This window comes from Rhinolophus sinicus, chromosome X (assembly GCF_036562045.2).
Source record: "Rhinolophus sinicus isolate RSC01 chromosome X, ASM3656204v1, whole genome shotgun sequence".
Taxonomy (NCBI): Eukaryota; Metazoa; Chordata; class Mammalia; order Chiroptera; family Rhinolophidae; genus Rhinolophus; species Rhinolophus sinicus.
The window spans coordinates 111,187,497-111,254,610 of NC_133768.1; the positions used below are offsets into that span (position 1 = coordinate 111,187,497).

Here is a 67,114-nt window from a genome sequence, read left to right on the forward strand (position 1 = left end):
CTCCTCCTCTCTTCAGGGTCCACCTCAAATGCTCTTCAGCCCTGCACATCACCCGGTCACCCATTCTCCGTGTCTTCTGGCCCCCCTGAAACCTCACAGCACTGTGCGAGGCAAGGGCGGTGGGGGGAAAGGCCCCAGGCTTGAGCGCCGAAGCTATGCTCACCCCCGCTGGGCTGGGGGGGACAGCTAGGAGCACGGGAGACGCTCACTGTCCTCCTGACCTCTCTGTCTACCGTCCCAACTTGGGGAGCCCTCCAGAGCCATCAGGGCTGACCAGGCCCAGGCCCTCCCTTAGAGCCTTGCTGGACGTCTGTGCTGTCCCCTCCTCAGCCCTCCCTTCTCCCTCTGTGCACCACCTTCCAGCAGGCCACAGTGAAGGCCAGGGGCTCGCAGGGACAAAGGCCAGGAGACAGAGCCTTCAGAGACACACAGGTGCCCTCCAGGCCCACCTTCTGCACCAGCCGCGATCCTTTCTTGAGGGAGGTCTTGCGGAGGGGCCCTGCCTCTGTGCTGCTGGTGGCGGTGGCGGTGGCGGCAGCGGTGGCGGTGGTGGCAGCAGCAGCACTCCGGCCTGTCCGCTTCTCTTCCTGCCGCTCGGCTTCCCGGAGCTTGGCCTCAGCACTCATGCTCTCCGTGTGGTACACCTGGTATGTCTTCTTGACCTACAGGGAGGCCCAAGGCCAGGCAGCCCTGCTTAAGGTAATGGCCACAACCAGCCCTCCCCCTCCTCCTCCTAGCCCATCTGGGACTCAGATCAGAGAGCTAGGTGATCCCATGTGAGAACTCAGCCCACCCTCCCTGTGCCCAGAGCAGGGACAAAGGGCGGTGCTTGTAGTCCTTAAATCCCAGGTCTCTCCCAGGTACCCCATCTTCCCGCTTGAGCCTGGCTTGGGGAGGTGTGATGTGATGGCCTCCCCTCTGATCGCGGCGTGCCCTGTCCCGTTCTCACCGTCTGAAGCTCTGACACCACCTCCAGCAGCTCCTCCTGCAGCTGTTGCTCCAGATCCTTACTCTGGGGAAGAGGGGGAATGTGACCGCATCGCTGCTGTCCTGGGGTGACCACCACACCTCAGCTCAGCTCTCAAGGCTCAGGCTCTATCCAGCTCCCCCTGAGCCCTCCCAGCCCTGATGCCTCTGGATCGGATCAAGCACCCACAGGCTGCCCTCGCTAAGTCCAGAGGGCATCGTCACACTTCCCGTGCCCAGGGCAAGGGCCATACCTTCTTGACAATGCGCCCTACATCCTCCGCAATGTGGCTCAGGCGCTGAGCCAGTGGCCCGGCCAGGACCTCACTGAGGGCTGCGCTCTCCCGGCTCTGCTGCCGTGTCTGCTGCAGCAACACGGCCCAGCAGTGCAAGGACGACAGGAGGGACGGCTCCTTCCTGAGGGGAGAAGGGCTCTCAGACCAGGATCAGGGCCTTGGGCCCTGCTGTGGCCATCTGTCAATGCGGACCTACCGGAAGCTTTGGTGCTCCCGGCTGCTGCCCCCCAGGCGGCCTCCTCGGTTGGAGAAGCGCTCGGCCAGCTTCTCCAGGCCACGGGAGTACTCCAGCTCCACATCAGCGCGGCGCCGCATGAACTCAGCCAGCTCCTGCAGCAGCTCCCGCCGCAGCTCACCCTGCAACTCCAGGCAGCGGAGTTGCTCACTCAGCTGCGAGCGCATCTCTGTGGGGAAATACGTGGCTCAGGCCCGGGCAGCAGGCCGTCCTGTCTGCCCTGAGGGTTAGGGCTGGGGCTGAGGAGGACGAAGGAGGCCGCCCCCTAGGGAGGAGTTCCAGGTTCAGCTGTCCAGGTGGGCTCAGGACAGGCCTGAGGAAAGGGACCTCTGGGTTGAGGCTAACGGGAATCAGCCACACCCAACTGGTTGATGATGAACGGAAAGGCCGTTCCAGGGAGAGAGGAGAGCTGTGCAAAGGCACAGGGGTAAGAGGGAGCATGGCAGATCCAGGAGGGTTGCAGCCAGTTCTGACGGGGAGAACAGAGGGCTGCCCCAGCCCCATCCTGCTCTGTCCCTAGCCAGGCGCCTCTCACTTGGGCTTCCCATCACGCCTTGGTTCCTGGAAAGCCCCTGCATTACTTCCCCTGCCACTTCCTGCCCTTCGTGTGCCCAGGACTCCAGGCACAGCAACCTCCCTGCAAATAGACACATAGGACTGCTTAAGGGCAAGGCTGTTGTGGCACTCTGCCAAACCTACAGTGAACTTGAGACAAAAGGGCAGCCCCATGGTGATGGCCGGCGGCCAGGGAGAGCTGGTCAGGGCTGAGAAGTGAAAGGAGCAAGGAAGCTGGCCTGTTTTTCTGTACCCTGTTCTCACTGTGGATCACCCACCTACAGGGCACCCCAAGCCCCACCTCCCAGCAGATAGAGCCACACCCAGGGCCCCCACACTGCTGGCTTTTGACACCTTATCACTGACTTGATTGGGCAACACTGCTTTCCCCACACAGACCTAAAGCAAAGAACCGCCTGAATGGCAAGCTTAAGCAACACACTGCCAACACTTCTGCCACCCACTGGGTGCCCAGGTGGGCACTGGGGATCCTGAGTAAACAAGGCACTGTCTTGGCTTCTGTCAAGCTGGTCACCCACTTACTAATCTCTGCCCACGTGCCTAGGGAGGGACATTAATTGAAGTCTTCATTCAGCAGAATGTTGATTATGTACCCAGTCTGTGCCAAGCATGTTCTAGACACAGAGACACAGTGGCAGAGAGGCTTGACCAAATGCCTGCCCGCATGGAGCTGAGATGGGAATGGGGGGACAGCCAGTGACTCCCCAGGGACTGCGGGGCCTCAGCAGGTTCTGCCTGCCTGGCATCTCCATCTCCTCCTCTGATGGCCCTTTGGAGAACACCCCCTTCCTATTCGCAGCCCATGTCCCTCTGCCTGACTTCAGGTGCCCACACCTCAAACTTTCACTAGAATTACTGAACAGGGTCTCTGTTTCCACCAAGGGATCAAGCTTGGAGAATGGAAGCCTGGGGAAGGCGGTGAGGGTGGGGGGGCTTCCTGACAGTGAAATCAATGCAGACCAGGACAGAGCCAAGCAAGGCAGTGTCCTTATATCAACTGAGGCCAGGCTCCGGGTGGAGCAAGTTCTACAGCACTTGCAATCAGGAAAGCCTTCACTGAATCAGGGTAACATTTTTTTGGATAAAAGTAAATTTCATTTCATTTCAAGAAATGTCTGAGACCTTCCAGCTCACCTCACCTTCCTCTGGTGTTTGCCCCAACCTCCCCGGGCAACAGCTCCCTGGGGAAAACTGCACAGTGCTGAATGGACCAGCCCGCCAAATTTTCCTTTATTCTTCAGGGCAGCCATGCCCCAGTCAGGATCTGGACATGTGCAGCAACTGATGTCACATAGGAGACTTGTGCATTAGCACCATCTGAACACAGTAAGTTGGTGCCTAGCCCCAGCCCCTAGGCTGTGTCACTGCCCACCTCTCAGATCTCAGCTCAAATGCGGTTATCAGGGAACCCTTCCCCGAACCTCTCCCCAAACTAGGACTTGCCTTCTTCCCACCCTCTTTCCTGACATTGTGTTTTCCCTTTATAGGGGTTAGCATCAAAATTGAAAATAATTGTGTGATGGCTTATTTACTAGATGTCTCCCCAACTAGACCTGTGAGCCATAGGGGGGCATGGACTGGCTCTCTTTTGCTCGGTGCTGTATTCCCAGGGCCCGGGACAGACTAGAAACATACTAAACATCTGTCATAAGGAAGGATGGACTGCACTATGCTGGGGCCCCACCAGCACTTCCTGTGAGCAAGGCCTAGGTCTCACTTCTGCTGACAAGCAAAGCAGAAGAGAAGATGGCCTCCCAAGCACGACTATGCTGACTTTTCAGAATTTAGGCTGTCGAGGCAGTGATCCTTTTTTCTAGCATGATAGGAAGTTTCTTTTGGCGGTGGTGGGGATGGGGGTGGGGAGCAGGGTACATAAGCTAAAATCACTGGAAACCCAGAGCAGGTAAGGACCGTCTTAAAGACAGTCTCACTCAAACCCGCAATTTTTCAATGCGAATTAATTGACCCATATTTGCTGACTGAAGAGTTTCCAAAGTTCTTCAGCCTCAGGACATTTTGGGGAAGAAGGATGGGGATCATTATCTCCATCTGAGAAATGATGAAGGCGAGGCTTGGAGAGCTGGCTCACCCTGCACTGTTGCCTCTAGCTGGCTCTGGGCGGCAGGCCGCTTCTCTTGGGTGGGGAGGATTCAGACATACTTTGGTGTAAATTGCTTGCATTTATAATCACATTGGAACCTGCAACTCTGGGCTGGAAGGAACTTCAAGGGTTATTTCATTCTACTTGCTAGGAGTTGTAGTGTTGTATGACCAAGTCACTGCTCCTCTCTGAACTTGAGTTTCCTCCATCGGTAAAACGGAGCGCTTGAGAATGATATATGGCAGGGGTGTCCAAACTTTTTTCAACGTTTTTCACCAAGGGCCATATGCGGTAAAATACACAAACAGCCGGGCCACTCACTCGAGGTGAAGTACGTATTGCCGCACCTGGGTTATTTAAGTAAACTAAATATATTTTTGGAATTTGCTGCGGGCCAATTAAAAATGGATTGCGGGCCTCAGTTGGCCCACGAGCCACAGTTTGGACACCCCTGATATATGGGGTCACACATCTAAAGACACCGGGAAACTTTATGGCCCCAAACTGCTGGTTCTTGGATGCTGCCTTCTTTCCTTTACGAGAGTTACCATGCCCTGAATAAGACCGAAGAAGCTGTGGATTAAGAATTTGCAAAGCTGATTTGCATGCGATTTGCACACTGTTTTTATCAGTACCCCCAAAATTCTACTCTTCAGAAAGCTTTGAAGCTGGCCCCGTTGAAACTCTCAGGCCAAGATTCACTGTGCCACCTTGACCCAGAGGCAGTGGCCTCAGCTCTGAGCTACCTTAGTGCCCAAGGGAGGGCAAAGGGGCTGGGCTCCAGGGACTGAAGTGGAAGTGGTTCAAGGACAAAGCCATCACTAATCCATCCACCTAGTCACCTAGATGCCCTCCTCCGGACCCCCTCAGCAAAGTCAAGGTGATCGCTTTCATTCTGGCTACGATGCCACTTTCTGGGGGGGCCCTTAGTGCACCCGGAGGCCCCTTTCCCTCCTCCGGCTCCTTGGGTAAGGTGTAGGGAAAACCAAGGAGGGCAGTGAGACCAAAGGAAGGGAGAGAGGGAGGGAGGGAGACAGGAAGGGGGGACAGCTGGCGGTTGAGGCCAAAAGGGCTCTGAGAAGCGGGCAGGGGGCTCAGGCTCACTCACCCAACGCCCCCATACGAGGGTAGCGGGCCCTGGGCCAGAGGTGGGACTTTTGGGGCTCCCCCACGGCCTTCGGAGTCTCCACAGGGAACCTGGCCGGGAACTCCCATCGCCCTCTCACCTTTTACTTGAGTCTCATACTCGGCCTGCAGCCCCCGTTCCCGGCGTAACTTCCCGTGTGCGGCCATGGCGGCCGTGCGGCCGGCCGTCGAGCCCGGCTGCTTCCACGCGGCCACGAGCGGGCCGGGCGCTGGGACCTGGGGCTCTGCAGCCTGCAGCCTGCGCCGGCCCCGCCCCCGCCCCGCCCCCAGTGCTCTCCGGGGCGGAGCGGCTCAGGCCTGGCGCTGCCCTCGAGGGGGCTTCTGTGGGGGTCCCATTGCCCCACTCTTTGCCTCCCTTCCCTCTGGGCGCTGGGCTGCTCCTGGAGTACCCTGTGCCCAAAGCTCTGCTGCCAAGAGGCCAGGGCCGGTGTGAGAGCCCCAAGGTGCCCAGCAAGCCGGCACACTCTGGCTGCTGTATCCCCACCTCCGACAGGCTGTCTGGCCACCACTGCCAGACAGCACCCTTCACGTAATGGCCATTGGCCCTCCATGGGCGGTGACACATTAGCTGCTACAGGCATTGAACTCCCCTGGGTCACCTGCTTTTCCCCAGACCCCCAGGACATCAGATGGGGCCCATCCTTCCCAAGTCACAGCCCTGAGAGACAAATGCAAGGAGCCTGGAGAAGGGGATGGAAAGTTCCCCAGGGGGGGTGGGGGTGGACAGGAAGGTCAGCACCAAAGAACAGAACCTCAGCGGTTGTTGCCTCCAGACCCCTTGTGAGGGGGAGACCAGTGTTCAGCTAAGGTTCCCCTTCTTCACCCCATAGGGAGGAACAAGCGTCGTTTCCCCATAGGTGGTTACCACTTCCTGCTACCGGAAGACACCCTTCTGCCTCCTTTCCCCTGCAGCTTGCACCTGCCCTGTCCTAGGCCTGGGGGTGGGGGGACAGCCTTCCTTCTGCCCCCTCAGAGCAAGGCCTCAGCAAGTCTGGGGGCAAGCTTGGGGGTCTCCTTTATCCACGGGTACTGTCATTTCCCTCCACCACTCTCTATCAACTCAAAGCCACAGGGCAACTGCTTTTCTCCAGTAAATTGGGAAGGCAGGATGCAGGTGGCAGGTGATGAGCCAGCTTATAGGACTGTCTTCAGTTAGGTGGGAGGGAAATCCCTAGGGTCTAGATGGTGGGAGAGGGGGGAGGTAGTTAGGTTCTGGGCTTGTGCCCGGGGAAGGCAGGCCTGTAGGCACTAGTGCAAGAGGTCCAGGTCTGTGCGTGCATGGATGTCATTGTCAGGCTCTATGCACATGTGAGCGCACGTGACCTCGACCTGCAGCTCTTCAGGAGGGAGAGGAGGTTATGCAGGTACTTCCTGCCTTTCAACTATAAGCAACTCTTGTCCAGAAGGGGAAAACATACTTTCTCAGCTCACTGCCCCCCACCCAGTACCAAAGCCACTCTCAAAGATGCCATGTGTCCCTGGGGCCTGGGGCTGGAAGGTCTAGGAGCTGGCTATCCCCCAGCAGGCCCAGGACCTGGGTTACCGGTAGCTGGTGTCAGTTGTACCACTGTTTGATTCCTCTAGCAAGGTGGGTGAGCCTCCTGCCCCTTCCGGCAGCACCCAAGGGTGCACCCATCCCCAAACCTGCTCCTGTTGTCAGGAACCCATGCCCCTCATCAGCTAACCCCAACACACCTTGCCTCCTGTCCTCCATCTGAGCCCTGACTGGTCCCTCCAGAGCCGGGCACAGGACTCGAGCCCACACCAAACTGCTGCTGAACTGGCCTCAGCCCCTACTTTTACTTTATTTAAAAAAATTTTTTTAAGGAGGGCACAGCTCACAGTGGCCCACGCAGGCAATGAACCGGCAATCTTAGTGTTATCAGCACCACGTTCTAACCAAATGAGCTAACTGGCCACCCAAGCCCCTACTTTTAAATACTCTCCTTTGTCCTTTACTGACTTCAGAAATTCTGACTCCAGAAATATTGAAGTGATGCCCCATTCAGCCACTGTTTTAAAACCTCAAATAATTAGCCCTGGTTTTTAGGACACTTGTTTGGCATTTAAGGCCTTACCGCTTGCTCTGTCCTCAGCTCCACTGTCCCCAAAGAATCCAAAATCTCATTATCCTGCAGGAGAGGACCAGATCTGTGGGACCTTGCTAAATCTGTTGCCGAGTGGAGTGTACATTTGGTTCTGAGGGGTGACGGCAGGGCTGACGTGCTCAGGTCTGCCGTGTGGATGATGGACCAAAAGGGAGATGAGATCAACGGGGAGGCTGTTGCCGTCCACATCAGGGCAAGAACAGATGAGAGCATAAACTGGGCAGTGGGGCCCCTCTTACTTTCCTTCAAGTCAGCTTCCCAGAAGTGACCTCTGGGGACTTCAGAGGTCAATGTTATGCACCTCTGTGTATAGGTTCAAGCCCTGGGGAGACCTCCCTGGAGGGTCCCCTGAACCCACCCCCATTTACAAGGCGAGAGGGTAAGGGAGCCTGCTTTCCCTCGCTCAGCCTTCCAGCCTAGGCTAGGCTCCTGGGCACAGAAGCAGCACTTCCCAGAGGCGGGTGCTGCAGCGGCGGGGGAAGTGCTGGGCCCCGAGGACCAGTCGTGCCTGCGGCTTCCCCTCCTTCCCCCCAGTTCCCACCTCCGCCCAGGAAACCCAACCGCCTGGGGGCGGCCAAGCATCAACAGCCCGCCAGGGACATAGGGCAAGGAGGGCAAAAGGCGGGCCCGGTGCCTGTGGGCCCCGCGGGGGAGGAAGGCGGGCGCCCCAAGTCGACGCGTCAGGATCCACGGGCTCCCTCCCACCAGCGCTGGGGCGCGGCCCAGGTAGCGCGCATGCCCGCTCGCTGCTGCCGCCGGACCAATCAGAGCCTGGGAACGAAGCCCGCCCCGGCTTGCTAACCGGAAGGGACTGGCGGCAGGCGCGGAGGGCGGGGCGAGGCTCTTCCTCCTCAGCCCCGCAACTTCCGCCAATCAGAACGCAGCCCCGCCCAAGCGGGCGACCAAATAGGAGTGCGCAGGCGCATCTTACCGGCCCCGCCCCCAGCCGCTAGTTTCGCTACCCCTCCCTCCTGCCTGTTGGTCACGTGCCAGGCGCCAGCCAAAGAGAACCGAGTTCCAGGCCCCAGTGGCGAATATTCAGCCTGGCGGGGGAGCAATGTGCCATCTGCAGTAGCAGGGGATAAGGTACAATGACAGTTCAGGAGTGTTGAGCTTCCATGGGAGGTGGGCAGCCCAAAGCCCGCTCAGGGACTAGGAGCAGCAAGTGATGGCGCTGCAGCCAGAGGGAAAGGCACAGGAGCCAATTTTGGGGCTATAGTGAAGCCATGAAAAACGGAGGGCTTATATTCTCCATGAAATGACATTTTGCATTTGTCAAAACCCATGGGGGTGGCGGGTTAGCTCAGTTGGTTAGAGCATGGTGCCAATAACACCAAGGTTGCCGGTTTGATCCCTGTGTGGGCCACTGTGAGCTGCGCTCTCCTTAAACAAACAAACAAACAAACAAACAAACAAAAAGAACCTATAGACTGTACAACACAAAGAGGGGAATGTAAACCCTGGACTACAGTTAACAATAATGTATCAGTATTGGCTCATCAATGATAAAAAATGCAACACTTAATGCAAAATGTTAATAGGGGAAACTGAAGGGGTAGAGGGGTAAGTGGGAACTCTACTATCTGCTCAGTTCTGTAAACCTAAAACTGTACTAAAAAGAAAGTCTATTAACTATTTTCAACTTAAGGCTTAGGGAGTGGAGTCAAAGGGTATTATGGTGCTCGAACACACAGGACTCACTCACCTTTTGGAAGGCAGGGAAGGGAGGAATCAAGGATGGTTGGCCAGACTTGAGTAACTGGGCAGTTGGTTGGGCCATTACCCAGCTAGGACATCAGCAGATAAGCCCAGTGAGCAGTTGGACTTAGGCATCTCGAACCCAGCAAAGCAGTGGCAGAGCAGGGTTCAGAAGGCAGTGTCTGCCCCCAAGGTGGAGGTGGCTCCCAGAACTCCAGGGTCTCCCTCCCCAGGGCCCAAAGATGCTGAAAACCATCAGACTTGGGAGCCCCACCTCCAAAGCCCTGATAAAGCTCTTCCCTTCTACTTGGGTTTTACAGGACGCACTGTGCCAAAATGCTGTGAGGTCCATATCCATAGGCACACAGAGGGGCCTAAGAGAGGCACACCCCCCAAATGTGCACACTCGCACACACAAACCCCCCAAGGCCACTGGGTGAAGTTTATTGTGAAACCTTGAGGGGTGAGGATGGGGTGGGCAGGCCAGGGCGGAGCAGAGCACTTGCAGACTCTAGGAGGCCGAGTCAGAGGCTTCCGAGCTGTCCTTGACGTCGGTGCTCTCTGTGGTCTCGCTGACCTCGCTGAGGTCCTTGCTGTCACCACCGCTGTCCTCAGCTGCCAGGCCCTTCTCCTCACGACAGGCCTCTCCTGAGCTTGGAAGTGAGTTGCTCTTGCTCTCCACCTTGTTCTCAATGGAGCCCAGCACTGTGTGCCTGCCCTTCTCCTTCAGCTCCAGGTGCCGCCTCAGCTGCCCCCAGGGAGAAGTGGGAAGGAGGAGACAGGACCTAAGTCTCCAGACCACGTAGGTCCTCTCTGGCCACCCAAGGGAGCCTGTCAACTTGCTGGGGGTAGGGGACAAAATGAGAGGCAGCAGGGCCAGGGTGGGAAACAGGATTATGTAGGGCTGAATCCTGGCTCTGCCCTCTCTGGGCCTCTTGTCTCTCCTGTAAAGGGAGGGTGCCATGCCTCCCTCACACGGGCTGCTGCAGGACCTTGACTTTCCTCAGCCCTGTTCTGTCTCATCCCTGAGCCTTAGGGCAGGCCATGGCTATCCCCAAGCCGCCCCCCCACCCCCCATACTATCCTGGGGCCCTTGCTCTTAGCGAATCCAGGGGTATCCACCCTTGCCTGTCACATCATGCTGTGGGGTGGCACAGGCTTTTTCCCGAGAGAATGGAATCTTGAGCCAACATGGCCTCTTTCAAAGCCCTGCCAAGGCCCAGCGCCCCACCTGACAGCTGAGGAAAGTCAGGTGACGAGGGCCATGACTCCCAGCAACATAGCCACAAGGGCTGGCACCCGATCTATCTCCCCTCCAGCCACTGCAGGCCTCCTTCTGTCTCGGGGCCCCTGGAGTGTTTCCTTCCCTCCAGCAGGATCTCCCCTGCTTGCCTTGCTGGTTTTTATCTGTGGGGACTGTGACCCTGGCCACACTAAACGTTTACCTCATCAGCCATCTGGGTGAGATCCCGCTTCATCGCATACGCATCTTCCCCATCTGCATAGTATTTGGGCTCTACTTCGCTGATCCTGTGGGGAGGGGGTGGAGAGAAGGAAGATGACCCAAATCAGGGGGCAAATTCTTTTCAGCCTTCTGGCATCATATGCTAGTGGGGCAGGCTGTCATTCCCCCTTGAAGGACTCTTCTGGAAACAAGAAGCCCTGTTTCCAACATGGCCTTCCCTTTGCTCTCTCCAGCAGTAAGTAGTGCCCAGAGCCTTTATCCCCACCCACCGCCCCAGGTCCTGCTACTGTCCTGCATCCCTAACTTGGCCACCAAGATCTGTTTCTGTGGTTTCTTGTGAACTGAAGCCCTGAATTTAGCCATCTCCTTCCCTCCCTGTCCTGTTCCCTGTCACTTACTGAACACACATGGCCGGTTCCTGTGCCTAGCGATTGGAACCAGGGAGGCGTGGTACTGTGGCTCTGTCCCTGGCAGTCGTGCCAGGCAGCACAGCCCCGGGCCCAGTGGCTCAGGGGCGGAGCCTTCACCAGAGGGCTACATGCAGACTTGGGTGCCCAGCCACTGAAAAGGGAGCTGGACTCGATGGCCTAGAAAGGCCCTGCCAGCCCTAAGCCCCTGGAATTGCTGGCTACCAGAGGCATTGGCACCCGGGTCAAAGATCCTTCCTCAGATGCCCTTCACAGCAGTCCCTTATCTTCCCCTACCAAACTGAGGCTGAGTGCCGTCTCGGTGGGCCCTCCATGGACAGCCTGCCCCAGCCTCACTTTCAAGTGGCTTTCGTCACTGAGTACCGGGCACGTGAATTCCCTGCCAGGCTCTCTCTGTCCTGTGCCGGGCACACAGTGACTTCCACGACCCTGAGCGGACCTGTCCTCACCCATCAGGATGCCCAGGGCTTTAGATCCCTCCACTCCTCATGCTGATGGCACATCCTAACTGGATGTGCTTAGGTTTCTGTAGCACCATATTCTCCTTTCTTCTGGTCCCACTTAGATGCTTTTAGGTGCCTGGCCACTTTGAGTCCTGCTCCTTGGCTTCTGCTCACGTCCTGGGCCCTCATTTCTACTCCTGAACGTTCGGTGAAAAGCCTGTGTACTCTTCACTACGCCCCAGCCCACCCCCAGCCAGCATCAAGCCATCACTCCTCCACCCAGCAAGACATACCACGCATCTACTGCATCACAACCTGCTTTGAGCAGATGGCAGCAGGTCGGTGCCATCGCCACCGAGAGTGGAGGAGGAACCCTGGCAACGTGCGTGGAGTCCACGACCTGCTCCCCATCTCAGCCGCTCCTGACCACCCCCTGCCTGGAAGGCAGCTCACCCCATCTCCACCGCCAGGATGAGCCAGACCTGGGACCACCCCACTCCATTAGAAAAATGTAGATCTACTTACTGAAAGTTGAGGGTGTTGGAATAGAGGTGCAGGGCGGCCCGGTTACTGCAGGGGAATAAGGCACTGCTGAGCTGCACAGACTTGGCCAGGCAGGGACAGCACGTCCAGGTCCTGCCCCTCTTCGCACTCCCCCTCCCCACTAAGCCCACTGCCCAGATCTTTTCCAAAAGCCAGGGTACTCTAGGACCCACATGAAGACGGTATCTCCTCCCCACTCCCCCCTTCCCTCGGTCCCAGCTTCCACCTCTTCCTGACATGCAGGGAGACATATTTGGCATTGAAGTTCTCGATCATGGCTCGGGAGGCTTGGTCCATCAGCTTCTGAGCCAGGCCGAGGCGCCGGTGGGAACGCTTCACAGCCTGGTGGGAGAAAGGTGGGAACTCAAGGGCTGCCCAACCACCACCTACTTCCACCCCCACCAGCGCATGGGCGGGCCCTACACACCAGTGAGGTGATATGTCCGTGGGGCACGTCATCTGGGTCCTCTTCCCTAGAGCAAGAAGAAAGAAGAGAGGCTAGCAAGAAGCCTGATGGAGGCGTGCTACTCCCCACACATGCACATGGCAGGGGTACGGATTCCTCTGGTTGGTCCCAAAGTCCCCGCAGTCCTGGGGTGGGGGAGAACTGGGACTCTCAAACCCCACACAACAGCCAAAAAGCATGTGCAGTGTCAACAGAATACAATGGAATATTGTTCAGTGATAAAAAGGAATGAGCTAGCAAGCCATGAAAAGACATGGAGGAACCTTAAATGCACATACTAAATGATGGAAGTCAATATGAAAAGGCTATATAGTGTATGACTTCCATCTTGACATTCTGGAAAAGGCAAAACTATGGCGACAGTAAGAAGAGTAGTGGTTGTGATGGGGGAGATGAATAGACAAGGACACAGGATTTTTAGGGCAGTGAAACTAGTCTGTATGATACTCTAATAGTGGATACGTACCATTAAACATTTGTATAAACCTACAGAAAGTACACCACCAAGAGGGAAACGTAATGGGAACTATGGACTTTAATAATAGTAGCAATATTGGTTCATCCATTGTAACAAATATACCACAAGATGTCACTGAGGAAATTAGGGGGGAGAGGGGAAGGGGTATATGGGAACTCTGTGTCCTTGCCACTCAATTTTGCTGTAACCCTAAAACTGAACTAAAAAAAAAAAATCGATTAATTTTAAAAAACAACCCAGGCAGCATTCACCAGACCTGCGGTGTTGGTGCCCCCCAAGATCCCCCTCCCCTTTCCCCTCCCCCACCAGGCTTCTCGCTCCTTCCTTGGAAACTCACATTTTGGCCAGGACGTACCCCACAATCTTCCCGTTCTCATCTTCAGCGATGTAAGAGAGCTGGGTGACAGGGAGGAGAAAGAAGTCAGAAAAGAACTTCCTGTCCGGTGAGGAGCCCCTACAGGACACCGGCTCCCACCTTCCCCCCACCTTCCGCCTCTGGCCTCTCGCTGTGTGCATGACAGACAGAAGTCAATCAAGTGGCGAGTTCAGTGACAGCTCCTAACCTCTGGGCCAAGTGGCTTGGTTTCCCCACACCACACTGTTCCCGTCATTCGCGGGGGAGAGGACAGACACAGGTGGGAATCCTGCCCATCCCTTGGCCCAGTTCTACGCCCCCCACCCCAGCTGAAAGCACTCCCTCCTGCCAAACCGACGCCTGGTGTCCCCTGTCCCCAAGTGCCCCGGCTGCCCACCTGGGGCCAAGAGAGGCCGTGGTAGAAGTAGTATTTCATCTGGTAGTTCTCCGGCAGGCACAGGAGGTTGCAATGCTGCATGTTCATCAGGTCCTCCGGCTGCGGGAGGAGGACAGTGGAATGTGATCAGGCCAGGGGCTGCGGTGACTAAGTAGGCCTCGGTCCTGTCAGAAGCCTGCTCGCTGCCTGTCTACTCACCGACCCCACCCCTCTCCCCCCGCCCGCCACGCAGGGCTAGGCGGGCCTGTGACTGCCTGCCTTTACACAGGCCTGGCCCACGGCCGCTGTGCAAATGCCGTCTGTTCCTGGCATGAGCGTGGGTGCCAGGGGGGCTCCCGGACACCATCCAGCTGAGTCCAGACATCCCGCAAAGACGGGATTCGCAGCCCCGGCCTCCTCTTCAGGTAGGTCCGGTCCCACGGGCACGGTGGCCTTCACCTCCCCACGCCAGGCAGCTGGCCCGGGGCTCACCGGACCCCTCGAGAGCATGCGCACGCGGCCACTGGGCCCGCACCCACGCGGCGCGGACAGCCTCCCGCCCTGTCCCCTCACCCTCGCATTGCGGATGTTCATAACGGCGGCGGGACTCCCGGCTCCCAGCGGGTCGTGAACGCGCAGTCAGCTGCCGCCACGCTCCGAAGTGACGCCGGGGCGGCCGGGCCGGGGCTGGGGCTGGGGCCAGGCTGGCGGGGGAGGCGGCGGAAGGGGCGGCGCGCCCCGGGACCGGCCACCGGCCGGAAGTGCGAGCCGCCGGACCCGCCCTCGCGGTCGCTTTGGCCAATGCGCGGGACGGGCGGGGTTGGGGCGGGACTGTCGGCGGGCGGGGTGTCAGGCTGTCGGGGACCCGGGCGGGACTGTCGGCGCGCCGAGACGGTCCCGCGCGCGGGGCGGGCCACTGTCCCGGCGAGCAGGTGCCCTCCCGAGACCCCACAGACGCGTGCACACGGACTGTGTTGCAAGCTCAGTTTTATTCCGTGCCACGGTGGGCGGGGGCGGCTGGCAGGGACCCAGCGCTGGGGGCCCGGACCGGGGGTAGGCGGCTCAGTAGGGCGCCAAGCATCTCCTCGCACATGGCGAGACACCGCGGCACGTGGAAGCAGCCTGCGGGGAGAGGCGAGACAGCGAGTTGGGAGAGTCGGGGGCTGGCTGAATGCCCCAGCCCCTGCGGCCCCGCCCTGTACCGCACTCACCTTTGAAGGGACCCCCCTTGATGTTGAGGACGACCCTCCCCTCACGGTTTAGGTAGCCAAACCATTCCCCGTACTCGGGATCGCGAAACTGGAATAACAATGAGACAGTGACAGCCGGCGCCTGCAGGACCCGCCCAGATGCCACAGGCTTAGGGAAGGGGCGTTCACCGTCCGGCCACCCGGGGTCAGGTTGACTCCGGATAACATGGCTCCAGAATCAGTGCTCTTAAACGCGGTGCGGCGTCGTGGACAAAATGAAACCAAAGGGCTTTCCTGTTTCCACGTTCTGCAGTGGGGTGCGAGTCTGCAGCTAAGTAACCCACTGGGGGAGGTGGCCGCAGGCTGTGAGATGAAATACTGCAAGATGCACTGAAAAGAACCCTGCTTGGGAACGACAGAAACATTCTATATCTCGATTGGGCTTGTGGTTACACAGATGTATACATTTCAAGTCTGAGTGAAGTGAACACTCACGATGGATACATTTTAGTGTATATAAATTGTACTTCAATAAAATTGATTTAAAGAAACAAAGGGAACCCTGATGGAGGTGCTGACCTGTCACATAACTTTGTAATAAGTTACTCCCTTGGAGCCCCTGTTCCCTGTTTCCCAGGCCTGCCTTCCAGTAGGTGAGATTGTGGACATCCAGCACCGAGTTCTGACTCCTGCCTTGCTCCCCAAAGGTCCCAAATGCAAGTCCCCATGCCTCAGAGCCTCCTGAAGCATGCCCCTGCCCAGCCACTCTGTTGACCCTTCTGCATCCCTTCCTTCACTCCAGCTCACTTCCCATTGGGCACCTGTCCCCTGGAAGCTTGTCAATTCCTTCCAGATACCCCCAAGACAGACCTCAGAGCCCTGACCTAGGCCCTCTCTTTCCTCCCCCGATAGAGACTTCAGTGGAGTGCAGCCCCTTCTCAAAAAGGTCACAGAGGAAATCAATGACATTGAAGTCCACTACCAAAATATCTTTTTAAATTGGGGCCCATGAGTTGGTGTATTCTTCGTAGGAAGTAAAACTAGTTCTGTATCTATTCATTCTTTCTAGCGACACTGTGTCCTGATTTTTCGACTGCTTAACCTGGCATGGGAAGATAACAAAGAATGTAACAGTTTTCCTGTTCAGTTTTTCCATGGATGTCTGGATTTTTGCTTTTTGTGTTGTTATGTTGGTTAGTGCATGATTTACCTGTTGATAACTAGTGTGATTGTTCAACACCATCTCTATCTCTTTAAAATGTATTCCTTAAATTTCACATTATGCACCCAGAACTGGTGGCCTCTAACACATGTTCTTTATGAATACATTCCATATTAAGATGTAGCCTCGGGTCTCATGACTCCTATGTTTGGAAGTAGTGACAAGCATGAGAGATACTTGGAGATGCCTCTCTAAGTACAATGTAATATGAACATATTTGGGGTTTCTATTGGTGACAAAGTTGGGCACTGCTAATACCACTGTGATCACTGCCTCCATTCATAATGGAAGTAAATGCTGGATTCCAGTTAGAGCTAAGTGCAAATAAAAATGTAATTTTCTCTCAGGTTTCGAAGCCCACAGACGCCAGAATAAGACTCCCTGCTATAGTTCTTCCCATTCTGGAGTTTACCAATGGAGTGAGTTGTGGTTCTAGAAACACATCAGGAATCTTCATTTACTTACCACTAGGTTTAGCACCTGAGGTGCCCCCTTGGCAGGAGCTGGTACAGCTCAGCCCTCTGCTCATGGCACTTTGGCCCCGGCTTCCTTCCTACCTTACAGCTGAATCTTGTCTCCTCTGCTGGGCCCTCCTACTCCCTCTTCTCTTTCTGTACTCAAAAGCTCACTTTGCCTCCTGGTTCCCAGGATCATGTGTATTCTTATGACACTCAGACAATCATGGCCCAGACCTGTCCCATGTGACCAGACGCTGGTCCATCTGTCCACTGCAGCTCCCACCCCAGGCTAGGCCCTCATCCTCACTGGCCGCAATGACAGCTACGGCTCCCTATCTCCCCACCTTTGCTCTGTGCCCTGCAGCCTCCCATTCTGAAGGACCCAGTAATACCCGAATCAGACAAGGTGACGACTCTACAGAGCACCCCCTACCACCTTTATTCCCTCCCACAACCCTGACCCTGCTTTATTTTCCATAGTTCTCATCAGCAGCTCTATGTTTGCTGATTTACTTGTTTATGCTCTGCCTTCCCCCCCACACACACACTGAAACATGGGCTCCAGGGTAGCAGGGACCATTTTGTTGACTGAACAGAGGGCACTGGGGCCGGACTTCCAGGAACTCTCATACCAGCTGAGGGACCACACCCAGTGTGGGTGAGACCCTCCCCAGCCCTACCCAGCCTCCTCCCACGGCCCAGGAAAGTCTGGCCCTGGCCTGCCTGGCAAGGAATGGCTGCCTACTCTCTCGTCCACATCCTTGCTGAGCCCATAGAGAGACGTGGACCAGGAAGCACACTTACCTGACGGAAGGTGTACTCCGCCACCTGGTAGAAGAGATGCAGCAAGGCAGGGTCCCCGCTGTCACTGTAGCCCATGAGGAAGGCAATCATGGCTTCGCTGTGTGGCCACCACAGCTTCATGGCCCACTCCAGCTGAAAGCAGAGCAGAGACATCTCTGGGGGTCTGAATGACCACTCAGAATAGGACCAGCTTCCTGACCCAGTGCACCCCAAGTGCCCCTTCCAAAGGGAAAGGGTGGGACAGGCTTCCCTTTAGCCCGTCTGTCTTGTCAGTCTGTCTAAAGTCCCTTGGACACTCAGCTCCTGCCAGTGGCAGGGTCAGCTACCCTCTGTGGATCTCAGCAGGATCAAGGTACAATCAGAGGCAACAGATATAAGGGAGCAAATCTGCTCCCACTGCTTAAAATTACCCAGAATGCCTTTCAAAGATGAAGGGGACATGAGTCTCTGCATTGGCATTGTTCATGCTCCCTAATGGCCTTCCTATGCACATGAGGTTGAGTACCACTGGCACGGAAGTCAGGAGCTTACCGCTGGGGTCACGTTGGGCAAGTTCACTGCTCTGAGCCCCAGGTCCCCCTCTATGAAAGCAAGCTTTGAATCTCCCAGGACAGAAAGCTTTGAACAGGTTAGTATCACATGGCCCTGGGCACATTCCCACCTGGGTGGGGCAGAGGCCATCAGCATCCTGGAAGTAGAAGAGACCTCCATGATCCGGATCCCATCCAGAGCGGAAAGGCAACAACAGGAACTTGTCAATCACGTGGGCACGAAGTTCAGGGTCACCTTTCCGGATGGCGTGTCGCAGCAGGAACCATCCGGCTTCCAGCGCATGGCCTGGGGAAGACTTGAAGTAAGGCATCCTCCCCCAGGCAGGAGGCCCAAGTCCCTGCGCTGACCACCTGCCCACGGTGCCCCTTTCTTCTCTCCCTAACTGTGGGAGCAACTCTGAGCTCCCCCACCCACCCGACAACTGCTCACATGCAGAAAGCTTGCCCTCCCAGTGCTTCCCAGACTTGCCCTGTTGCTGCTGACACCCCAGCCTGGGAGGCCTGTCCTGCCTTCTTTGCCTGATCCTTGGCTGGCGGAGGCTGAAGGGAGGAAATCAGTCCCCAGGTGCTCCCCACATCTGAAGCCCAGAACCCAAGACTGAGCACTTCTCCTGTGCAGCCCCCAGCCAACCATGTCCCTCACCTGGGTTTTGGTGTCTCCCCAGGCAACCAGGAAGTTCCTCACCATCCTCTGACACGTTCTCCAGCACAGCCTGCCCATCCCTCTGCCAGGGGAGGAGCAGGAGAAGGTCATTCTGATTTCAGCCTCAGACATCGCTCCCTCCATAATCTGCAAGCTTGGGCAAGCCCGGCTCAGAGGGGCGTTTGAGCAGGAGCCGATTCACTCCCAAGAGCCTGAACGGGTTCTAACCCTGGCTTTGGACCTGGGTCCCCCAGGTGGCAAGGGTGAAACATTGAGGGGGGACTGAGATTTGGGTGCTGGGCTGCCCACAGAGGCCTGGAAGGACTTGAGTCTGGCCAGGTTTCCTGCTCTCTGACGTGCCTGGGGCTCTGGCACCCTCCCTCCTGCCCCTGGTCCCAGCGGCTCCCTGGGGCCTCCACCTTCCCGAGGGTCCCAAGCCATGCCTCGCCCTGGCCGAGCCTCCCCGTGTCTCCCTGTCTGTGAAGGGGACCACCAGGGCCCTGAGGCGTGGGGGTTGCCCTGCCCCCAGTGCCAAGGTCCCTTCTGGCAGCAGGTGTCGGCCTCCTGCCCCCACCTGGACGTGCTGCAGGATCCTCTGGGCGCACCAGTCCCCCAGCTCCGCGTAGTTGCCCGCCAGCTCCTCATCCGACTCCCCGAGCTGCTCCACCAGGTTGAGCAGCATCATGGGCACTGCCATGGGCTCTGAGGCCGGGGCCCCCGGGAGCTGGGGTCGGCCCAGCCCCGACGGGTCCTCCCGCACCCAGTGTACGATCTGATCCATCATTTCCACCGCTTCGATCTGGGTGGGGGGCAGGGGTGAGGGGAGGCGGAGGCTGAGGCTGCATCCCATCCAGTGCCGTCCCCAGGGCTCAGCCCTGAGGTGGGAAAGCCCTGTCCTCGCACGACACCTTCCTTCACCAAGGGCCTACTCTGGGCCTGGCCCCGGGTTGGGTGCTGGGGGCCGGGGTGGATCTGCTCCACCCTGCCTCCGGTCTCAAGGGGCCCCAGGGAGGAGGGAGAGCCCCCCTCCCAGAGGCGAGCAGAGCATGGATTGGTCCCTCTGAATCCAGGGCCTCTGTGAAGGTGCGGGGAGGGGGAGGGATTTCAGAAGTGAAGGAGACATCTGGGGAGAGACACCCTTAGACACATAGTGACACTATGGCGCAACAAGGAGGGTGTTGCCTGGAGCCTTGGGGTCCTAGAAGGATTGACATTGACAACAGACCCAGCCTACAGACAGGGCCCAGGCAGGGGCTTGCACACAGAGTAGGCCATGCCCAGTACAAGGAAGGGCACGGAGACTCACAGGGCTCCCACACACACCTGGTAATGCGCTTCCCCTGTCACTCTCCACAGCTCATTCATGGCCATGGTGTAGAAACATTCACTAAAGATGGTTCGCTGCACCTTGACAGGGCGGCCATCCCGTGTCAGCACAAAGGCACACTTTTTCCCAGGAGGCGCCACTCGGGCAGAACGGAGCAAAAATTCGCCACCTGGTGGTTGGGAAGTGGCATGTTAGAACTCAGGTAAAGACACTCCCCCTCTCCCCTCCTTCCCACCTGTGAATGTCCCCAGGCCCTTCGCTGTTTCTAGACCCCTCTAGGAACTAGGCACGCGTGAGCTATTGAGTAAACTTGCCCTCTGGGGACATAGGAGGCAGGGCACCTGCTTTAGCTGAATCTAGAAGTTCAGGGCGGCGGAAACGCTCAAACTTGCGGTACAGGTGACAATACATCCACACCTGTGGAGGAGCAGAGGGAATAAGGCTTAAGCTGGGAGCAGCAGGGTCCGGATGCGGGGCAGTTCTAGGTGCCCTTGTCCCAGGAGGAAGAGTGTTGAGATGATGGGCCTTGTCGCGTGTGCACGCTGGCGGACAAGACCGAGGCAGGACAGGCCACGCTGACTCTGACTTCCGCCCCTGGAAGAGCTGCAAGCCTGAGCACATTCCTACCTGCCTCCCCTGCAGCCAGACATACTTGAGGTCGTCATACACCCGCCCATCTCGGCCAAGGCACGTGAAGAAGCCCCTGTGGGACGCAGCAGCGTTAGCAAAGGGAGAAGGGGCCTTGCACTCCCCACAGCCTGCTGGGCCCAGCAGCAGCTCTGAGTCTGCTGAGAGTGAAGTGGGGGCTCTGGCAGGGCAAAGACCCTGCTGAGGGCACTGGAAAGGCGAGGCGCACCCATGCTCCTGGTCGTGGGAGTGATCCATCCAGAAAGCCATCACACGGTCCAGCTCCTGCCCCACACGCTCCTTCCAGGCCTGCAGAGTCTCCCGCTCCTTCTCCATGTCCTGGGGAACTCGGAACTTGGAGGCGCAGCTCGCCCACAGACCTCCCCGTCTTCCTGGGTCCCAGCCTCCTCAACGGCCTCCTCTGTATCTCAGGTCACCCCAGGCTCGAGTGCGCACCAGGGCGGCCTGGCCCGTCTCCCGCAGGCCCCCAGCCCTGGGGACCCAGCCCTTGGGGTTCCCCCACCCGTGTGCGGGGCTGCCCTCCAGCCCGGGTCCCGCCCAAGGACTGACCCCACCGAATCGGGGACCCTCCAGGACAACAACCTCTCTCCCACCGGCCCCACCACTGGCCTGCCACACTCGGAGACCCCCGCTCATCCCTCCCTCTCCTCCAGGAAGCCAGGCGGAGCTGGTCGAGGTCCCGTGACTGTCACTCAGCTGATCCAGCCTCGCCCCACCCACCCCCTCCTCCGGGGGTTCCGCAGGGCCCGGGGCGGGGCCCGGGGCGGGGGGCGGGGCTTGGATATGGCTCGGCCCCGCCCCTGCGCTCCAGCTCCGCCCCCACACTCGGGCCCGCCGCGACCCTCGGGTGGCAGAGTCGGGCGATGGCCGCTGTTGGGGGCCCTCGGCTTTAAATCTTCCTGGTGAGACATGCTGGGTGAGCTGGCAGGACGACCTGGGGCGGGGGTGGGGGGTGGGGGAATGCGGGGCTGGCTTTCCCCTCCCAGCCACCTCTCCCCACCCTTGAACTGAATCCTGAGAGGGGCCCCAGTTGGGGGGGCTGGGCAGGGCAGGGAGACCAAGGGCGGTGGCCCCAGCAAGGGCGTGGGGCACAGGTGCAGCAGGAGAGGGGACAGCTGGAAATGCGTAAACCGAGGTTCCTCTAACCTGTGACCTCACAGGGTGGGCAACTCCCCTCTGACGAACCAGTTCCTCATCAAATGCTTAAGTGGTGAGCAACGGGGGCAATTGTCGCTGACTTCTTCGCCCAAGTGATGCAGCTCGAAGGCCAGACAGCAACTGTGCAGGTAAAAGTGGGCGTCTGGGGACCTCTCTGCCCTCGGGCCTCCCAAGTTCTCCAGGCCTGTCTTCCAGTGCCCAGATGTGGTTTGTATTGCTCTGTGACTGTCTGACCTGACCAGGTGCTCCGAGCAGGGCCAGCTGAACAACTGTCCCCCACTTTCCCTGCCAAAGGCAGAATTATGTGGAGGGGGCGTTCCAGAGGCCAGATCGCTAGAGGGTCCTGGGCTCCCAGTATGGCTTGGGCTTGCTTGGACTGCTGCGTTGGTTGTCCTTTCTTCTATTATGATGGAACTGCAGCCCAGGAGTGTAACTGGGCCTCTCTACCTCGTTCGTGCAGCTGTGACACGGCCCGCACACAGAGGTTCCGGTGCCTGGGCTTGGCGCTACACGGTGGCTCCCACTGCTGTGTGCTGGTCTTTCATGTCACAATGGCTTCCTCCTTCCAGGTTCTGGCTTCTTGGCAGGCAGAGTTCCTGCTGCAGGCTGACCTTCCCAACTCCCCATAATTCACCTTTGTGATGCCTGGGAATAAGACTGACCTCCCTGGCCAAGGGTACAGACAGACCTCAGCGATACTGTGCGTTCGGTTCCAGACCACTGCAATAAAACGAGTTGTAATCTTTTTGCTGGTGGAGGGTCTGGCCTTCAATTTGTAAAAGACCCAACATCTGTGAAGTACAATAAAACAAGGTATGCCTATACACAGTAGCTTGTGTCATCTCCACCCTCTCTACCTTAGCTCATGTGTGTATGTGTGTGTGTGGGGGAGTCCTTGCCGTGGGCTCAGCTGGGCTTGTGTTGACTTGCCCTGCTCGCAGACAGCTGTCATTTATGGCATATCCCTTCACTTCCAGCCTCTCCCCTGCCTTCCTTGCATTCTGTCCCCCTCATGCCTAGCCAAGGACGAGCCTTGGTACGTAGAGGTTTCTAAGGTTCCTATTGGTGGGACCCTGGCCCTGGGTCAGTGGATGTGGCCTTGGCCAATCCCGAGGTGGAAAACTGGCGCCACTCCTCTCCCCAGCACGGCACTCCCCAGGAGGCTGATGAGTGGTGAGCCCATTATTTTGAGACCAGCGCCAAAAATGCTAATGGCATGGCCCTTGCCTTACGTAGGCTGCCGTGAGGCAGGTGAGTGTGGGGACAGCAGAGGGTGGGTGGGAAGAACCCTTGCAGCCCTCCACAGGCTAAGCATCCAGGGCCATCTGTCATACAACTGATAGATCTGCACAGGCCCCTCCCCTTCAGAGGCCAGCCCCACCCCTTCTGGGGCTAGCCCCACTCAGACCCTTCTCCCCAGCTGGCCCGCATCTTCCCACCGCTGGGCATTGCTCCTGTTGCTCCGATCTGAAGGACATGTGCCTGCCCCTTCCCACCTTGTGAGGCTGCTGGGCAGAGTTGGTGCGGCGGGGAAGATAGCGCTATGGCTCCTGGTGCCAAGATCAACAGGACCCTACACCATACAAGATGCCGTGAGGCCAGTGGAGTGAGCACCAGGTAGAGCTGCCCCCAAAGAGGCTCCCCTCCAGCCGTGAGCTCACAATGCACACGTACTCACCAGGCAAAGATGGAGGAGGCAGCTTTTGGCAGAACAGTGAAAGGGCAAGGTGGGTAAAGGAGGCAGGCATGCTGAGGAAGGGTTCTCCCCATGCCTCCTGTCCCTGGCACTAGTGTGAGCACCGGGGGACTGCCTGGCCATTCCCAGGCTCTCTGGGCTTCCTGGCTGGTTGGCACTAAGTCCTAATTCCATCCACCTAGCAAAGCCACCCCACCCCAACAGCGGGGCTCTCACAGTTGGCTCAAGAAAAGTTCTGCTGCTTTCCTTCTGGGGGCCTGGCTCTCAAGGGAGCCAGCCGATTCATTCCTGCACCTGCTGAGCGCCAGACAGGGGAGCCAACCCATGGGGCAACGCCATGTATCCATGTATCCGGGAGGTGACACTCCGGGGCCCTCCTGGGGGCCCTGAGTTCTTGGTGGAAGGAGCTCTGTCTGGTTCAGCCCTCCCCAACCGTCTGAGGCTGGCAGCTGCTGACCTTCCCGTCCTTTGCCCCGTCCTCTGGTAGGGGAGGAGGGAAGGTGACTGGTGTCCATAGGAGTTGGCAGCAGCTGCCCAGGAAGCTCCTTGGCTGCAGCGGCCTCCGTGGGACCCTGTGCTGCGACAATCTGGTTCTATCCAGGGTCATGGCTGTGGTGGAACCTTGAAACTTGTGAGGCAATTGGGAAGCAGAATCCCACTCACAGCAGGTCCTGTGAGCAAGAGGCTCCTGGGGGTTCAGTAAGATTGGGGATCCCAGACAGTGAGAGACAGCAGGTGGTTACTTCAAAAAAAGTCTTTTAATTGTTTCAAAATAGCACAAAACGACATCGCACTATGGTAATATTGAGTCACGGGGTTACTCTACAATAGATGAACGGGCGTACTGTTCTCAGAAACGAGAGAAATCAAAGGGCGCTCGGAACAAGGGATGGGGAAACGATGGGACCAGGCGAGTGGGCTCCAAGGTGACTAAACGTGACATTTTCCACAGCGAAATATACTATAATACATCAAACCAGAGGCCCCAGAGGGTGCCAGCTGGTGGGGGGGGAGGGTCTGCAGAGGCTGGGGGACTCCCCCCGCCACAGCTGTGTCTCCAGGGCAGATGAGGGCTCGGAAAAAATGGACTGCTCCTTTCAAATATTTTGTGACCTGCCTGCAAACCTTGCTCCTTGCCTAAATCTCAGGTGTGGGACAGAAAGCTGGCCCATTAGCTACTCCAAGCAGGGTCCCAAGCGCCCCAAATCTGGCCCTAGGACTGCACAGCCTGGGGACAATGCTGCAAACGGAAAGACCTGCTTCTTCCCCAGCCCGCCTCCTGGATGAAACCACACACTTGCCCTCCCAGATGATCTCTGAGGCCTGAGTTCCCCTTCACACCCCCATCCCACCCCTTACCTTACAACTGCCTATAGGGAGGTGGCTGCAGGAAGCAGCAATTGAGGGTGTCAGATATTCTAAGCCAGCTCTGCCAAGGTGGGAGCCTGGGTGGGGAGTGGAGAGCACTGTGAACCCAGGACCAGAATGACAGTTCGCCTTGCCTTTGGCCTTGACCTCCTGAGCTAGCTCTCCTCCTCAGAAACCTGATTTTTGGCTCCTGCAGACTCTCAAGCTCAATCCTGTGGTGTGGAGCAATCGCCCATAGGGAGTGAAGTTTGACAGCTCACCCCTCCTTTGTCCAAGGCGTGGGGACAGCCAAAGGGGCAGAGGGCAGGGGCCAGCAAGAGGAAAATTGGGCTGGGCAGCAAACACCAGGCCTGCAACGGAAGTTTCACGCCTGTCCTCCCCTTGCTGCCCCCAGCGTTTCCTCCAGAAAGATCCCTGCCAAGGCTTAGCCAAGGAGAGAAAGTTAAAAAAAAATAAGAAAAAATAAAGAGATACACATTCTGTACACGGCTAACAACAACAAAAAAGGGACAAAACCCCACACGCTAAGGCTAAAATTACAATAAAAATGTTAACTTCAACTTCAACTTAAAAAAATACAACAAATGCAGCAGTTGGTGATGTGGCCCCTAGCCCCAACCCACGGGGGGGCCGAAGCCAGGCTCGGTGGGGGCTACTCTACACCCCATTGGGAGTCAGGAGGTTTTCACAGAACACTGCTCAGGCCACCACAGGGCTCCTGCTCACCCCACCCCCATGTCTTTTTTCTTTCTTCTCGTTTTAAATGGGAAAGAGGGAAGGGGAGAATAGGAGGGGGTAGATACGAAGGCCTCTGAGAAAATGTGTAAGCTTCCTGTGGGATCGCAGGCAGAGACGGATTGGATAAGCTGAGGGCAAGCTGTTAACGGTAGCAGAAAATGCAAAGGGAACAAAATAAAACAGAACTCAGCACAGGTGCCCTGCGAAGCCTCTCTCGCCTCTCAGAGTAGAGGCAGGGGTTGGGGTAAGGACGGTGCCCTTTCTCCGGCTTCCGTGTCCCCTGCCCGGCTCCTGGCTGCCCCTTGGAGTCAAGGGTGATCAACGGCAGGAGGCGCCGCAGGCTGTGGAGGTGGTGCCTCCCCTGCTGTGGCATCTTTGCTCTAAGTTTCTGTTTTTCTCTCTCAGGGCCTCTGGGGGCTCACGTGGCCCCCAGTAGAAGGCGCAGGGGACGAAGGCGCACTGCTCCCACTTGCTCACTGCTCTTCCAGACCTGCCCCCGCTTCCTCCCAACAACAATGGCAAAATGTGCTTTCTTGAGATTATTTTAAAAACAGAGAAAAGGAGAGAATGAACGGTGGCCAGTAGCTTGGGAGGGTGAAGTGTGAGCGCCGGGTGGGGTTCCTGAAGCAGAGGGGGGTCTGGAGAGGAATCCAGGTGCAAGGCAGCTGCCCCTCACTGACCATCTGCCTTAGATTTCTTTGGAGCGGATTTTCTGGGAACATGGAAGGAAAAGAGAAAGTTTAGGGGGGCTCCTGACAGCTCTGCGGGGCTCGTTGTAGGTTTCTGGCTGGTGTCCAGTGGGGCTTCATACCCAGTTAAGCCCCCTCCCACCCAATCATTTAAGAGGCGGAGCCCTAGGATTGCCATAGCTCCTTCCTCAACAGGAGCCGCCCACCCTAGTCTCAGAAGGTTCCTGAAAGGAACTTCCTGCTTACATTTCTGGAGAGGACATGGGCCGCTTGCTGGCTGGCTTGGTGCCAGAGTTGTCTTTACTGGTTTCTGAAAGGAAAGAAGGAGCAATGAGCGGTGCAGTAAAGCACACACCACTTTCGTCACACAGAAGCTCCCAAGCTGAGAGAACACATCTGCACCCCGGACCCCAGCTCCCCAGCCCTGTAGCGTGACCAGCTGAGAATGATGGTCCTTCCCGTGATTCTGGCCACCTGTGTACCGCCCTGCAGGTTGGCCCTGGACTCAGTTTCAAGGCCCTCACTGTTCTCCCTGCTCAGCCTCACGGGAGCTGCCTCAAAACTTGACAGGGCAGCCTGGGGTCTGCACTCCCCACCTCAACAGCCCTGGGAAGCTTTCCCTGCACCCCAGGTGAGGGGAGGTGCTGTCCGCAAGATATCTGCCTAGCACCCTAGGCCATCATGCTCCACCCCTCCCCGGAGTGTAAAGCTCCAAAGTCCAGCTTGGAGCTGGGTCACCCCGCCTGCCCGATGTTTGCGAGGGGCTTCCACACCCCAGAGGCTGCCCAAGGAGCCCAACGAGTGGGACCCACCTTGCAACCACCTCACTTGGGTGGCTGGGCCGTAGCCCTTCTCGTTGCGGGCAGCGATGCGGAAGATGATGGCGGGCTTGGTGGTGTAGTCAATGTGGGCGTTGGAGAGGCTGGAGGACTGCACGAGGCAGGAGGGGCTGGGCCCACAGTACACCCGCATGAAGGCCAGCTGGGCCGGGGTCGAGCTCTTGGGCTCGCCGCCGCCGGCCTGGGAGCTCTGGATGGCCAGGTAGACCGAGTACTCGATGATCTTGCCCGAGGTCACAGAGGGGGGCTCCCAGGTGAGGTGAGCACCGTCGGGACTCTAGAAACAAGGCAGCAGAGGTCAAGCTGAGCTGTTGTCACCTCTGCACCTGCATCCCACGCTGCCTGTGCCGGAGTGCTTCCCGACTTGCACACTGAGTGTTCACACCTCACTGCTCCTCCTAGCACAACAGACCTAATCCACAGCGGAATTCAAAGAGCTCCAGAGAGATGGCCTCATCCGCCCCCATCTGGAAGGCAGACTCATGCAACGACAAAATAAAAGAAATGAGGACTCACAACAGAGCCTTCCTCTACCCACTCTGACACCTAAAGACTTATCACTTAGCCTCTTGGTGCCTCAGTTTCCTCATCAGGAAAATGGAGCTAACAACAGGTTCCAGACCTCCTCAGGCTGTGCTAAGGATTAGACAAAAGAACATGTTGGACATGATATGCAGTGAACACTCACTGAACATCAGCTGCCATGTTCAGACGGGCAGAACGAGGCTGGGGAACAAGAAGGAACTTGCCCTTGTCACCCCAGCACTTGGGAACAGTGCCAGGACCAGAGGCTTCACCCCAAATCCTGGGGCCTTTCCTGAGTCACCCCCACCTGGTCCAGCACAGAAGGGAGTTCCGTATGTATGAACTCAGCAGAGACCTGCTCTGCTCCAGGCAGGCAGGAGACCAGCCAGAAACTGAGGGTCACTCCGTGGTAAGACTTACTTTGCTGATTTTAATGGCACAGGGGGCCCCTGGGAAACCAGGCAGACACGTCTTAAAAGCTGAGATCTCGCTGAAGGGCCCCCTGCCACAGGCATTGATCCCAGCAACACGGAACTTATAGGCTGTGCCGGGCTGCAGTTCCTGCTTCTTCAGCTGGTTATAGTCTGGGACAGTGCCCGAGTCGTCCTGGGGAGACAGGCCAGAAGAACAGGAAGAGGGAGAGAAGACAGTCACGTGAACCCCACTGTCAAGAAGGCAGCTCTGGGCTGGCAGAGCCCTTATTCCAACCCAGGGACCGCGCAGGTCCATCTGGGGAGGGAAAGGGGGAAGTAGGGCAGCGATGGCATCCCCTCCACGACAAGGGGGAGCGTGGTCAGAGGACTGCAGCTTCAAGGGGCACAGGAAGAGGGAGTGTGTGGCTTAGGCTCTGCACCTGGCTGTCCCCGGGCAATCCCCAAGATGGAGGATACCCCTGGGGAGCTTCAGAAGTCTCCTGGAGCCCTGGTACCTGCCTCGTGGCCAGGATCCACCCGCCCGAGGGCATCAGCTCCTGGGGACACTTACATCAGACGGGACAGCATCATCTGGTGGCAGGAAATAGTGTGTCACCATTACATTAGTGCTCTTAATCACTCCCACATCAAACCACTGGTTCTCTTTCTTCACAGGGGCTTTGCTAGGCGGGGGCGGTAGGTCTGGCTTCTGGAAAAACAGCAAGAGGAGAAGCGATCAGGCCCTTAGCCCTTGGGGCCGAGGCAGCAACCCCCGAAGCCCCATCACACCAGACTCACCACGCCCAGGGACTCGATGCCATTGGCCACCTCAGTCAGGGTAGCGGCGGCCTGCAGCTTTGCGGGACTGGCTCCCACGACTGGCTGGGGGGCCACAAACGTGTTGGAAGGAGCCAGGCCTGGGAGGAAAGAAGGCATCAGTGGGAAGCAGCCCACAGACTCGGCTGCTGATTGGGAGCCCCTCCCTCAGACCAGTCCATACTCCCCATCTGTGCACAGAGGGGCCCAGAATCCCTCCAAAACCTCTCCCCAATCAACTGAGTTCCCTGGGGGTAGTACTGCGGGAAATATGCCCGTGGCTGGCCAGGCCCCGCTTACTCTCAGTGGCTGTGGAGGGCAGCAGGGCTACGGTGCTGGGGACGGCCCCGGCCAGCTCGCTGAGGCAGTTGCCCTCAATGGCCGGGTCGTTGAGGCTGTCAGCAGGGGCCAGGGCCTCGGTAGGGAGGTGATGCTGCTGCTGCTGGGCCTGGGCCTCCTGTAGCTGCTGTTGCTGCTGCACCAAGGCGGCCAGCTCCTGCTGCGTCAGCACGATGGGGATGGTGGTGGCCTGGCCCTCCTGACCCTCAGCTGAAAGGTGGCCCAGCTCCGCCTGTGTCACAGCTGCCGCCGCCTCGGACGTGTCCATGGGCTCCCCAGTGCCTGCTCCAGAATGGAGAAAAACACTACTCAAGACGGATGCCAGCCAGGGGGAGCCTGTCCCTTGCCTCCCAATGTCACCCCCCCACTCCCTAGCACTAATGGCAGAGTCCCAAGGGACGAAGGCCCTGAAAGCCTCTACCATGGACCTTGTTTCCTGACCCATCTCTACCCTGCCTTCCGCTGACCAAGGGGCCCCGCCTCCTTCCTGGGTGCCCAGCCCAGCCCATCAGCAGTGCCTGTCCTCCCTGTCACATGGGACTTAGGCCACCCCAGGGGGAATGTGCCTCTTCTTCTCATGATGTCCATCAGCAGGGAGGCTCCAGAACCCCGAGTCCTCCTCACTCCTCCCGAGGAACCCGTCTTCCCTTCAACTTCAGGGTGTTCCTCTGGCCTTGACTGCAGATGGCATGGCGAGCTGCCCTCCCCCAGCACCTACCCATGACGGCTTGCTGTGCAGCCTGGAGCACTGCCTGGATGGCCAGGGCCTGGGCTTCCTCTGTAGCTGCGGCCTGGGCAGCTGCTTCAGCGGCAGCAGTCACTGCCAGCTCCTCAGGGGTGAGCCCTGTTACCATGAGGGTGGTGGTGCCTGCCTGGGCCTCAGCCATCAGCTCTTGGGGAAGTGACAACTGGTCTACTTCAGACTGTGTGGGTGGGGGTGGCTGGACCACCACAGTGGCCACCACAGCTGAGTTGGCAGGCTCCTGGCCTGACGATGGGTCCCCTGTACTGCTCAGATCCACGGCGGTCTGCAGCTCAGGGGTCTGGGAAGCTGACAGGACATCGGCGGACTCCCCCATCAGGGGTGTGGAGGCAGACTGCAGGAGTTGCCGTGGCGGCAGCTGCTGGCGTGGCCCTGGCGAGGCCTGGAGTTCCTCTGGGGGCTGCAGGATGTCAACAGCAGAGAAGGGCATGTCAGAAGTTTCTGTGTTGGCTATGGTCACTGTTATCGTGGCCGGGATGGGGACTTCGGTGGTCAGAGCCCCTGGGGTAGTCTCAGTCACTGATGAGATCTTCTAGAAAGGGAGAGAAGCCCCTGTCAGAGGGGAGGAGAGGGAGGCCAGAACCAGGCAGCCTTCATCTCTCCCTGCGGGCGTGGATCCCCATTCTCCACAGGCCATCGCAACCCCGTTAAATGGGGAGGCGTGGTGGGTCACTGAGCAGCAGAAGTGTGGCAAGACGAGAGACCTTCAAGACCCAGTGGCCAAATTGAACCCGTACTCAGAGAGGCCTCCCAGTCTAGTCAGAAAGGCGCCCTCAGATTCCCGCCTTGTTACACCTACAGGCTACAGTGAAACCACAAGCCATGGAAATGGGTGGCTCCCGCCTCCTGTCCTGTCATGCCCACAGGCCACCCCTTTCGCGGTCTGGGAAAGGAACCAGGAGCAGCCCTGTGCCTGGTACAAGAGCGACACCTGGCGTCCGACTCCGGAACAGCACAGGCTGAAGGTGCACCGGGCAGTGGGGAGGCACCAGGGGACCCTCCCTCCCAGGGCTCTTACGGGCACAGAGGGGCCCGGGGCCGGTGTGGACTGTGTCACGGTAGTCACGGCGCGTGTCAGCGTAGAGGACACAGTGGTCGTGATGGCACTGGAGCTGGTGATGTTCACATTGTCGCCCTCCGTGCTCTCTACCTCTCCCTGGTCACTGGCAGCTGGTGGGGGATCTGTGGGAGGCAGGCAGTGAGGCAACAGGCCCTTGGCTAGCACGGGTCTGGCGGGGAGGCTGGCTGACAGGAGCCCCAGGGCCTCTCCCCTAGAGAACAGTTGCCAGCAGGACACCCCCCCCCATAAACAGCCCCACAGAATCTGTTGGGCTCTAAGTAGATCGTTCAGTTACCGCTTCCCTCACCCTTTGCGCCCTGGGCTCCGGGACACCAGGAATGCCAGCCTTCACTCACCCTGGTTGGAACTCATGTTGGAGGTGACAGTAGTGGCCGTGTGCGTGGTGCCAGTCTCGTGGGTCTCACAGGGGGGGTTGGAGCACACCCTCTGCGTTGGAAAAGGAGTCAGCAATGAAGCACCCGCCTGGGGAGTGACGGTGGGCGGTGCTGCCCCCTCCAAGCTGGACTCCAGGGTCCTATGGGAGGGGGCGCTGTCGGGGAGCAGGGTGCCCATGCTGACCGACATGGTGGTGCCAGTGGAAGTGGTCTGGTGTGTCTCGCAGGGGCGGCCGGCAGGGGGCTGCTGCCCATGCTCGGGCTGGCCTGCACCCCCACCGGAGGTGGCGGTGGTGGGTGTATGGGTGGTGCCCGTCTCGTGGGTCTCGCAGGGCGGGTTGGAGCAGACCCGCTGGGCGCTGCCCGCATTCGAGGTAGTGGCCGTGTTGGTGGTGCCTGTCTCGTGGGTCTCGCACGGCGGGTTGGAGCAGACCTGGGTCACGGTGGCAGAGGAGCCCAGCAGCGCATCCAGGGCTGTCACAGTCACAGGGGCACTGGCTGAGCTCTCGTACGCATGTGTGGCGAGCCCCTGCATTTCGCCAGGCTCCCCAGCACCCATGCTGGAGCAGGCTGTGCTGGGGGTGCTGATGGTGTGACTGTGATGTGCCTCCAGCTGGTGCCCCGTGGACACCAGGCCAGCTACTGGGCTGTCCTTGCCGCTGGGCCTGACTTGGCCACTCGATGGGGCCAACTGCACAAAAGTGGTGCCGTGGCCCCCGGCCTCCAACGCCAGGCTCGGCCCAAGGAGTGGGCTGGCTGAGCACGGGGCCCCAGTGGCCATCACAGTCATGGTGGTGCTGGTTGCATTGGTCTGGCGGGTTTGGCATGAGGCTTTGACAGAATTCTGGGCTCCCTCCAGGGCCCCCGCAGCCACCCCGACCCGGACCACAGCAGGGGTGGTGGTGGTGGTTGCACAGCTGTGCCGGGTGTCTCGCTGCTGGCCGGCACCAATGCTCGACATGGCAGTGGAGGCGGTGTTGGTGGTGCCCGTCTCGTGGGTTTCACAGGGCGGGTTGGAGCAGCTGTGCTGGCCAGCCATATTAGAGGTGGCAGTGGTGGCGGTATTGGTGGTGCCTGTCTCATGGGTTTCGCATGGTGGGTTGGAGCAGACGCGAACCACACTGCCGTTCTGCTGCCCCACTGTCGAAGTGACGAGAGAAGCGGCAGCGTCCTGTCTGTCACAGACGAACTGCACTTGGGTGGGCTGTGGGTGTCCCCCAAGGTTAGCCACGACGGTGGTGGTGGCCGTGTTGGTGGTGCCTGTCTCGTGGGTCTCACAAGGCGGGTTGGAGCAGACCAGCGTCACGGTGCCGGGCTGCACGTCACCCTGGCCAGAGTCAGCAATGGTGACAGTGGCCGTGGGCTGTTCCGTAGTAGGTGAGGCCAGGATGGACACAGGGAGGTCGTGCACAGGCTGGGCCTCCACCCCACTGGGCGCCGTGATCAGAGTCACCTGGGTAGGCTGGGAGACAGGCTGGGAAGACACCAGACGGTAAGAGTTAGCGGTGCAACTTTCCATCTGTCTGTCCCTTCCAACGTCCTACACTGTCATGCATGCCAACTGGGATGACAGACTCGGCTCCTCCTTGCTCTGACCCCAAGACAACTGACTTGCTCAGGGACCAAGAGGCAGTGCTTCACCTCAAGGCCCAGGGCCAGCCCTGGTTAGGGAAGAAACCCTGCTGACCCTGCGCCACCCAAAGGCCAGCAACAGATGCTTCACCAATTCCAGGAATTCAGCTGAAGATGTATGAAAAGGAAAATGCTACATGCACATGAAGATAAATGGCTGCATCATCTACAATATAATGAGAAAAGAACCTAGCGGTCAAAAACTGGAAATGACTAAAATATGTTGTCGCAACAAAAGAGATTATTAGTGATTAAAAATTATGATTCTGCAACAGGGAACATGTCCCATGATGCCACACACGAGGGAGAGAGAGGACCTGCTACACAAAGTAGCAGAGCAATGGGAGACCGTACCCCTCAGGCTGGAGCTCACGTGCTTTCACGCAGCCCCTGGCATGCACGCACAAACCTCACGACCTCTCAGCCACACTACCTGCATGGTGATGGTGGGGGTGGTGAGACCACTGGCCGCTGTCAGCGTGGTCTGTGCGGCCGACACGGTGATGGCAGTGGGGTTGATCACCTGGCTCGAGAGGGTGGCAATGGTGCCTAAGGTGGTGATGGGTGTGGCCAGGGAAGCACTGGTACTGTGGCCCCCAGCTCCGGCAAGGCTGGTGGAAACGGTACCTGTCACGGTGCCCAGGGTTGTGACACCTAAAGGCGGGGAGAGGCAGAATGAGGATGAGGCCTGTTGCTGCTGCCTCCTTTCCAGCAGCTTTTCTCACTGGACGGCGCTGGGGGGCACTGGGAAGTCTAGAGTGCCCCCAATAGGAACAGAAGGCTCCAGAGTGAGTACCTGCCCCCTTCCCCAGCCCTCCTATGGGAGGCAGACCCAGAAAGAATGCGGGAAGAGGCCACACACCTGTGGTGCCCTTCACAACCAACGTGGTGACGGCTGGTTTGACAGCAGAGACAGTGACGGGGGTGACCAGGCGGACGCCCCCCATGGGCACGGTGCGGAGGATGGTGCCTGGCTGTCCAGGGGCCCCCTTCAGCACCACCTGGAACAACAGAGGAAAGCGCCCCTGACGTCACTCACAGGGTGGCTGAACCCTGTGCTGCCCCCTCCCAGGCCCCTCAGGAGGACACGTAGGGCACATGCGGCCTGCTGGGGTCCTGGACTGGACACAGCGGTGACGAGAGGGCCAGGCACGCCTCACCTGGGTCACTCCTTGCTGCCCGTGGCCAGTGGCAATTTTGGGAACAGCAGTGATTATTTTTGCAGGTGCTCCAGTTCCTGAAGTCATAACCTTGGTGGTGATAATGGTGATCGGGGACTTGATGCCAGGAGTGCTGGTCACACCTGGACAGGAGAGGGGACAGCATGGCTTCAGGCCGGGCCTGAGATTCCCCCGTGCTAGCTCCCATGTCCCACATCCTTCTGCCCCTCGCATCAAACAAACAGGTTACAATTAAAGCCACACCCTGCCACCTCCCTACAAACCTTACACAAAAGGCAAGGGGAGGGTGGAGAAAAGGGGAAAAACCAAACAGAAAGCAAGAGCACAGCAGAGCTCAGCTTCCACGCCTGTCTGGTGTTAGCGCCCCTCCCCGGTTCGTCACCCATGCGTTGGGGGAAACCTCTACCTGTGGCGCCTGCCTGCGTGATGATGGCTGACATGGGGATGGTCTTGATGATGGTGGTGGTGCCGGGCTTGGTGGTGCTGGGGGACACGCTGCTGATGCCCAGGATGGTGGGCTTAGTCCCAGCCCCACTGGCCTGTGTTGTAGTGATGATGGTGGTGGGCTTGCCATCTGCTGAGGTCACCAGTTTCAGGATGGTCCCGGCTGGCAGGGGCCCTTTGGTCTGCGAGGGAAAACAGGTGGAGGAGGGCGAGGTGGATCGGCAGCCAGGACGGAGCTACTTTCCACCGCAGCCCAAGCAGCTCCGGGCCTCTTCTGCACACTGCGGGGGACAGGACCGAGCAGTAGAACTTTCTGTGTGACACGTGCTCAAAGGACCGTCTCTGGGCAGGGACACCAAGTTCCACTTGCTTGCGTTGCCGAGTCTGGGACCCACGAGCTCACCTGGATGATCTGGGTCACTGGGCCTGTAGATGCCTGGCCTGTGACTGCCGAAGTCTGAACTGGTTTGGTTTGCACCACTGACATCACTTTGCCCAGGTTGGAAATCTAAAAAGCAAAGGATGGAACTGGGAGTGATCTAGAAAGCAATGCAGGCTACAACCTGGGCTGCGGCTCGCCTGGCACGGGCCCAGGGCAGTGCCACAGCCTGGCAGCTGTCACGTGCAATAGGGCTGCACCTGTCACTCACCAGAGCACTGCCTCCTGGGACGGAAATGGGGCTCTTCACCAGGGTGATGGTCTTGGTGACCCCACCCACGACTGTGGTCACCACCTGGGCTTGCTGGGCCACAGTCACAGTCCCCGACTTGTGCACTGTGATGATGGGGCGAGTGGACGTGTTGGCAGCAGAGGAGACGGACGTCCCCACCTGGGCGGCTGCAGTCTTTAGCATGCGAGTGGCTGGGTTGCTCACCTGGGGGAGGGGGAAGAGATGAGTGCCAGGCAGGGCTGAGAGAGGCAGAGTCTTTATGTGGCATGTCCTGGAGGGCCTGCAAATCTGCTTCATCTCCCACCTCCTCCCTTCCCCCTCCCACACTACAGAACTCAGTTTGGTTCACGTCTCCCTTAGCGAAGGGAGGAGACTGAGCGATATAGGTCTCGTCCAAGGCTATCACACCCGTGACAGCTTCGTCCAGAGCAAGCACCGATTATGGGCCTAAGAGCCTCTGCGGGCTGGTCTGAAGCCCTGGAAAAGTGACCGCTATCTGACCGCACTCTGCCTGCAAGCCCCCGGCTTCAAGGCTGCCGCTCACACCCAGGTCCCAGGGATGCTCACCATGACTGGCGAGGAGGCCACCTTCACAGTGGCCGGGAGGGTGGTAGTGCCAGGTGTTACGGCCACGGTTTTCACAATGGTGGTGCCTGCTGGGACACTCAGCACTGTGGGCGCCGAGGAAGGAGGGATCTTCTGGGTGGCGGCAGCTGCAGCCGCCAACGCAGCCATGCCACTCATCTGCGGGTTGCTGCCAATCACCTGTGGCGGGCATGGGGCGTGTGAGCCGCAGGGAGCGCGGGGACCTGGGCCGCCTAGCTCCCTGCTCCAGACTTCACCAGGGAACCTTCTTCCCACCCAGGGCTCCATGCTCCTCGCAGCAGTACCACAGCTCTCCCGGCCCCAAACCTGGACTCCTACTACTGAGCAGGCACAGGGACCCCAAGGCAGGAGGTTGCCAGCAGCTCTGGATCTTTCCTACAGACCACAGAGTGAAAGACTGCTCCCTCTGAGTCTGGATTAACCACCAGCTGCTTAGATTCTCCCCTCGGGCTTTAGGACAAGAAAGTTCACTTTAACATGCCCTGGGGATCAAAGGGCAGGGAGGTCCTTTTGAAACATCAACTTGTTTATTCTTACAGGTGACAAGGGCCCAGGGTGAATGGTGCTGCAGGCAGGTGGGATTCAAATCCAGTCAAGGTGCCATCAATCACCAGGAAGTCCCACCCCACCCAGCCTGGTCACACAATGGCTCCTCACCGTGCCCTGGGCACTCTGAGTTGGCACAACCATCCGCACGCCTGCAGGAAGGGAGGTCATGGTGACGGGGGCTTTCCCAGCCTGGCTGGCAGGTCGCATGGTGACCAACGGGGTTCCTGTTGTAGCCTGAGGACCGGTCACTTTGAGAACAGCAGGGACACCTGGCAAGCACAGGGGGCCATGAGCAGGGCTCCAGCCTCTGTCGGATCTTTCAGCATTTAGACGTGAACTGCTTCGGCGACCTGCTGGGGCTTTATGTCTGGCCATTCCAGACACCCTCAGTGACAGTCCCCACAGGTGGGACTGAGCTTTCTCCCCACACCCCACCCCTCAGTAACAAGCCCGCACTAATGGCTGCCACGTGTGCTGTCTGTTTAGCAGTCCTCATTCAGGAGTGCACTCTCCCAGTGGGCCAGCCCTACCCACACACTCACCTTGAGTCCGGGCGGCGGCGGGCACTGAAATTGAGCTGCCGGGCACTGGTGGCAACACCTGGATGGTGGTGGTGGTCGGAGGCGCGGCAGCAGCCTGGGGCAGGAGCGTGATGCCTACTTGGGTCAGCGGCTGCACAGCGGGTGCGGCTGCTGCCGGGGCAGGGCTCTTGGGAGGGTTGGTAGGCACAGATGGGACTGGATTGGGTGTGGGGGAGGTGGCGGTAGCAGCCGTGGCAGGAATGTCGTATTTCTGGAGCTGCAGAAGGTAACTGTCGGCAGTTGCCACTGCCCCCCAGCTCACCTCCAGGGAATTGGTGTTGGCTCGTACCAGTTGTACTCTGGCCGGGGGTGGTGGCTTTTCTGTTAAGAGACCAAAGCCGGTGAGAAGGGGGAGGCTTCAGCTTCAGGGGTGAACGTGGCAGAAGACTATGCCCGCAGGCTCAGCTGCACTGTGGTGGGCCCTAAGGCTGCCTCCTCCAGTTGGCCTTACCTGTTTCCAGGTACCAGAGGTCCTTACAGCACACCTGGTTGTTCCAGGCCTTTCGGTAGCCATCACGCCCACTCCAAATGTACAGGCGGGTATTGATTGCTACAGCGCAGTGGCCAGCTCGGGCCCGGGGGATGTTGTCCTCCAGTGTGTCCATCAGGATGGTCTCCCAGGCCATGGTATCTGGGGAGAGCGGGAGGCGGAGGTCAGCAGGGAGGCAAAGGAGCCTGCCACCCGCAAGCGGCCCTTTGGCCTTTTGCTGTCAGGGATGGGGCATTAAAATGAAGCAGTCATCAAAGATGACTCAATTAGAAGAAAAACTCCAAACCCCCAAAACTCTGTGGCCAAAAGACCGTAACAATGATAATCCACGGACTACAAATGGGGAAAACTATTTGAAACACACAGTCAAAGGTTGCCCTTCTTACACACCAAACACAAGAGCCTACAGAAAGAGACGGGCAAACAGGAACACAAGCTACAGAAAACGCAACAGAAGGAGCTAAGAAAAATGACGTACTACATTCACAGTAAGAGAAACGCCAACTTAATCCACAGTGTGCCTGGCAGTGTCCTTGCAGTGCCCGCTGCAGCCGGAGGCATGGGGCTGGCCCGTGGGGAGAGTCAGTCACCCGTCGGGCTTGGTGAAGAGCAAAGGTTTGACTGTCGCTGCTCCGGCACTGCCAGGGGTGTGTATGTGGGTACAGCCTCTGCGCAGGGCAGCCTGGCAGCAATTCTACCTCAAGGTTTCTACCTTTCAGATACACTTGCACGTGGGTGAGAACGGCGCAAGGATACTCACGGAGCAGTGTCTGTGCAAGTTTCGACACCAGGATAGCGATTCAAAAGAATGAGGCTGTGTGGCGTGTGGGGATGGGATGGACTCCAAGACAGAGTAAACGGAAAAAGGCTGAGTATGGCGCTGCGGAGAGCAGGCTGCCGCTTTGTTTGTTTCTAAAGGAACCTACAAGCAATGCTTGTATATACAGAAAAGTCCTTGCAGGGTGGACAACCCAGCAACGTGGCCGCCTCTGGGCACAATGGCAGGCAGGGGGAGGCTCTGCACCCTTCGGCTTTTGTGTTTGCACATGTCACACCACGTGTAGGAAGAGCCTATTCGACAAATGAAAAGGAGGAGGTTCCCTCCAAGCGCTCTGACCACTGGCTTCTTCTCGAATTCTAGAGGCAAAGGCCCGAGAAGCTCCGCTCCATGCACACCCCACGCAGCCTCAGGGCCGAGGAGGGCCTGCGTCCCGCAGCCCTCCGCAGGCCACTCCAAGCCCGAGGAGGCCATACCCAGGTTGAGACAAGCCAGTGTGTTGGTGCACTTCCACTCCTTCTCGTGTGTGGCCACCTTGACGTCATCCATGACGAGCGGCACCCAGCCACCAAACACGTACATTCTGGGACGAGGAAGGGAAGAGCAGGACACGATTGTAGAGGAGGCGCCAAGCTAGAGGCCACCTCTTCCATCCACAAAGTTCTACACACTTGGTCCTCTAGCTGTCCCAGGAGAGTCCCCCCAGGACACACCGCACGAAGCTCTCTGCGTGGCCCTCTCCTGCTCGGTGGCTCAGCCCTCACAAGAACTGTGTCACCTCCACTATGTGGAACTGCTGTTGAGCTCATCTCAGTCCCCATCATCCTTATATTCGCTTTGGGATCTCGGTATTGACAGACACCCAGCTGCTTACATGCAGGATCTGGAACAGTCTGCGCCCCTCTACCCCGAGTCTGTCTTCTCTTGGTCCCCCAGGGTCATAACGTAAAGATGGGGCTCCTGACAGCCAGCCCAGCCAGAAAGAGGCCTCCTCAGGATTGCTGGGACCAAACTGAGAGCCCTTGGGGGGGCGGGCAGGGGAGGGCTAGCAAGAGAAAAGCAGTGAATGGCCGCTACTCACTTGTTGCCTATGGTCGTGGCCGAGTGGAGGCTGCGGGGAAGAGGAGCTACCCCGCTGAGACTGGGCTTATTCCACGTCAGAGTCTCTGTGAAGAGCGAGGGAGGAAGAAGGGTTACCCACATTATGTCACACACGTGCCCCTCTGATCCAGAGGAAGTGCCCTGGCCTCGGGGAAGGCTCTGGAAGGTGGGTACTGACCCAGGCCAAGAATTCCATGCCTGTCCTCCCTCTAGTCCATAGGAGGCCCTTGGATCGCTAATACTGCTGTCAGGGCTGCGGTAGGGTCAGGGAGCATAAGACGCGCCCCTTCCTACTCTCCCCAAAACGCCTTCACCCTCACACCACCTCTGCTGTCTATAGACCACGCGTGGGGAAGCACCATGCTGCTGGGAGTTTCGCTCACAAGAAACTGTTCCTTTGGAGTGTCCACACTGATCTATAGGACTAAATAAACCTCCAGAGACATATTGTCAGCCACCTTCTCCCCTCGGCCTTCTTCGGGTCAGACCCCACACTTCTTTCTGCCACTCCCGATACCCCACCTGGTTACCAGCCCAAGTAGCCCCCAGACATCTCTCATGGGCTCTCGACGTCCCATGTGATGACAACAGACCAGTGTGCACCACTCCCAGTCCAGTCTGACCACTGACGAATCGAGAGGGACCCATGCTACCTAATCCACACAATTCCATTCTAGAAGGGCCTTGACCTCTCCCATTGTTCTCCTATAAGCTGGCAAACCAACTCAGCCTTCCTCTTTCTCCAAAGCAGTGCCACAAGCTCCGGGGAAAGAGGGCAGCCCCAAACAGGGTTTGGCCCCCACCCTGCCACAGCAAGGAGCCAAGCAGGACGCTCCCCCTGTGAACTCCGCACCGCCACCCCATGCTGGCCAGCCAGCAGACTAGCTGCCGCGAGACGACTGGAGAAGCCACAGCCACATCTTACCGATATCCAGGGTCCACAGGTCCCCGAGCCGACAGCCACTCATCCCTCCGTAGATGACCAGCTTGGACTTCTTGTTGTCTTTCTCCGTGTACACCACGGCAGTATGTGACTCCCGGGGTGGGGGCAGGACGCCGTAGGTGATGGGAATGTCCCAGGCTACCACTCCGGAGCCGGGCCGCAATTCCAGGATGTATAAGTCATTCAGGTACCTGGAGAAGAAAGGTCAGTTATGACCAGCCCTGACTCCACGTGCCAGCTGCCGTACCGACTTCTGTGGGTGAAGAGCAGATTCCTTGGGAGACAAACGGAGCTAAGGGCCCACGAACAAGTTCTTTTTCTGCCCTTGCCCCCAAGGACGGGCTGCCAAAAGCTCTGGAGGAGGAACGTGAGTCCAAGAGGAGCAGCAGGACGGGGCATGCTGGGCTGCCTTGCCCACGAAGCTGGGCATTATACCAGGGCACCCTGGCTTGGGACAACTCCAACTTTAGAAAGGCCCTTGGCCACTGGCCTTGGATAGTGAAAATACCAATCACTAACCCTGCAGGCAGGCAGCAGAGGCCGTGAAGGAAAGCACCAGTGCTAAACTGGGTCTGAGCAGAGGCCAGTCCAAGGCAAGGGAGGTTCCCACCTCCTGGCCTGCCCTCCTCCCCCAGGCCTCCTCGGGTTACAGACCTCAGAGCCCGAACGCTCCTTCTAGGATATGTAGTGGCACCTTCTCCTTTCATGAAGGGACTTGGCATGGTGGGATGGGTGGGCTGGCACGTGGGAATCCACATGAAGAGGACAAAGCCTCACCTCGGAATGTTGTTCTTGGGGTCCTCGCTATCATTGGCCAGACCCCCAAACAGGTAGCATTTATTGCCCACAAGGGAGAAGCTGTGCCCGAGCCGAGGACATGGAGGGGGCCCGTTTTTGGGCGTCTTTGCTTTGAGTCTCTTCCACTCCCACCGGCTTGCCTGCAAAATCAAGAGTTGCTGATCAAATCAGGGAGGGTGAAGGTGGCCTTTGGGGCCTGGGCCATTCGTGCTGTAAGGGGGAGGTGACCAGGCTGAGGTAGGTGTATGAGGGCAGAGGAGGTCCCGGGCAACCACTTGAGCAGTCCCTGTCCCCTCCGCACTCCTGCCTCACCAACCCCCACCCCGGCCACAGCTGTAAGGAGCACAGCAGGGGCCGTTACCTGGAGCTCGTAGAGGTCATTGCTGTATTTCCCATACTCGACCATCCCACCGAACACCAGCAGGCGGGTCCCATCGCACACAAAGCCATAGGCTGCACACCCAGGGGGGATGTCCCCTCTCACGGCTGGGATGAACCACTGGTTGGTGGCTGGGGAACAAAAGGAAGCGGAAGTCAGAACTGGGGAGCTCCTGGAATAAGAGTCCCCACCCCTCTTACTCCCCCAATCCACCAGCCTTCCAAACACGGCCCGAGAAAGGAGGGGCCGAGACAGCGCCTGTTTCTAAGGATGTGGGACTTTCTCCTTTCAGCATCCGAGTGCCAATCCTCTATCCCAGCCATCTTCCAAACACCTGGGACCTGAGAGGCCACCTCCAAACAGCCAGCGATCACCCTGCTTCTCCTGAAGGTTGTCTCAGTGAGGCGGAAGTCACTGGCCAAGATAGCTCATCAGCTTCTGGGAGTGTGGCCACCGACTTCCTTCCCCTACTGCTTGGTGGGTCATTGGAAAGAAACTTGTAGCACCCAAAATGCTCGCTCGGTGGCCCCATGCCCCTCCTCCCCAGGGGCCCACAGCTGTATGTGGAAGTGGCTGTAAGAGCCACGAGTACCGGCGGCTGCTCTGCCTTCCTGCAGGCGCTGGCCACTCAAGTCAGCGTGACCTGCCGGTTGAGGAGGGAGAGCAGGACACACAAGAACAATCTGTGCTGGCGTCTCCTAGGTGATGGTCCACATCGCCCCTCCCCCCATATCACGCCCACACCCCTCCAGAACATTCTCAAAAGCCAGAGGTAGCAGCAGCAGCGAGAGCTTCTGTAGCAGCCTCACAGTCCCTGCTGGCCACAGAAGCTTCCCCCAAGCCCACCACCTCTAGCTGCGGGTGGGGTGGGGAGGCCACCAAGGAAGAGGGTAAATCAGAAGCCAGGCCGCGAGCCTGGTGGCCTGGCTTTTTGTGACACTCACGACTCGCCCACACTTTCGTGGCCTGGTGTTCAACTCCCCTCATACTGGAGGTGCCAGGGCTTCCTGGAAAAGTCATGGGGCAAACATCCTCCTCCGCTGAGGGGTCCCTTTCATCACACGTTATTTGAAGAGCTGTCCCCGAAAGGATACACCACTCTCTCCCCCAAAACCTCAAACTGGTGGCCAGACGTAAATCAGTTTTGGTCCAACATGAGCACGCAAGGGGATTAGGATTTGGGTGTAAACGGGGCTCCCCCTGGGGTCTGACTGGGGATTACGCTGGCCCCTTGGGGAGGGCCTTGGGAGTCCCCAGCGGCTGCTTCTGGGCCTCTCTGCCTAGGCATGCACTTCATCATTGACACAGCGCCCCGTACGCTGGGTAACCTAAGTTCTATGCTGTCACCCCCAAGGCCCCACATGCACCTTGCCCCAAAGGCCTGCCCTCATGTAAAAGCACAAGTGCACCTCCGGACAGTTCTAGCTTTTCCTATCACTCCCCACTACCCAGCTCTACAGGCTGGTTTGGAAGAGGCTGTCGGTCCCCTCTGTGGTTTAGCAGAGTCACAGGGGCTTCAGGATGCCCAGCACCAATCCTCCTCTCCCCTGCTCTGCCATTTTCCTAGCGGAGGTGCAATGCTGTACTGCCTGCCCTGCGCACGCGCCGAGACCCCAGGTCCCGGCTCCCTGCCTCGCTCACTCCCAGAGCAAACACTAAGAGAAGCAGCAGCTCCCCAGGCCGAGGCAAACTGCCCTACGTGAATGGTCCCTGGAAGGGACTCATGTAAGTTAGTGAGATAAAAGCCCACAGAAAACCTCTGAGATCACCTCGGCCAAAATCCCTCGACTGATAAAGGAACGGAGCCCGGGAGGGGAAGTGACTTGCTTGAGGTCACAGAGCAAAACAGACACACAGACAAGAATCTTGTGACCGACTTGAAGTGACCGCTAGGTGCCCACCTCAGCGCCCAAAGAACAGGGAGGCATCAGGTGGCCTCGCTCACCTGAGCACCCCTGTGGCTGCCATATATAGACAGCTGGGGGCCATCGGTCAGGGCCGGGACAAAGCTACATGGCAAATGGGATCAGCCTATAGCTTTGCCATCACACTCTGGTCACTGACCTAGCCGCCAGAGGTGCTGATCTCGTTCTAGAACACTCCAAGCAGGGCAGGGGCCCTCTGCACCCCTATCAAGCAGTCTGTCAGGCAGTTTCTAGTATGAAGCTGCAAACCGCCTCTCTTCATTTCGCCCACAGTCCCAGTTCTGCCCCTGAGATGGCACAAGCAACTGCCTCTTAACTATGACAGCGATTTGCAGTCGCCCCTTAATCATATTATCTCTAGCTCATCTAGCGGGTGTGTGTGTGTGTGTGTGTGTGTGTGTGTGGTATAACCCAATCTCTGGGTCCCTCATTCTTGATATGCTGCTCTGGCTTGTCACCACTCTCATGGCGGGAAGGGGTTCAGGAAAGGAGGCTGCTTGCCCACGGGACCCTTCGTGGGATGACCAGAAACATGACCCCACTTTCTCTCCCCTCAACAAGACCGAAACCCCAGCTTCTGTGTTCAATCAGCTCCCCAAACCCTTTCCACACTGTGCCAACTGTCTGTCGTTGCTGCCCCCCCATCAACCTCTAGGCATCACCACCTAGAGCCACATCCCCACGCAGTGGGTAGACGGTCAAGCCGCACCAGTTGCCTTTTTGTTCCCTGTCACGCTGGGGCACTTCCTGTGTGACAGCCGTGGTGCCGGGCGCTGGAGGCAGAGGAGACCGCTCTGATTCTCAGACCGCCCCCAGTCCACTACGGAGGCTACCGTGCCCTCCTTCCGTGATGCGAAGAGCAGGCCAGAAGAGCTCTGCAGTGAGCAGGGGCGATTATGGGGGGGTGGAGAGGGGGGGGCTTCTCAGAAGAGGTGACGATTGGAGCCGGGCCTTGAAGGGTGAACAGGATTTCCCGACACATGAAACTAGCGGGGCCAATCAGGAAGTGAGTACAAGAGGCAAGTGAGAAGAGAGGAGGGCCCAGAGTGGAAGGGGAAGAGATTTGAGACAACCTCAACTTAGTGCCCAATTCGCCACAGGGACAGAGGCACAGGGAGGTGTTTCTAGGTGGTGGCCTGTGCCTGTTAACTGAAGGAAGAGCCAGCCTAACAGTCTCCATAAAGGTCTGTACTCTTGCCAGACTCCGCCACCAACTGGTGGGGTGACCCTGGACCGTCACTTCCCCTCTCGGACCCCAATTTCCTCATGTGCAAAAACAAGGAAGTTCCACTCGATATTTTCCAAGGCTCCTTCCAGCTTTCGCAGTCGGCAGACCTTACTTAAAGAACCACTGAGGCAAAAAAAAAAAAAAAAAAAAAAAAAAAGAACCATTGAAGCCAGCCAGCCTTGGGCGACCAACCGTGCCCTCCACCCAGCAGGTCACACCCTACCCTGTCAGCACCAGGTCCTCTGGGTGATCCGCTTTGCTAGGTTGAAATGAAATTGCCCGAGGTCAAGGACAGAAGCTACCCAAAGACCTCCCAAAGGCCAGTCAAGTATTTCACAGCTGCTCTGGCAACTGCCCACGAAGAGGAAGGACACGTATTCTCTCTCCCACACCTGCCACCCCTCAGCCCGTCATCAGCCCCAGGTCGTCAGCCCCAGGTCACTAAGTTAAGCAAGCCTGTGATGTGCACGCATGTCCCCTGAGTGCGCCCCCTGGAGTCTTTTATCTTAGCAACAGGGGATGCTTCCAGATCAGCGGGTCTCTGAGCACTCATCCAGCAAAAGGAAAGTGCGAGAAAAGAGGCATACGGATAATGTGGCCTGACCTCATTTAAAACAAAACAAAACACAGGTAAGCAGGAGGGCACCTGTGCCACCACTGGTAGGGGAGGGGCAACACCAAGCCCCGTCTCTCTGTCCCGAGAACAGCAACACTTCAAAGCTACAGGAATGGCCAGAGATCCTGCAAATAACAGAGCCAGAGATCCCCGCTCTGTTATTTGCAGGAGTGGAAACCCTGAGTGAGAACAGGACTGGGGTCGTTAGTCACTCTCCTGGGAAGTCACATAAGGAGTCGATTAGGGCAGTTTCCAAAGTGCTCCCGGGAGGAATCAGGGCGGCAGCCCTTTGGAGGGCCGGCTCGCTCCTACTACTACAATTACTTGCAGCCTGGGAATGAATCAAGGCCAAAGCCACCAGTTCATTGTAATAAACTAACAAATATACCAAGGCCCCGAGAAGAAGTGGACTTTGGAGCTGATGCTAATTAGGACCCTGCCCTACTTTCTAAAATGGTATTTCCCTGCCAAGGAACCTGCTCCAGGCCTTGGGAGAATAAAGTCAGTCCAACATGTTGAGGAGGTTCTGCTCAGGGCAATGGCCTCTCTAAAAACAGCCCTGCCCCTCAGCCTTACCTTACTGGGCTAATTGCTGCCACCGCAGCTGTCTGAGCTGGCACGGAGCACCACCATCCAGCCCGGCCTCGCTGGAGGTAACAGGTGCTGAGCCCCGGAATGCAAAGTGTCACCACAACCCACCAGCCTTTGAAAGTCAGCTTGGTCGGGGCAACAACCTACAAGGTTCAGAGAAAACTGCACTCTGCCAAGGAGTGAGAGCACCCAACCAAGAGCCCAGCTCCAACCAACTTCTCCCTATGGCTGCCAGCTCCCTAGCCCAGAGGAACCTCAAAGCTGTGCGAAGTGCCCAACTCAAGGACCTGGTACCACCAGTACCCTGAGAGAGGACAGACACGGAGCAAAAGGAGTTTGCTAGACGTGATGGCAAGAGGGAAAGGGCTGGCAGATGCCCCCCCCCCTTCCGCCATGGCCGACCAGAACGCGCGCGCGCCTCTCCGCTGCTCCGATGGGGAGCTTCCTAAGACCACTGACCAGGGAGGGGGGAGGGGGGCGCGCACGCTTTTCCCTGCCCATGCCTTAGTCCCTCAGGCTCTCACCCAGAACAGAAGGAACACAGGCCCACTGTTCTCAGCGACAACGCCTAGCTCCTCCTTACAAGCAAGGAGAGGTGCTGTGGGCCAGCAGCATTCAACAGGCCGCTCAGAACGAGGCAATAGGTGTGCAAACCAGGACAAGTGGCCGCCCTGGGGAGAGGGCCACAGGATGATGTGGACAAGCCCTAGAGACCTAGCAAGGACACCAGGCAAAGGGCTGAAAGCCAGCCACAGGACGGCGATACCCGGAGACAGAGACGCAGCACGGGGCTGTCTGCCATCCAAAGCCGCTCCTCCCAACCAAGGACGGAGGCCTTAGGTTTGGGCGAGACTGAACGTGGGCAGGTAACCTCCTCAACCTCTCAGTAAGAGGAGGGTCAGGTAAGGGACCATCTAGCCCGCTGCGGGATCCCTGGAATTCATCTCCTACATCGGAGGGACCCAGATCAAGAAAACCGGTCATTTGAAGAGCAGCACTGCAGAAGTGAATGCCGAGAGGGGGAGGCAGTAATGCTGCCTGATCTGTGGGTCCCCAAGGCTCCTGCTCCGCCCAGGAAAGGTTACCCGCCACACACACAAACCCCAGAGATCGGGATTAGGCTGCTTGATTCTCGAGACAGAACTCATCTGTAATCTAGAAGTTGTCATCTCTCCCGAATGAGCATTAGCGGTGAGCTGAGCAGGCGCAGGAGGAGGGAGGGGAGGAGGGAGAGAGGCAGGGAGGGAGGCAAGGAGGGAGGGGGTGGGAATCTGCCTGCGCCAAAGGGACGCATCCGCCCGCCCGCCCGGCCGGGTAACGGTGTATGTCTGAAGTCACCACCGCTGGCGACGCCCCCGCACCAGCCGGACTAGACGTTCCTCTCCAATAATGAAAGCACCCCTCAAACACAGGAGAGTCAAGGGGTGTAAGAACGGGGGGAAAGAGCAGGGGAAAGCAGAGAAGCGGAGCAGAGCAAAGGGTGGCGGGGCGGGGTGGGGGGGAAAGCAGATCAGTGCAGAGAGAGGGAGGAATAGGAGGAGGGGGAGAGGGCAGGAGGTGAGGGGAAGATAAGGGAGGAGGGGGAGGAGGGAGGGGAGAAGAGAGGGGGAGGTGGGGGATCTGGAAGAGATGCAGGGAGAGAAGCAAGAGGAGGAAGAGGTGATGGAGGGAGGGAGAGAAGAGGGAAAAGATGGAAAGAAGGAAAATTTCCGAGGGTCCAGTGAGCTTTGCACTTACCCGTGTTGTACACGTGCAGTTCGTCCACTATTCCCTCGTTGCCGCCACCAAACACCACGATGAGCTCCTTGATGGCCACGGCGCGGTGGCCGTGGCGGGGCCGGGGTACTGGACCCGACCAGCCCACCACTCGCTTCCAGCGGGGCTGCAGGAGCACCGCTGGCGAGTTGGCGGGCGAGACGGCCGAAGCCATAGTTCCGGGGAAAGGCGCAGTGGGAAAAAGTCACCAAGTGGGAATGGAGCCCTCCAACAGCTCTCACACACCCCCTTTCGTCTAAGGCAGCTCTCACGCAGAAGCGGTTTTTCACACAGCGGTGCACGGTTCCATGGAGGCCGCCATCTTAACTATCCTCCTTCCCTTCAGCTCTTCCCCTTCTTCTCGCTTACCCCGTCTCCTCAAGAGCGTCCCGAAACTGTCGAGTGCCTAGGCCCGAGAGGCTGGAGGCAGCCGAGTCCTGCCGCTCTGACTACTTGCCTGGGCGCTCCTCCTCACAAGCTCGAGCGGGAGGCCCTGGGAGCCGCCATCTTGAGCCGCCTCTCTCTCCTCCCTTCCTCAGTCGTAGCCCTCCCCCGCCGGAAATGGCGGAGCCCCGGCCCGGTTCCCACACCCCCCAAGTCCCCTGCACTAGCCGGCTTCCGGGGCGGGTGGAAAGGAGCCACAGGCGCCGCGGTCGTCCCAGCCCCGCCGGCGCTCAGACCACAATTGTGGGAGCCGCCATCTTGAGACCGTCCCGCTTCCCCGCCCAGCGATTAGTGTAGCCGCCGCTCCCGAAACAGCCTCGACACTTGTAAGGAATAGAGGCGTGCCGGAGGCCAGTGGAAGGAGCTCGAATTCTCAAGGGTTGCTCCGAGGCTTGCGCCGTACAGCTTGTGAGGTCTCGAACCTCTCCCCTTGGTCCGCCTCTGCTACTCAGGCTGCGCCTGCCGCCCTGGGAGCCGCCATCTTGAGACTAGCTACCCCTACCCCCCTATTCTCTTCCTCCTGGGTCAGTTCTTCCACTGCAAACCAAACGCAAGGCAGCGTCCGATCCTCGCTTCCCTCCTTTTGACTCCTTCCCACAGGGACCGCTCCAAAGAGCCAGAGTTAGGCCCTGAAGTGGCAACTGTACGGCAGGAGAAGCGGTAACGGCAGGGCGCTCATGCCTCCTCCCTGGGAGCCGCCATCTTGTGTAAAGAAGTAACAACTAAACATGGCGGCGGCGACGGTCGGGCGAGGGGGCGGAGTCCGGTGACGTCACTGCCTCCCCCTCCCGCCCTCTGGTAGGCTTCGCCTCTGGCCCGACGCCTCTTAAAGGAGCCCTTGTACAGCCTCGCGGCGAGGGTCCGGGGCCGCTGCGTGCTCAGCTTGGGCTCAGACTGGGCTCGGGTCAGGCGCACGGGTGCCCAGCCCCGCGGCCCCCCTCAGCGCTCCTCCACGCCTCCGCCCTGGGAGCCGCCATGTTGCCACTTCCCCTCGCCCGGCCGTCCGCGGGCGTCAATAGCGACTTTCAGCACAAAACAAAGATGGCGGCTGCGGCATCTGGGTGATGCCCGGATGAAAGTGCCTCAGACGAGCTTGGCCCCGCCCCCTAGGAAACCGTTCCCCGGGTCGCTGAAGGGACACATGCCTGAAGAGATGCCTTTAACTAGCGATGGGGACAGGGCATAGGCTGCTAAGGGTGGCTGTTGGGATACATTATAGAGTCGCCTCTCGAGTCGGGCAGGAGACGTTCCCCCGCTGCGCACACCAAGCGTCAGCCAGAGAGGCGGTCCGAAGGCCTCTGCGGAGGGAGCCGGGGGCGGGGCGAGAGTGGGCGGTGACGCGGCCGGCTCCCAGGCCTGCCGGCTCCGCCTCCGGGAGCCGCCGCCGCCGCCTCCGCCGCCCGCGCCCCTACGAAACCAGCTGGGTCGCGCGCCGGCACGCCGCCGCGCGCTGGACCGTCCCCCGCCCCGCCGGCCGCAGGGCGGGCGGACCAGGCTGGTGGCGTTCCAGCCGAGTGGGCGTGCGCGGGAGAGCTCTGTGTTGCCCCGCCTCACCTCACGTCACCCCGCCCCGCCTGCTTCCCAGAGCCCAGCGCCACGCCCCGCGCGCAGGCGCACAGCCGCTTTTCGGGTCCGCCCTTCTTCGAGATTTGAATTTCCCCCAGCGAAGCGAGAGAGGCAAAATACCCGGATGGTGATTGCTGGCTTTTTCGCGCCAATACTGTGAGCGCTCACAACAATCTTGAGAGGTGGGTACTGACGTCGTCCCCTGGTTCCAAATCTGGCGTGAGACCGCCTGCGCGCTGCTAGGCGCAGGCTGTAGTGCAGGGGTCCTGCACTGGTCTCTGGGAGCTTGGAGCTACAACAGATTATTTTTTTCACTTTCTCTCATCTTTATTTTCACCAATCTCTAGCCGAAATTTGGCCTTTCCCGCAATTACTGATGTAGGCAGCAGAGCCCAGAGCGTCAGCCAGGTGACTTTGTGACCAATGGAAATGACAGATCATTTTAGATCGTATAGCTCTTGTAGATATCCTGAAATTAAGTAAATGACAAGACCTGCTGGCAGGCAGAATAACTACTTTGAAATTACTGTAGTTATTGAACTTGCGCATAGATCTAGAATTCAACCTATTAGTAAAGAAGCTCATATATTACTATATCCCGCGTTTTCAAAAACATTTAGTAACCATCTTACGACATATTAAATGTATGTTGTAATTCTCTGTTTAACTTTATGCCTTTGGAAGCATTTGTTTGAGAAAGGCCGAAGAGGCCTCACCTGTGCGGCCATGCTACCAACTGCCCTAAGTGACCTTGGCCATTCACCTCCGCTCCCTGGCCCTAAGTTCCTCCCCTGTAAAACAAGGAAGCTGAGCTCCTGGTTTCCAGGGGCCTTGCCCCCACTTAGCGATTCTCCCCCCAGAGTTCAGGAATCACTGGTTCCACCAAGCTCCTTGGGCATCCAGGTGGTCTACACTGCCCTCGCCTGCTGGGGTGTCCCACATTGCAGCCCTGGGGCTGGTATCCCCTTATCTACGCAGAGGCAGCCATGCATGGTTAGTCAGGAACACTACGAGTAGTTGTCAAATGCTACAGGCCAAAGAAGCCACCACTGTGACAGGTGACAGTGGCTCCTGTTTACATGCATACGCCCCTGGAAGCAGGAGAATCTAAGGAAAGCGTGTTAACCCCTGAGTCCTTAGCCAGGAGACAGTCATGCTTTTCAGGACCCCCCCCCCCCCCAAGGCCCCAGAACGGCGAGCCTTTGGCCTTTGTTGCCAGGCACTGGGGGAATGTGTGAAGAACTTTGAATGTCCCGTAACAAGGGTCATGGCAGTTCAGGGGCACAGAGGAGCGAGGCCAGAAAGCACCCAGCAGTGGTCTTCCTGGCAGACTTGGCAAGTTGGTTTGATTATATGTTGTTTTCCGCTTGCACAAGGGCTCAGGTAGATTCTGTTCAGCAACCGGAGAGAAGAGTCACTTTCTATGTCCTTCCTGGACCTCTTCTGTCAAGTTGACAGTGTTCCGACTCCTGTCCCCGGCTCTCCTCCAGGCCTGCTGGCAGACAGGAGGGTCAGGCTGCATGGGGTCCCGGAGGCCTGGCACTTCATGCCAGGGAGCCAGGCCCCAGATGGGTGCAGGGAGGCACCTGGAGACACCAGGCAGGGCCTCAGTTCACCTCCCAGCCTGAGTCAGGAGCTGAACGGGGAGGCGCCTGAGAGGAAATGACAGCTGAGTTGGGGGAGCGAGCAGGCCAGGTACAGGAAGGACCAACCACTGTCTCATTCTAGCTGGAGGACACACTGGGTCTGGGAAGCTCGCAGGGCTACATGGGGATGGCACTTTGATGGCCAAGAGGCTGGCACGGGATCATGCATGGAGTGGAGAGCCAGCCATTGAAGGCTGTTGCGCAGGGGCTTTCACGATCTGACCCAGTCACTTGAGGAAAGCGCTGGGGACTCCTGTGTGTAGACCACTATAGTGGCCGCTCAGCCGGAAGTGGGAACGATGGGGTAGGGGTGGCCTAGAGGCTCCTTAGCCAGAGGAAGAGGGTGTGGGAGGTGCGTGACAGTGCCACATGCTGAGATGGAGGCTTGTGGTCAGGGGGAGCACTTCCATTCACTTGTGGAAACGGTAGGCCTCGTGGCCCTCCTTAAGAGCGAACCCCCAAGGCAGGACGGACAGGAGCAAGAAAGCTCAGCCTGAGGCCCAGCAGTTCCCAGAGAATGCAGGTGGGCCTCGCCAAGATGTGACATGGCAAATAGGACCAGAGAAGGAGTAAGAAAAAAAAGAGCAAAGGTGCTGGCGTGGTGCTTGAATTGAATTGAAATTGAGCAGCTCTCACTGAGTACTGGAGGGAGACAAAGAACTAGCTCCCGTCTCGCCCTTTCAGGGCTCAAACTGCAGGAGGAGAGAGAGACATTGTGTCTGGAAAATAAACGGTGCTAAGTCGTCTTCATACAGAACTCGTTTAATTTACACAACAAGTCTGCAGGGAGGTACTGGTAACACCCCCATTCTACAGGTGTGCATACTGAGGCCCAGAATGATTAAGGCCCAAGGTCACATAGTTAGTAGGTGGGGGAGGGCAAGGTTTGAACACAGACAGTCCTTCTCGTCCCCATGCCTGCCTACCTACCTGCCTGCCCGCCCACCCGCCCGCCTACCTGCCTGCCTGCCTACCTGCCTGCCGTTTTGGCTTTGAGTCATTTCCAGAACATCGAACCTCTTCTTTCTTTGACATTAGTACATTTCTAGGCTACCAGGCCAACTCACACTACAGCTAGCCCTAAAGCAGTTGGCAGTCCATGATAAGTCTACATTATTTTTACATTGTCTGCTTCTGTGACTGCAGGAAATGGAAGGTTTTATTGTGGGCCAAGGAAAGAAGGTGATTTGGGGATGGCATGGCACTTTGGGGGCGGGTCGGAGCACGAGCCAGAGAAGCAGGCCTGGGGGAGAGCACCTTGTGCTGCCAGGCCCCACACCCCCTCCTCGCTCTTCTCTTACTCCTCCTATCCCCTCCTCCCCCTGCTCCTCCCCTCCCCTTGCTCCTCCCCTCCACTCCACTCCCCCTCCCCCTCCCCTCCTCCCCCTGCCCCTCCCTTGCTCCTCCCCCTACTCCTCCCCTGCTCCTCCCTCCTCCCCTGCTCCTCCCCTCCTCCCCTGCTCCTCCCTCCTCCCCTGCTTCTCCCTCCTCCTCCTCCTCCTCCCCTCCTCCCCCTGCTCCTCTCATCCTCCCCCTGCTTCTCCCCTCCTCCTCCCCTCCTCCCGCTTTTTCTCCAGCACATCATCTCTTGCCTTGGATTCCAGAACTCAGACCACAGCTAATGGTCTGTAGTTCACTGGGTATTGGTTAAAATGGTTTTGGGGCTAGCCTGGAAACGTACACATTTATGACACCACTGAGGTGGGAAAGCGTGTTCTGAGTCGTCACAACAGACTGAGGAAAGGTCAGACTGTCTGAATGCAGTGGCTCCGGGGGACTAGGGCACAGAGCAGTATTGTCATAGTACACAGATGAAAGAACAGCACAGGTGTCAGGAGAGAGGCACGCCACGCCTAGGCGAGAGAGGATTCTACAGGCTTCTAGAGGCCGTGTGGAAGGAGGTGAAAGTACTGTGACTATTGGTTCACTTTTATTTCTGTTTTTTTCTGATGAAAACTGTTGATGACTCCTGAGGCTGAGAGTCGGGAAGATGGAGGCTCTTTTTTGGATGGTTTTCTGTCTAACCAACCACACTCTTTTTCTAACCACAAAGGAAAAAGGCTGAACGGCCCTCCACTGGTGCCAGCCAATCAGCAGGACCCCCGCCTTCTTCTGGCCCGCCACCACCACTCGGGGCAAGGTCGCAGCATCTGCGTCGGAAATCACGGGGACTTCTTCCTGCTGGCTCAGCTGGGAGGCTGAGGAGTGTTTTGCAAATGCTCTTTATCTGAATTCTGAAATAACGGTAGAGGCTGCCCCTCTTTGAAGTTCTCTGCCCCGAGTCACAGCTAGCGTTCCAGATGAAGCCCGAGTCGGGTCAGGCCCTGTGCCATGTGGCCATGGCCAGCTGCCTCTGTTTGGCCACTGTCTACACGGGCGTCTTTGACGGCGTCTTTGTCCAGGTGGGCTATGAGCACTATGCGGAAGCCCCGGTAGCCAGTCTCCCTGCCTTCCTAGCCATGCCCTTCAACTCACTCATTAACGTGGCCTACATGCTCCTGGGTGTGTACTGGCTCCAGAGAAATGCCAGCACCCCAGAGCGCTCCGCAGAGATGCAGCGGGCTCGTTACCTAAAGGATGTCTTTGCTGCCATGGCCTTCATCTACGGCCCCGTGCAGTGGCTGCGGATCGGGACGCAGACGCGGCCTGCCGCCATACTCGACCAGTGGTTCACCTTGCCCATCTTTGCGTGGCCAGTGGCCTGGTGCCTCTACCTAGACAGGGGCTGGAAGCCCCGCTTGCTCCTCGCCATCGAGTGCCTCTCGCTGTGCAGTTACGGCCTTGCCCTGCTGCACCCCTGTGGGTTTGAGGTTGCACTGGGCGCCCACATCGCCGCCGCTGTGGGCCAGGCCCTGCGTGCCCACGGGCGCTATGGCAGCGCCTGCTCCGGAGTGTACTTGGCTCTGGCCGTGCTCTCCTGTCTGGGCTTTGTGGTCCTCAAGCTATGTGACCATCAGCTGTCACAGTGGCATCTCTTCCAGCGGCTCACGGGCCACTTCTGGTCCAAGGTCTGTGATGTGCTCCAGTTCCACTTTGCATTCTTATTTCTGACAAATTTAAACACTTGCCAGAGACTGTCTCCTGAGAGGAAGATGCATTAAAGTGTGAAAAGAAGTTACTTACAGCCGCTGACCCCCCAATGTCAAGGTGGATGGACTATCAGATGATATTTTGTCATCATTGGTAAATTTCCTGGGTATGATCAGATATGATAATTACATGGAAAACTCCCTTCCTTCAAAATTATGGGCTTCAATACGTAGGGGTGAAATGTTATACGCTCTGCAACTTAACTTTCAAAGAGATAAAGCAAATATCCAGGTACAAAGAATGTGGGGGTTTATTGTACTATTCTTGTAATTTTTCTGTATTTGAAATTTTTCCAAATAAATGTTGGGGGGCAATGGTGCCAAGAAATCCATGATGCTCGCAGCTGGAGAGAGAATGGTTGTCTGCAGTAGCTTTGGGATGTCGGTTACAAGTATGGGCTGGTGACAGCAGGTACAGTAGCTTCTGGCCAGTGTGCCAGGCCAGGCAGTGGGGGTTGCCAGAGGTGAGGGTTCAGGGAGAGTGAGTCACGTGAAATACATGCTTGCAGGCTGATGGGGAAATGGAGGCCAGAGCACTAACTCACCATGATGTCTTGACTGCCAAGCTGACAACAGGTCGCATGGAAGTCACATCACCTCATGTCCTTTGTGGAACAGGGCAGGGTGCACCTACGTGAAGAAACACACATGAATGTCAAAAGTTCAATTCTCACCAGGGCGTTGCTTGGTGCGTCAACTCCCAGAGCCAGGGTGTGTGCCTCAGAGGTCCTTCGCGGCGAAGGTTACGGAAGCGTCACGTGTCTGTCACCATCGGAGAGACCCAGAGCATGGTCTGAGTAATCCCCTCATCCTGTCACTCCGGGTCCTTAGGATCCATGATCTGCTGATGGCACCTCACGGCAGGTCCCTACAGTTGGCATCTTTAAACCCCTCAGCTTGCTTCTCGAGCACACGGCAGTGTTGGAACCAGCGAGCCTGGGGGTGACACGGGCTACAGACATGCTAAGGATTCTGCCTTTGGGTTGCCTGCTGCAGACCCTTGGACACCATCCCCCTGTGCGTTCTTTTCCCCCACTTGTTCTTTAGGTGCCTGTTTCATCCTCTGTCACCTGAAAAGCTTCTGGTCTTTATAAGCAAAGGTGAGGGCAGAGAGAGGACGGCCACGTGCATCTGCTCTGTGCTCCCTAGAGCCTCTCCGGTTGGCATGGGGGCTGTTGCTATGACTACCGACATGCTTTTGAAACTGGGTACCTGAGCCAGATGTTCTGTTCCAGCTGGACTCATCTCAAATGGGTGGTGGGTCTCAACCAAGCCTGGGCAAATGGTGGGGCCTGGCTCAGGAGTTGGGGCCCCGAGACAGAGCATGCCAGCAGGGGAAGAGTGGGAGGCAGGGGCACTTGCGTGGGGAAACAGCTTTGTGCCATTAGAGTTGTCACGAAAGCTCTATATGCCCTAAAAGAGGAAAAAGCTATGGGCATCTCCAGAGAGGCCACCCTTACCTCAAGGAGGCCAGAGGGAGGGAGAGGGGAAGATGGGCTCCCTTGGGTGGCTCAGAGATGGGGCGGGGCAGGCTCATCACCTAGTGTCCAGGTGGTTTTACCCCCCTTCACTATTTCCTCTCAGCTCTCTCCCTGATGGACAGAGTGGATCCACTGAGAATTGTTGGGGCTTTCCATCATCTTGCTCATTCCACACCTTTGAGCCACAAGCACCAATAACTTATTTTATTCAGTGCCTACTTAGTAAATAACCCTGAGAACCTTCTGGTTTTCATTCCACTCCTGTGTCAGGCTGGGTCTCCACAGGAAACAGGTGGTACGCTCAGACTAGGGTGCTGCAGGACGGTTTCGTGGAGAACTAACACCATTATGTGGGGGAGGGGGGCCAGAGGGGGCCTTTAGCACTCCAAGGCCTGGGGAGACCCTGGGCCAGGGGAACTCCCCCAAAGGAGAGACTCCTGTGGCGAAGACACCTCAGGTGGGGCAGAGACTTCCAGAAGCCCAGCCGCATTCTCTCCTGCTGGGGGCACCCATCCAAGGTTGTCAGATGAAATGCAGGACTATGAATAATGTGTTAGTACCAGTATGTCCAAAATATCACATGGGAGGTGCTTATGATGAAAAATTGTTCATTGTTCTGTGAAATTCAGATTGAACTGAGTGTCCTGTTTTTTCATTTGCTAAATCAGATAACCCTACATTGAACAGACCCAATTAAAGCCAGTGGCCTGGAACCGTCTCTTTCTGCCCCGTTTTTGATCAGTGTTTCTCAGTGTGGCCAGCATTAGCGATGCAGCTTCCTGGTCCCCTCTGGCCCTGGTGAGCCCTGGCTTCTGGGGCCAGGACCACAGAAACCCTCGAACCCAGGGTTCGAGGGTGGCAGCAATGTTTGCGACGCTGGAGGAAGGAGGCTGGTGGCTGTGCCCCAGCCCAGCTCCGCTCTGAGGAGTCCTTCTTGCCCCCCCTTTGTTTATCGGCTGTTGTTAACTATCACTGTCTCCATCTTACAACCCCACCCCCCAACACAGCACAGCTGAGAAGCCATTGGTTACCCAATGGGCCCTCTCCCCACGTTTGGCCTAACGGTTTAGAGGCTCCAAAGCTGGGAGGAATCTTAGAAACCATCTGCACCAACCCCTCATTTCACAGAAACTGAAACTCCAGAAGTTTAACTTGGCTGGAAGTTGCAACACAGCATTAGAAACCCCGGGTCCTACCCTCCGGCCCGAAGCCCTGGCCGCCGACCGCAGTGGCTCTACCTCTCCTTGGAAGAGGCGACAATAACGTTGATACCTGGCCTCTTCCCAGCCTTGTCATACTATGGCCTGGGGATTTGCCCCACAGGGGAAATAGTTGTGTTGGTTTTGTTCTGATTGTGCAGGTAACACAGGCTGTGGGTGGGGGGACAATAAGCCCCCTGAGGGTACTCAGGAAGCTGGTGGCCCCACCGTGGGACACTACTCCCATGCACTAGTTCTCCCCACTCCACAGTGGTGGGTGGTGACCCTGCCCCAGGCCCCATCGGGCTTTAGTGGCGCTCTGTGCGCGTGGGCGGGCAGAGCTGGTACTGGCCCTCTTCCCCTGTCCTCATTCAGCGCACCTTGGTCAGCTTTCGCTCGCCTTTCTTCGGGTCACTCTCAGGCGTGTGATGGAAGGGCACGTGGGTTTTAAATCCCTGGGGTGCTTCCCCCACTGACACTCATGATTCACATTTCTACCAGTGACGAGAGAGGCCTCCCCAGGCCCCCACCCACCCGCAGGTGTTAGCCTGCTTTTTCATTTTGTGCCAATCTGATGGGGGCGAAACAAGATCTCATTGTGGCTCTAACCCACACCTCTTCCACACACACACACACGTATTCACGTGCGCAGCTGGTGCTCTTGCATTTGTCTGTTGGAAGTTTGCTTTCATTCTCCTGGAAGTTCCTTGTTTATAGCCTTTCCTCCTCCTTCTCAATGTGTAGGAACACTTTTTATATTGTAAATATTAACCATTCATCTGTCACATAGATGATAAACACATTTCCTTAATCTATGGTTGCTTCTGATCTTTTTCATTGTAAAAATTTAATTATAAAATTATTAGAGAAATAGTTGTTATAAAAATAGTTAAAATTTACATTAAGAAATAAAACAGTGCAGCTGTCACCGTTGTTAAAATGATGATTTATCAAAGCACGGTTCCATGGCACATTTAGGGGTCGTGTAAGTGAGGAGGGGGAATTCCCAAACGCTGGGAGAGCCAAGGCGATTTTATTTCTCGGCAGTTAAAATTGGGTACATGCCACAGGCAAAGCATTTCCCTTTCACCTCTAAAGGTCTCCATGAGTAGAAAACTTTGGATAAATGTCAACGAGGTGATTCATGTCTTCAAGCGAGCCCCCAAATAGCCATGTGGTGAAGGAATACCTTTGCCCCACTAGTTTTTCTTTTCAGCCCCAATATATTTCTGTAATCCCCATGCTCGTTGCTAAGACAAAGCAGTCTTCGTCCTAGGTGCCCCTCGAGTCCCTGCTGCTTCTCTGGTAAGTGACCTGGTGGCTATTGGGCCACTTGGCTGGGCGGGGGGGCTGGCTGATTGCCAGGGCCCGGCCCCTGTGGGTCTGGAGCGCTACCCAAGCTTGGTTGCTATTTGCAGCCCAGGCCATGGTAGCACAGCAGGTCCTTCTAACCATTTTCAGGCTTTTCTAGTCTTTTCTTCTGTTTCCCGCCTTTCGCTTTGATCTTTGCCCTCTGCTTCTCTTCAGAACTGCTGACTTCTGGTTTTACTTCTGCCTCTGCTTTCTTGGCCCCGCCTGACTTCCACTGGGCCCTCTGCCAGGGTGTCTGCACCGCCACCCTCTTGGCTGGCACAGGTCTCTTCCTTTGAAAGACATGAAACCTAACAGATTGAGTTGGAGCCGGTCCCTACCCTCCCACCCCAGAGGTAACCACCATCCGGAGCTGGGTAGACCCTAGGCCCTGGTATGCTCTCATGCCTTTCCGACGTGTGGGCATATGCACTAGCAATATATACTCCTGTCTTGCGTGTGCTATAAACTTCTGTAAATGTACCACGTGGTCCAGATCTTTCTCCACTGGCTGCAGGATGTGACTGGTGGGAATTTATCCCCAGGTCTCCTAGGGTGCCCATCGGGGCAGTTCCTCCTTTGGGGCCACTGTCCCTGCCTCTCTGCTTATGTTTGAGCGCTGCACAAGGAATCCACAGCTACACTTCAATCTGACTGGAAGTGGCCTCGCCCCTTGTGAAAGTGGTTGCAGGAATTACTGCCCACCAGAGTTTCCACTGCTCCTCAGCCTCGCCAGCACTTGGTACCGTTAAAGGATTTACTGTCTGTCAGTCTGATGGGGTGAAATAGAATTTCATTTTCTTTTTATTTGCCTTTCCTGGCTTAAAAGCAGGGTTGCCTGAAAAAAATAAACATAGAATTACCATATGATCCAGCAATCCTACATCTGAGTATCTACCCAAAAGGACTGGAAGCAAGGTCTCTAAGAGATTTGCACACCCATGTTCATAGCAGCAGTATTCACAGTAGCCGGAAGGTCCATGGACAGAGGAATAGATGAACAAAACGTGGTCTCTCCATACGGTGGAATATTACTCAGCCTTAAAAAGGAAGGACATTCTGACACACACTATAACATGGAAGAACCTAGGGGACGTGATGCTAAGTGAAACCAGGAAGTCACAGCAGGTAAATCCTGCGTGATTCCACTTCTATGACGTCCCTAGAGTTGTCAAACTCAGAGACAGAAAGTACGATGGTGGGTGGGTGCCAGGCGCTGGGGAAAGGAGAAAAAGGGGAGTTAGTGTCTAATGGGGACAGAGTGTCAGTGGGGAAGATGAAAAAGTTCTGGAGACGGATGGTGCTGATGGCTGATGCCTGCACAAAGCATGAATGTCCTTTTTTTTTTTTTTTTTTTTTTTTTTACTTTTTAAATGAATGTTCTTAATGCCACAGAGCAGTATATTTAAAAACTCTTAAAATGGTAAATTTTCTGTTACCTATATTTAACCACATTTTAAAAAAATCAACAGTGGTCTCTGCAATTCACTAGGTGGGAGGCTTTGGGTGAGTTTCATAAGCTCTCCGTGCCTCAGTTTCCTCTCTTTAAAAGGAGATCCTAACAGCACCCCTCTCCTACAGTGTGGGGTGCTTGTGAGGATTAGTGGGGTAACTCATAAAGGCAGCCCAAGCTCTGCTTATAATAAGGTGTTTCTATGATCAACTCTTCACAGCCTCGCTCTGTATTCCTCCGGCTGCATTATAGATGAGGAGACACGAATCATATTGGCAAAGAGCTAACAGTTACTGAGGGCTTACTGTCTAGGAAAGTGAGTTTAGAGAAGTTGAATGACTTTCAAGTTCACGGAGGTAGGAAGTGGCCAAGGTGGGGTTTGCCCTGGCGCTTTAGACTTCCCTCCCTGGTTCTTGGCTGCTACGTTGTTGTTCCTAACTGGAGCCCTTGCCACCACGACTTGGGATCCAAATAGTATTTTGAAAATACATTTCAAAATGGAGACACAAATTACATACCCTATGATGCACCCTTTTAAAGTGTACATTTCAGTGGTCGTTAGTATACTCACAGGGTTTTGTCACCATCACTACTAATTCCAGAACATTTTCATCCACCCAAAAAGAAACCCTGCACCCATAAGCAGTCACTCCCCATCTCTCTCGCCCCACCCACCCCTGGCACCCACTCATCCACTCTCTGTCTCTATGGATTTGCCTCTTCTGGACAGTTCATATATATGGAGCCATACAACATGTGTCTTTTGTGTTGTGTCTACCTTCTTTCACTGAGCGTCATGTTTTCAAGGTTCCATGTTGAGTACGCAGCAGGACTTCCTCCGTTTTTATGGCTGAATTGTATCCCACTGTACGGATAGACCGCACGTCGTTTATCCGGTACTCAGCTGATGGGCGCTTGGGTGGCTTCCACCTTTTGGCTACTGTGAGTAATGCTGCTGTGAGCACTTGTGTACAAATTTCAGTGGGGACAGATGTTTTCCTTCCTTTTGGGTATACAGCTGGGAGCGGAACTGCTGGGCCATTTGCTAATTCCACCCACAGCAGCTGCACTATTTCGCGTTCCCACCAGCAGAGCCCCAGGATTTCAATTCCTCTACAGCCTCACCTTGTCATTGATTTTGGATTATAGCCCTCCTGGTGGGTGTGAAGGTGGTATCTTATTGTGGTTTGAAAGTACTTTCTTCATTTTCAAAAGTTTTTAATCGGAACTGCAACAGCACACACACGGGTGTGTCGCAGGTCAAGTTTAGACACGGGAGGCCACCGTGCCCAGCCCCGGAGGTTTCAGCTGCCCCAGAGAGCACCCGGGTAAGCCATTCAGAAATGTTTACCATCTGAAACTCTTCACCTTTACTATTCAGTTGGGTTCCCCCCTGCCCAGATTGTTCTTTATATTCTACAACCCAAACAGGTGGAGGAGCTGAGCCTGTGACACCAACGACGAGCTGAGCCAGCCCCACTGGAGGTTTCTGTGGGAGCAGACACGACAAACAACATATGTCACCTCTGAGAGGACTTCAGATCGGAGGACTGTCAGAGATTACAGAGATTATCATATTGTACCAAAACCACAACCTCCAGGCATATGTTGTCTACTAGAGACACACGTAAAACATATCCGCGGAAAGATTACATGCGAAGAACGAGAAAAAAGGTATATTAGGCACCTACTAGGCAAGAGCGAGCCGGCATAGCTATATTAACATCAGGCAAAATCGACTTTGGGACCAAACAAGAACATTTCAGGAATGATGTTAGAATAGGTTCAAAATATATAAAGCAAAAATTGACAGAACTCCAGGGAGAAATAGACAAATCTAGCATCATTGAGGGAGGTTTCTATGGGCTTCCTTTGAAGGTATTTAGGTCAAGCAGACAATAGTTCTGTGAAGATACAGAAAGTGTGAACAAGCCTGTGACTATGGGTGCTCTGACAGGCTGGCGTCCTCCCAGGTCCCCCCGTGTCCACGAGTGGCATCTAAAGACAGTGGCGGTACCCTAGCCATGAAGCCAGAAGCAAGGAAGTTGGAAGGCTTGATGTCAGACCATACTGTCGGACCACAGTGCAATTACGTTCAAAATCAGTAGCATACACACACACACACACACACACACACACACACACACACCATCGCCATACATTGCCAAGTTTTAAAAATCATAAATGAACATTTAAAAATACTTAGAACTACAATAATAAAAATAACTACATAATAAAACTGTTGGGAATAGTAGTGCAAGTGGTACTTAAAGTGAAATTTACAGCTTTAGAAGCTCACATATTTGAATTATTTTTATTGAGCCCAAACATATTAAGTGTACACCTCGAACTTTTCCTATACACAGTGGAGGGTCCATCAAACCAAGCCCCGAAGGTAAAAACTATTGTGACTTCTGTCACCGCTGATTGGTTTTACATGTTCTAGAACTTCATACAAAAGGAAGTACACAGCATGTGCCACTCATACACGTATCCACATATCCATTTCTTTTAATTACTGAGTAGTGTTCTGTGGCAGGAATACACGACAACTTTGTCTATCTGTTCGTCTGGTGACAGGTATTGGGTTTTTCTCCAGTTTTTGGCTAACATAAATAAAGGGGCTATGGACACGCACGTACACATCTTTTTATGGACATATGCATTCATTTCTTTTTGGTATAAAGCTAGAAGAGGAACTGCTTGCTTAGAGTAGGTGAAGTTCAAGTTCGTAAGAAACTGCCCAACAGTTATTCAAAGTGACTGTCCCAGTTTACACTCCCCCTGGCTCCGTGTCCTCGGCGACACTTGGTATGACCAGTCTCTTTTAGTGTTAGTCATGGTGGTGTGTGTATAGCTATCTCATTGTGGTTTTCTCTTCATTTCCCCATGACTAATGAGGTTGCACATCTTTTCGTCTGTGTGTGTCCCAGTGAGGCGAGCAGGAGGCCCAGGCAGAAGAGTCGGAGGAGGACAGAGGGTGGCAGGAGTTGAGGGGGGGTGAGGAACAGAATGGGGAGAGGTGTGGGAGGAGCAGGGCAGAGGAGGGAGGAGGGGGCTTGGGAAGAGGGGGGCTGGGGCTGGAGGAGGGGCAGGGCCCCAGCAGGGAGAAGCACTGGGGCCCCTTAGGACTGGCCTCTCACTCTTGAATCACTAACCTGGGGCGAGGCACGTTCGGTGTCTGAGCGCAGGCCTGGAGTGACATGCTGGGAGGGACCCTGACACTGCCATGGTCCTCAAGGTTTTAAGGCACATGCTGGGTCCCACAGTGGGAACTGACATTACCAGAATTGATCCCAGAAGAAAGGGAACAGCTGAGCAGAGAAAAAGATGGGTTGTCAGACAGCCACCCCTTCCACAGCCTCAGGCTGCAAATGAATTCTTTCTGGCCTTTCAGAAATGGGTAGTTCCAGCAGATTAAAGAAGGAAAGGAAAGCTTCCAAATATGTTTTATGAAACTGGAAGAACCTTCTTCTCCCAGGAGAGCATTAATTAGTACCGCAGACAGACTCCGGCTCAGTCACTGCTCCATTCCAAGAGTCCAGAGCTATGTCTGCTGCTCAGTAGGCAGGCACTCCAGGGCTGACTAGCTGAGTGAATCTGGTCTCCAGACTTGGTGACGATCACACACCCACACGCACACCACAAAGAAAACTGCAGGTCATCAGCACTGGAAAGTATCGATGCACATTTCGAACATTAAAAATGAGCTAGGACAATCCTGAAGCAGATTAGGAAATGAATATACCATAACTGAGTAGAGTTCATTCCAAGAGTGAAGAGATGATTCAATTAGGAAGTATGTCACTATAATTAGTAATATGAATGTGTCAAAGGAGGAAAACATGACATCAGTAGATGTCAAAAAGGTATTTGAAGCAATTCCACTTCTGGGTGTGGACCCACAGGGATGGAAGGCAGGGACTCAAACAGATACGTGCACACTCATGTTCGCAGCAGCATTACTCACGGTCGCCAAGAGGCGGAAGCAACCCAGGTGCCCATCGACCGATGAACAGATAAACAAAATGAGGTCTAGCCGTGCCATGGAATAAAAAGGGAAGGAAATTCTGATACATCTTTCAACACGGATGAACCTTGGGGACATTATGCTGAGTGAAGTAAGCCAGTCACAAAAGGACAGATACTGTGTGATTCCACTTACATGAGGTCCCTGGAGGCGTCACACTTATAGAGACAGAAAGTAGGGTGGTTGGTGCCAGGGGCTGGGGTTGGCAGATGGGGAGCTAGTATCGAATGGGGACAGATTTCAGTCTGGGAAGATGAAAAGTTCTGCGGATGGACAGGGGATGGTCGCACAACAGTGAGAATGATCTGACCTTAATGCCGCTGAACTGGACACTTAAAAATGGTGAAAATAAGGGCGGCCGGATGGCTCAGTTGGTTAGAGCATGAGCTCTGAACAACAGGGTTGCTGGTTCGATTCCCACATGGGCCAGTGGTCTGCACCCTCCACAACTAGATTGAAGCTGTGGGGCCTGGAGACTTGGAGCTGATGGGCCCTGGAGAAACACACTGTGCCCCAATATTCCCCAATAAAAAATCACAGAGCAGAGATGAGCCCGGCCAGTGGCTTAAAACAACTCCAAGTGTTTGTTTTGCTCGGGGATCTGCAAGGCAGGTCGGGCTCCTCTCTGCTCCATGTGGCGTCGCCTGGGGCAAGCCCCCTGAGAGCTGAAACGTCCATTGCCAAGAAGGCAAGTGGGGAACTTGGGATTGGATGGCAGCTGGGGCTGAGGGCAGAGGCCTTCGCTCCTCTGCTCGTGGCCCTCTCCATGTCACCTTCCTCACAGCATCGTGTCTGGTTCCAAGGGTGAGCATTTCAAGAGACGGACCTAGCCTTGGAAGTCACTAGTGTCCCTTCTGCCAGACTCCATGTCATCAAGGCAATCACAGATGCCCATCCAGGGTCAAGGGGACTCGACCTCTTGTCAGGCGGGGAGGCATCCTTTTGGGTTCAGGCCGGCTGGAATGGTGTAGAAGGCGAAGCTGGGGTCGCCTCGCCAGCCCTGACCTGGCTTTCTTCACTGGGCCTGATCTCAGACTGGGCCTCAGTTTCTCTTTGTGCTTGTCCAGTTTTCGCATAGGGTTTCACTCTTTAACCGGTCTTTGTAGTCGTGTCAACTTTTTTTTTTTCCCAGTACTTGCCCCTGCCCCACCATAGACTTGTACCAAATCCCCCTAAGATCTGGAAGCTGGTCTGTCATTTTTCAGGTCTCCTATAATTAGTCTCATTCTGGTTCTTGAACCCAACGGTGTTCATTTTCTTCTTTTCTTTTTTTTTTTTATGGTGTTCATTTTCAAACATTCTGCTCGTACCCAATTCAAAATGTCCCCCTGAAAGGGAGTCCATCTGTCTCAGTCTGCGATCTCCACCTGGCCCCTCGGCCCTGCTGCAGGCAGCCTACCTCCCGGCTCTTGCTGCCGGGGGCCCTCAGTAGGAGATCCTCGTAAGTAGGAGTCAGCGAGACAGCTCACTTGAAAGCCATCATCTCCTGGCTCTGCCAAACGCTGGCCGAGCAGGCTGCCTGCAGCGGGACCTCCTCAGCTGCCGCTTGGTCCATCCCCCAGCACCGGGAGCTCCACCATTTCCAGATGACACAGGGACCAGTGAAGCACCCCTACTCTCCAGGAGTGATTCTCTTGGGGCACCTCTCCATTGGCTTTGCAGAGGGCAAGCCCCCACACGCTCCCCTCAAAGGTTACACCTCATCCTCTGCCAGGAACGTGGCATTTCTGCTCAGCAAGCGCCACGGCGACATGGCTTCCTCCAGACAGCATCTTTTGACTTCAGAATGTGAGCTAATCAGGGAGAACTGAAACCACAGCTCGTCACCCAGCCTCTGGTCTCCCTATAGTAACAAGCCTATTTACTATGCCAGGAAATTCTCATCTAGGAAGAGGAAGTTGCAAATAACTTCACTGTTTATTTCAGGAACTTCTGAAAATCCATTTAGCCAAACATTAGATTATTCAACTAGCCCTCCTCAGGTTAACAGCCACAAGCTCAGCTGGGCTCTTCAGAGAGCCCTTCATTCTTCAAGGGTTACCTTCAAAACCCTTCTTGGCAGCACCCACCAATCCTAAACCAGGTTTGCTCGTCCCACTCAGATCCCCTCATTCAAAGACATGCCTTAAACCACACTTGAAAAACGTAATTAGAAACACCCCACCCTTGACCTCACCCTTCCAGGAAGCTTCCAGGAAGGCTCTGTCAAGGCTGTGGTCTCCTTTCTGCAGTCATCTTGGTGGTCTTATAGGGGAGTGGGGTCTTATAGGGGAGAGTGGCTGTCATGAGGGGGTCTCTGGTCCCGCTCCCCACATAAGAACGCAGGATAAGGTGAGGCCAAAAAGGACCACCCACGGAGCCATAGATAGGGGAGTCATACCACTATAGTCTCGATGGTGGCTGGGTTGGAGACACAAGAACCAGGAGCCACACGATCCGCAACCTGCCATCCACTTCTCTGCCAACCGACCCCACTTGCTAACTGCAGTCCGCGCTTGCTAGCTTAGTCACAGCAGTTATATCAGTGGCTAATGGCTAACTGTTTACAGCTGATGGCCAACTAGTCACAGCTGACAGCCATCTACTACCCGAGCCAGCACCTTTCCACGTGAGGCCGAGAGTCTGGAAACTGCTCTCTGGGACTCTGTCCCCACAGTGGCCTAGGGGTCTTAGTTGTGAAACCCAAACCAACACCCTTTCCTAGGCCTGGGTTAAATCATACTGCGAGCCAATGTGGCTTCCTATCCCCATGGCAAACAGTCCTGGGACGGGATATCCTTTCCCGTTCCGTTGTCAAACTGGGAACAGAGCAAAGCAAACGAGCTTTTTGTCACCAGGACATACTTGCTCCTGGAAGGTAAGACTGTGCCTCATTGTGTGGCTCTGTCCAAGCCTGCCTTAGGCTGTGTCCACCAATCCAATGCGATGGTGTTATCACCTCCGCCTGACCTTGAGAACCCACCTTGAAATTGCCACCAGTTCTAAAGCTCTGTGCATTTCTTCTAGTTTCCTCCGTTGAGACGGTGTTCTTCATTGCAGTGAGTCCAGTCAGCTCAGCTAAGCTTGATCAACAGGTTTTTCTGCTGGTCATTTTGGGGAGTCTACAGCCAACAGCTGCATTCTGGAAAAGACCGGGGGATCCCCCTTTCTCGCCTCAAGTGGCTCTGGTGGCTGCACACAGGTAGAGACAGACCACACACGCATCCAAAGCCAGATGGCCACACGGGGCAGGGGCAGATGCAGGCCCCCACCCCCCAACACGCCTC

At 56.6% G+C, this 67,114-nt stretch overlaps 5 protein-coding genes and 1 long non-coding RNA gene across 19 annotated transcripts in view; 2 read left to right on the forward strand and 4 right to left on the reverse strand.

The window, feature by feature from the left end:
- ARHGAP4 (Rho GTPase activating protein 4) overlaps positions 1-5,560 on the reverse strand; it is a 16,198-nt gene extending 10,638 nt beyond the window's left edge. For all 3 annotated transcript variants that reach the window (XM_019755152.2, XM_019755151.2, XM_019755150.2), the window contains exons 1-5: positions 5,401-5,560; positions 1,459-1,666; positions 1,221-1,383; positions 950-1,012; positions 450-662 (exon numbers count right to left, since the gene is read on the reverse strand). In XM_019755152.2, coding sequence (XP_019610711.2) covers positions 450-662; positions 950-1,012; positions 1,221-1,383; positions 1,459-1,666; positions 5,401-5,467 — 714 coding nt within the window. In that variant the 5' untranslated portion in view covers positions 5,468-5,560. The remainder of the gene's footprint in view (positions 1-449; positions 663-949; positions 1,013-1,220; positions 1,384-1,458; positions 1,667-5,400) is intronic.
- A 3,989-nt stretch (positions 5,561-9,549) lies between these two features.
- NAA10 (N-alpha-acetyltransferase 10, NatA catalytic subunit) lies at positions 9,550-14,415 on the reverse strand. Of its 2 annotated transcripts, none has more exons than XM_019755157.2 (8): positions 14,254-14,415; positions 13,702-13,800; positions 13,287-13,345; positions 12,433-12,478; positions 12,232-12,347; positions 11,988-12,032; positions 10,572-10,656; positions 9,550-9,874 (listed from the first exon to the last, which is right to left on the reverse strand). In XM_019755157.2, the coding sequence occupies exons 1-8, from the start codon at positions 14,272-14,274 to the stop codon at positions 9,638-9,640; spliced, it is 708 nt and encodes a 235-aa protein (XP_019610716.1). In that variant the 5' UTR covers positions 14,275-14,415; the 3' UTR covers positions 9,550-9,637. The 2 variants fall into 2 exon arrangements, with proteins under 2 accessions (XP_019610716.1, XP_074180309.1); XM_074324208.1 differs by having other exon boundaries at positions 13,305-13,345; positions 14,254-14,407.
- A 235-nt stretch (positions 14,416-14,650) lies between these two features.
- RENBP (renin binding protein) lies at positions 14,651-21,278 on the reverse strand. Of its 3 annotated transcripts, none has more exons than XM_019755156.2 (11): positions 21,133-21,278; positions 20,732-20,841; positions 20,503-20,578; positions 20,217-20,292; positions 19,872-20,044; positions 19,123-19,347; positions 18,549-18,630; positions 18,016-18,191; positions 17,355-17,486; positions 14,892-14,979; positions 14,651-14,802 (listed from the first exon to the last, which is right to left on the reverse strand). In XM_019755156.2, exons 1-11 carry the CDS (start codon positions 21,157-21,159, stop codon positions 14,669-14,671), a joined length of 1,299 nt encoding a protein of 432 aa, XP_019610715.2. In that variant the 5' UTR covers positions 21,160-21,278; the 3' UTR covers positions 14,651-14,668. The 3 variants fall into 3 exon arrangements, with proteins under 3 accessions (XP_019610715.2, XP_019610714.2, XP_019610713.2); XM_019755155.2 differs by having other exon boundaries at positions 21,106-21,197; XM_019755154.2 differs by having other exon boundaries at positions 21,073-21,184.
- A 54-nt stretch (positions 21,279-21,332) lies between these two features.
- Positions 21,333-22,505, forward strand: LOC141569745 (uncharacterized). Its single transcript, XR_012493529.1, has 3 exons — positions 21,333-21,439; positions 21,684-21,809; positions 22,251-22,505. It is a non-coding gene; the product is annotated as an uncharacterized LOC141569745 (long non-coding RNA).
- A 1,611-nt stretch (positions 22,506-24,116) lies between these two features.
- Positions 24,117-49,066, reverse strand: HCFC1 (host cell factor C1). 9 transcript variants are annotated; one of them, XM_074323855.1, is made up of 27 exons: positions 47,573-47,903; positions 41,458-41,606; positions 41,076-41,236; positions 40,281-40,489; positions 39,336-39,420; positions 38,731-38,837; positions 37,438-37,617; positions 36,948-37,307; positions 36,514-36,674; positions 35,818-36,015; positions 35,230-35,454; positions 34,983-35,087; positions 34,542-34,761; positions 34,115-34,257; positions 33,817-33,955; positions 33,388-33,608; positions 31,507-32,796; positions 31,284-31,374; positions 30,886-31,049; positions 29,823-30,399; positions 29,066-29,389; positions 28,748-28,866; positions 28,521-28,658; positions 27,957-28,142; positions 26,985-27,288; positions 26,419-26,482; positions 24,117-26,195 (listed from the first exon to the last, which is right to left on the reverse strand). In XM_074323855.1, exons 1-27 carry the CDS (start codon positions 47,763-47,765, stop codon positions 26,156-26,158), a joined length of 6,153 nt encoding a protein of 2,050 aa, XP_074179956.1. In that variant the 5' UTR covers positions 47,766-47,903; the 3' UTR covers positions 24,117-26,155. The 9 variants fall into 9 exon arrangements, with proteins under 9 accessions (XP_074179956.1, XP_019610676.2, XP_019610681.2 ...); XM_019755117.2 differs by having other exon boundaries at positions 31,284-32,796; positions 47,573-49,066; XM_019755122.2 differs by having other exon boundaries at positions 29,066-29,386; positions 29,823-30,267; positions 31,284-32,796.
- Positions 49,067-49,644: 578 nt separating this feature from the next.
- On the forward strand, positions 49,645-54,667 carry TMEM187 (transmembrane protein 187). Its single transcript, XM_019755171.2, has 2 exons — positions 49,645-49,782; positions 53,300-54,667. Exon 2 carries the CDS (start codon positions 53,547-53,549, stop codon positions 54,345-54,347), a length of 801 nt encoding a protein of 266 aa, XP_019610730.1. The 5' UTR covers positions 49,645-49,782; positions 53,300-53,546; the 3' UTR covers positions 54,348-54,667.
- Positions 54,668-67,114: the final 12,447 nt, after the last annotated feature.

Coding starts and splice junctions, on each gene's coding strand:
- TMEM187 (XM_019755171.2), top strand. CDS start 53,547: ATGAAGCCCGAGTCGGGTCAGGCCCTGTGCCATGTGGCCATGGCCAGC.
- NAA10 (XM_019755157.2), bottom strand. CDS start 14,274: ATGAACATCCGCAATGCGAGG. Junction 12,479..13,286: donor GGGTACGTCCTGGCCAAAAT/GTGAGTTTCCAA, acceptor TTCTTGCTCTAG/GGAAGAGGACCCAGATGACG. Junction 10,657..11,987: donor TCCAACACCCTCAACTTTCA/GTAAGTAGATCT, acceptor CCCTCCCCACAG/GATCAGCGAAGTAGAGCCCA.
- RENBP (XM_019755154.2), bottom strand. CDS start 21,159: ATGAGCGGGGGTCTCCGAGTGTGGCAGGCCAGTGGTGGGGCCGGTGGG. Junction 20,293..20,502: donor TCTGGCTGCAGGGGAGGCAG/GTAGGAATGTGC, acceptor GCTCCTCCACAG/GTGTGGATGTATTGTCACCT. Junction 18,631..19,122: donor GGATCCTGCAGCACGTCCAG/GTGGGGGCAGGA, acceptor CTCCCCTGGCAG/AGGGATGGGCAGGCTGTGCT.
- HCFC1 (XM_019755117.2), bottom strand. CDS start 47,765: ATGGCTTCGGCCGTCTCGCCCGCCAACTCGCCAGCGGTGCTCCTGCAG. Junction 36,675..36,947: donor CGCCGCCGCCCGGACTCAAG/GTGAGTGTGTGG, acceptor TGTGCTTGCCAG/GTGTCCCTGCTGTTCTCAAA. Junction 34,258..34,541: donor CACGCAGGCAGGCGCCACAG/GTAGAGGTTTCC, acceptor TCTCCTGTCCAG/GTGTGACCAGCACTCCTGGC.